Below are 72,089 nucleotides of genomic sequence, written 5' to 3' on the forward strand. Positions count from 1 at the left end.
AGGGTGAGAGGAAGGGTGAGGGAAAGAGGGTGATGGAAAGGGAGGGAGAGGGGGAGGGGAGAGGGAGAGGGAGAAGGGAGAGGAAGAAGAGAAGGAAGTGGACAGGAGAGGGGAAGGAGACGGTGAAGGTAGAGGGTCAGGGATAGAGGAATGGTGAAAGGGGAGCGAGAGAGGGAGAGGGTGAGTGGAAGGGGAAGCGAGAAGTAGAGGGGATTGGAGAGGGGAAAGGGAGATGGGAGATGGGATGGGCGAGGGGAAGGGAAAGGGAGAGGGGAAGGGAGAGGGGCAGGGTGAAGAGAGAAAGGGAGAGGGGAAGGGGATGGGAGAGGGGAAGGGAGAAGGTGAAGGGAAGGGAGAGGATGAGGGTGAAGGGAAAGGGGAGAGGTGGAGGGAGAGGGAGAGGTGGAGAGAGAGGGGAAAGGAAAGGAAAGGAAAGGAAAGAGGAGGGCAAGAGGGAGGGGGACGGAGGGAGAGGGGAAAGGGTTAGGGTGAGGGAAAGTGAGAGGGTGCGGGTAATGGTAAGGTGAGAGGGGAAATGGTTAGGGAAAGTGAGAGGGTGAGTGAAAGGTAGGGAGAGAGAGGGGAAGAGAGAGGGGAAGGGAGAGGGTAAGGGGAATGGGAGGGAGAGGCGAGGTGGGGAGGATCAGGTGGATGGAGAGGGGAAGGGAGAAGGGGAGGGAAGGGGAATGGGGGGATGGAGAGGGAAGGAGTGAGGTGAGGGAAAGAGAGGGTGAGGGAAAGGGAGTGGGAGGGAAGAGGGAGGGGAAGGTAGAGGAAGAGGGTGAGGGAACGGAAGGTAGAGGGGAAGAAGATGGTGACGGTAAGGGGAGAGGGGGAGACGAAAGGGAAAGGGAGAGGAGGGAGGGAAAGGAGAGAGGTTGAGGGAGTGGGGAAAGGGTGAGGTTGAGGGAGAGGGAAAGGGAGAGGGGAAGGGAGAGGGGAAGGAGAAGGAAGGGAGAGGGAGATGGATAGGGGAAGGGAATGGGGGGTGGATAGGAGAAAGGGTGAGGGTGAGGCAGTGATAGGGAGAGGGAAAGGGGAAGTGGAAGTGGAAGGGAGAGGAAGAGGGTGAGGGAGAGTGAGGGTGAGGGAGAGGGTGAGGTGAAAGGAGTGAGGAAGCGAGAGGAGAAGGGAGAGGAAGAAGGGAGAGGAAGAGGGGAAGGGAGAGGGGAAGGGTGAAGAGAGGGGAAGGGAGAGAAAAAGGGAGAGGGGATGGGAGAGATGGAAAGGAGAGGGGGAGAGGAAAGGAAAAGAAAATGGTGAGGGGAAGAGAGAGGGTGAGGGGAGGGATGAGAGTGAAGAGAGGGGAAAAGAAAAGGGGAAGGGAAGGAAGAGGGAAAAATAAAGGGCATGGGGAGAGTGAGAGGGGAGAGAGAGGGGAAGGGAGAGGGGAGACGGGAAGGGAGAGGGCGAGGGAGAAGGGAAGATAGTGAAGGAAAGGGAGAGGGTGAGGGAGAGGGTGGGGGAAGGTAGAGGGAGGGGGAGAAAGAGGGAAAGGGTGATGAAGCAGGGAAGGAAAGGGAGAAAGGAAGTGAGAGGGGAAGGCAGGGGGATGGGAGAAGGCTGAAGAGAGGGGAAGTGAGAGAGGAAGGGAGAGGGTGAGGGGAAGGGGAGAGGAGGAGAACGAGAAAGGGGAGGGGAAACAGAGAGGGGGAGGGAGAGCTGGAGTGAGATGGAAGGAGAGGGAAAGGTAGAGGGGAAAGACAGAGGGGGAAGGGGAAGGGGAAGGAAGAGGGGGTGGCAGAGGTGGAGAGGGAAAGGGAGATGGAGGGGGAGAGGGAAAGGGAGAGGGAAAGCCGAAGGGAGAGGGTGGGGTGAGGGAGACCGAGAGGGGAAGGGGAAAGGAAGGGAAAGGGGGAGGGAAGGGGAGAGGGGGAGGGATAGGGAGAGAATGAGGGGAAAGGGAGAGAGGGTGTGGGGGAAGTGTGAGGGTGAGGGGAAGGGGAAGATAGAGGGGAAGGGTGCGAGGGAGAGGGGAAGGGAGAGGAGAAGGGAGAGGGAAAGGGACAGGAAGGGGAAGGGTGATGAGAGGGGAAGGGAGAGGGGAAAGGGAGAGGGAAAGGGAAAGAAAAGGGGGAGGGAGAGGAGAAAGGAGAGGGGAAGGGAGAAAGGAAGGGAGAGGGGAAGGGAGGGGCAATAGGAGGAGGATGAAGAGAGGGAAGGTAAGAGAGAAAGGGAGAGGGTGAGGGCAAGGGGACGGGAGAGGTAGAGGGGATTGGAGAGGGGAAGGGAGATGGGAAGGGAGAGGGAGAGGGAGAGGGAAAGGGGAAAGGGAGAGGGGAGGGGAAAGGGAGAGGGGAGGGGGAAGGGAGAGGTGAGGGTAAACAGAGAGGGGGAGATGGGGAGCGAGAGGTAGAGTGAGAGGGAAGGGAGAGGGGAAAGGGGAGGGGAAGGAAGAGGGGGAGAGTGGGGGAGGTGGAGAGGGGAAGGGTGTGATAAAGCAAGAGGGAGAGGGGAATGGCGATGAGAGGGGAAGGGAGAGGGGCAGGGAGAGGGGAAAGGGTGGGGCAAATGGAAAAAATGTGTGAGGGTGAGGGGAAGGAAGAGGGGAATGGGAGAGGGGGAGAGGAGGAGGGGAAACAGAGAGTTGGAGGAAGATGGGGAGGGGGGAGGGAGCGGTGGAGTGAGATGGGAAGGAAGAGGGGAAGGGAGAGGGAAAGAGAAAAGCAAGAGGGAGAAGGGGAGGGGAAGGAAGAGTCAGAGGGGGTGGGAGAGGTGAAGAGGGGAAAGGGTGAGGGAAAGTGAGAGGTTGTGGGAAAGGAAGAGGGAGGGAGAGAAGGGAAGTGGAAGGGTGAGGGGAAGGGAGAGGAAGCAGGAGAGGGTGAAAGAGAGGGGAAGGGAGAGGTGAAGAGACGGAGGGGGTTGGAAGAGGAGAGGGTGAGGGAAAGGGAGAGAGTGAGGGTGAGGGGAAGGAAGAGGGTGAGGGTGAGGGAAGGGAGAGGGGGAGGGGAAAGAGAGAGGAGTGTGGGAGGAGGAGAGGGTGTGGGAAAGGGGAAGGAAGAGGGATTGGTTGAGGGGTAGGGGAAGGGATGGGGAGAGGGTGAGTGGGAAGGGAGATGGGAAAGGAGAGGGAAAATCAAAGGGAGAGGGAAAGGGAAATAGGAAGGTAGGAGGAGATGGAGAGGACGAGGGAGAGGGTGAGGAAAAAGGGAGAGAGTGAGGGGAAGGGAGAGGGTGAGGGGAAGTGGGTGGGTGAGGGTGAGGGGAAGGGTAAGGGAGAGCGGAAGGAACAAAGGAAAGAAGAGGGAAAGGGAGAAGGGAAGTGGAAGGGGAAAGAAGAGGGGGAGGGGTGGGGGAGGTGGAGAGGGGAAGGGTGTGGGAAAGTGAGAGGGAGAGGGGAAGGGAGAGGGGAAGAGTGATGAGAGGGGAAGGGTAAGGGACAGGGAGAGAGGAAAGAGGGGAAATGGAAAGAAATGTGTGAGGGGAGGGGGAGAGCGGGTGAGGGGAATGATGAGGGTGAAGAGGGGGGAATGGAGAGGGAAAGAGAAGGGAGAGGGAAAGGGAAATGGTGCAGGCAAGGCATGGGGGTGAGGGTAAAGGGAAGGGTGAGGGGAAAGGTGAGGGAATGTGGGTGAATGAAAGGGAGGGAGAGGGGAGGGGGAGAGGGAAAGGCGAAGGGAGAGGAAGAAGAGAAGGGAGTGGACGGGAGAGGGGAAGGAGACGGTAAAGGAAGAGGGTTAGGGATAGAGGAATGGTGAAGGGGAAGCGAGAGAGGAAGGGAGAGGGTGAGTGGAAGGGGAAGGGAGAAGTAGAGGGAATTGGAGAGGGGAAAGGGAGATGGGAGATGGGATGGGTGAGGGGAAGGGAATGGGAGAGGGAATGGGGAAAGGGAGAGGGGAACAGAGAGGGTGGGTGGCGTGAGAGGGTAATGGAGAGGGAAAAAGAGAGGAAGAGGGGAAGGGAGAGGGGCAGGGTGAAAAGAGAGGAAGGGAGAGGGGAAGGGGACGGGAGAGGGGAAGGGAGAGGGTGAAGGGAAGGGAGAGGGTGAGGGTGAAGGGAAAGGGGAGAGGTGGAGGGAGAGGGAGAGGTGGAGGGAGATGGGAAAGGAAAGGAAAGAGGAGGGCAGGGGGAGGGAGAGGGAGGGAGAGGGGAAAGGGTTAGGGTGAGGGAAAGTGAGAGGGTGAGGGGAAAGGTAAGGGTAAGGTGAGAGGTGGAGGGAGAGGGGAAAGGGTTAGTGAAAGTGAGAGGGTGAGTGAAAGGTAGGGAGAGAGAGGTGGAAGAGGAGGGGAAGGGAGAGGGTAAGGGGAATTGGAGGGAGAGGCAAAGTGGGGAGGAACAGGTGGATGGAGAGGGGCAGGGAGCGGGGGAGGGAAAGGGAATGGGGGATGGAGAGGGAAGGTGTGAGGTGAGGGAAAGAGAGGGTGAGGGAAAGGGAGTGGGAGGGGAGAGGGGAAGGGAGAGGAAGAGGGTGAGGGAGCGGAAGGTAGAGGGGAAGAAGATGGTGACCGTAAGGGGAGGGGGCAGAAGAAAGGGAAAGGGAGAGGAGGGGGTGAAAGGAGAGAGGTTGAAGGAGTGGGGAAAGGGTGAGGTTGAGGGAATGGGAAAGGGAAAGGGAAAGGGAAAGGGAAAGGGAGAGGGGAAGGGAGAGGGGAGAGGGGACGGGGAAGGGGATAGAAGGGAGAGGGAGATGGATAGGGGAAGGGAATGGGGGATGGATAGGAGAAAGGGTGAGGGTGAGGCAGTGAGAGGGTGAGGGTGAGGGAAAGGGAGAGGAAAAGGGGAAATGGACGTGGAAGGGAGAGGAAGAGGATCAGGGAGAGTGGAAGGGGAAGGGAGAGGGTGAGGGAAAGGGAGAGAGTGAGGGTGAGGGTGAGGGAGAGGGTGAGGGTAAGGTAAAGGGAGCGAGGAAGCAAGAGGGGAAAGGAGAGGAAGAGGGGAAGGGAGAGGGAGAGGGGAAGGGTGAATAGAGGGGAAGGGAGAGAGAAAGGGAGAGAGCACGGGAGAGGGGAAGGGAGAGACGGAAGGGAGAGGGGGAGAGAGGATAGGAAAAGAAAATGGTGAGGGGAAGAGAGAGGGTGAGGGGTCGGATGAGGATGAAGAGAGGGAAAGGGAGATGGGAAGGGAAGGGAGAGGGAGAGGGAAAAAGAAAGGGCATGGGAGGGGAGCGAGAGGGGAGAGAGAGGGGAAGGGAGAGGGGGGAGAGGGAAAGGGAGAGGGCGAGGGAGAGGGAAGATAGTGAGGGAAAGGGAGAGGGTCAGGGAGAGGGTGAGGGGGGAGGGGAGGGAGAGGTAGAGTGGGAGGGAAGGGAGAGGGGAAAGGGGTAGTGGAAAGGCAGAGGGGGAAGGGGGAGGGGGAAGGAAGAGGGGGACGGGGTGGGAGAGGTGGAGAGGTGGAGAGGGGAAAGGGTGCCGGTGAGGGAGAGGGAGTGGGTGAGGGAAAGGGAGGGGGAAAGAGAGGGGTAGAAGGGAAGTGGAAGGGAGAGTGTGGGTTGACGGAGAGGGGATGGGGAAAAGGAGAGGAAAGTAGGAGAGGGGGAGGGAGAGAGGAGGAGGGAGTGGGAGGGAAAGGGATAGGGTGAGGGAAAGGGACAGAGGGTGTGGGGAAGGGTGAGGGGAAGGGGAAGGTAAAGGGGAAGGGTGTGAGGGAGAGGGGAAGGGAGAGGAGAAGGGAGAGGGGATGGGACAGGGAGGGGAAGAGTGAAGAGAGGGGAAGGGAGAGAGGGAGAGGGGAAGGGAGAGGGGAAGGGAGAGGGGAGAGGGGAAGGGAGAGGGAAAGGGAAAGGGAAAGAAAAGGGTGTGGACGGGAGAGGGGAAGGAGACGGTAAAGGAAGAGGGTTAGGCATAGAGGAATGGTGAAGGGGAAGCGAGAGAGGAAGGGAGAGGGTGAGTGGCAGGGGAAGGGACAAGTAGAGGGAATTGGAGAGGGGAAAGGGAGATGGGAGATGGGATGGGTGAGGGGAAGGGAATGGGAGAGGGAATGGGGAGAAGTAGAGGGAATTGGAGAGGGGTAAGGGAGAAGGAGGGAGAGGAAGAGGGCAAGGATGAAGGAGCAGGGAAGGGAGAAAGGAAGGGAGAGGGGAAGGGATGGGCAATAGGAGAAGGGTGAAGAGAGGGGAAGCGAGAAAGGGAGAGGGTGAGGGGTAGGGAGAGGTAGAGGTAGAGGGGATTGGAGAGGGGAAGGGAGATGGGATGGGAGAGGGAAAGGGGAAAGGGAGAGGGTGAGGGAAAACAGAGAGGGGGAGATGGGGTGGGAAGGGAGAGGTGGAGTGAGAGGGAGGGAAGAGGGAAAAGTAGAGGGGGAAGGGGAAGGCAGAGGGGAAAGGGGGAGGGGAATGAAGAGGGAAAGGGGTGGAGGTGGGAAAGGTGGAGAGGGGAAAGGGTACGGGTGAGGGAAAGTGAGAGGGTGAGGGTGGGGTGGGGGAAAGGGAGGGGGAGAGGGGAAGGGAGAAGGGAAGTGGAAGGGGGAAGGTGGGTTGAGGGAGAGGGGATAGGGAAAGGGAGAGGGAAGTAGGAGAGGGAGAGGGTGAGGGAAAGGGAGAGAGTGTGGGTGAGTTGAAGGGAAAGGAGGAGGGAAAGGATGAGGGAGCGGGGAAGGGAGAAAGGAAGGGAGAGGGGAAGGGATGGGCAATAGGAGAAGGGTGAAGGGAGGGGAAGCAATAGAGAAAGGGAGAGGGTGAGGGGAAGGGAGAGGTAGAGGGGATTGGGGATTGGAGAGGGGAAGGGAGAGGGAAAGGGAAAGGGGAAAGGGGAAGGGGAAAGGGAGAGGGTGAGGGAAAACAGAGAGGGGGAAATGGGGAGGGATGGGAGAGGTGGAGTGAAGGGGAAGGAAGAAGGAAAAGTAGAGGGGGAAGGGGAAGGAGAAGGGGAAAGGCAGAGGGGAAAGGGGCAGGGGAATGAAGAGGGGAAGGGGGAGGGGGTGGGAAAGGTGGAGAGGGGAAAGGGTACAGGTGAGGGAAAGTGAGAGGGGGAGGGTGGGGTGGAGGAAAGAGAGGGGGAGAGGGAAGGGAGAAGGGAAGTGGAAGGGGGAAGGTGGGTTGAGGGAGAGGGAGAGGGGATAGGGAAAGGGAGAGGAAAGTAGGAGAGGGTGAGGGAGAGGGGAAGAGGGGGAGGGAAGAGAGTGAGGGAAAGGGAGAGGGAGAGGGTGAGGGAAAGGGAGAGAGTGTGGGTGAGGTGAAGGGAAAGGAAGAGGGAGAGGGTGAGGGGGAGTGGAAGGACAAGGTAGAGGAGAAGGGAGCGAGGGAGAGGGGAACAGAGAGGAGAAGGTAGAGGAGAAGGTAGAGGAAGAGGGGATGGGAGAGGAAGAGGGGATGGAGAAGAGCGGGGAAGGGAGAGAGGAAGGGAGAGAGAAAGGGAGAGGGAGGGAGGGAGAGGGCAAGAGAGAGGGGAAGGGAGAGAGAAAGGGAAACAAAAGGGTGAGGGGGAGGGGGAGGGTAAGAGGAGAGGGGAGTGGGGAGGGTGGGGTGGAGGAAAGGGGTGAGGGAAAGTGAGAGGGTGAGGGAAAGGGAGGGGTAAAGGGAGAGGAAGAGAAAGAGAGGGAGAGGTAAAGGCAGTGGGTGAGGGAGAGGAAAAGGGAGAGAGCAAGGTTGAGAGGAAGGAAAATGGAGAGAGGGAGGGAGAGGGTGAGGGTAAGGGGACAGGAGAGGTAGAGGGGAAGGGTGAGGGTGAGGAGAAGAGGAGAGGGGAAAGGGAGAGGGAAAGGGAAGGAAAAGGGTGAGGGGAGGGAGGGGAGTGAGTGAGGGGAAGGGTGAGGGTGTGGGTTAGGGGATGGGTGAGGGTGAGGGTGAAGAGAGGGGAAGGGGAAGGAACGGTAGAGGGAAAGAGGAAGGGAGAGAGTGAGGGAAGGGAGAATGGAGAGGTGGGAGTGGGGAACAGGGAGAGGGTGCGGGAAAGGGGAAGGGCAACGTAGAGGGGAAAGGAGCGAGGGAGAGAAGAAGGGGAGGATAAGGGAGAGGGAAAGGGGAAGGGTGAAGAGAGGCTAAGGGAGAGGGAAAGGGAGAGGAGAGGGGTATGGGGGAGGAAGAGGGGGTGGGAGGGGAGGGGAAGAGGGGATGGGCGAAGAGAGGGGAAGGGACAGAGGAAGGGAGAGGGAAAGGGCAAGGGAGAGGGGAAAGGGAGAGGGAAGGGAGGGAGAGGGTAAGAGGAGAAGGGAGTGGGGAGGGAGAGGTGGAGGTGGAGGAGAGGGGTGAGGGAAAGTGAGAGGGTGAGGGTGAGGGAATGGGAGGGGTAAAGGGAGAGGAAGAGGGGGAGAGGGGGAGGGAAAGGCAGAGGGTGAGGGAGAGGGAGAGGGAAAGGGAGAGAGCAAGGGTGAGAGGAAGGGAAAGGGAGAGAGGAAGGGAGAGGGTGAGGGGAAGGGGACAGGAGAGGTAGAGGGGAAGGGTGAGGAGAACAGGCGAGGGGAAAGGAAAAGGGAGAGGGTGAGGGGAGAGGGTGAGGGTGAGCGGAGGGAGGGGAGTGGGTGAGGGGAAGGGAGAGGTTAAGGGGAAGGGAGAGGGTGAGGGGTATGGAGGAGGGAAGGGAGAGGGAAAGGAAGAAGGGAAGGTAGAGGGAGAGGGGAAGATGGAGGGAGAAGGGAAGGTGGAGGGTGAGGGTGAGGGTGAGGGTAGAGAGTGAGGGTAGAGAGGTGTGGTAAATATTTAATTACCGGTACTATTTTTTATGCGGTAAAGTCTAGTAAGAATAACTCAGTAAAAATAAGAGGCAGAATCCGTGGTATTAGAGGTTCTGAAAGGCTTTATTCCTCTACAAAGGAATTACAGTTCGAACCATAGGCTTCAAATTCCATCACCACGAGGGTTCAGGAAGGGAAGGCAATACATTATTGACAAGTAAAGGTATTTATATGAAAAGCATTACATTAAGACAGATGTAGGAGGCGTAACAGCTGATAATACAGATAATACTACACATACGTAATGAAAATAGGCGTAAACATAGGCGTAACTAGAAACGTCATTAAACATGATGTCACAAGTGGGTGGATCCATAAGAGAATCCTGCAATGTCAGCAGAAATATTTGGCAGAGATGCGCGCGTAGCCGCATGACGTGTGATTGACGTGCAACTAGAGGGTGAAGGGGACTTGACATTTAGCTCTATATGTGGAGACAGAAGTTTGAGGGGTCATGTCAACCTAATCCCAAATCATATCTAATATCTTATGTTTAAAGAACTGTATTATCCAAAAGGAAAAGTCTCTCGGGCGGAATCTATTCTATACTGACTGTTAGTGCGTGTACAAGCGTCTAAGTGTCTACATGAGATGCGAGGGGGCAGGAATCTTCCATGGTAACAGGGGCTATGAATTACTTGCATCAGGACAGTGAGGCCTGGCCCTTTGCTCGGTAGCTGGAAGAATGTTTACCTAAACTACTAGACAGGAATGCATCGGATGAGGAGCGGAGCAGATAATCTTGAAGGTGAAATACAGTTTTTGGCAGGCAACGGGCTGGATCAGGCACCGTTAGCCGCGCAGGGAGTAGGACAAAGTTCATGGATACAGATGCGGGCTCGGACTGGAGCTTTCAGAGGCAGAAAGCAGGAAAAGGCTTGATGGCAGAATTCAGGGCCTACTCGCCTGAACTGTAAAACGTGGAAAGTGAACCACATAAAGTCGGTGGCCTTTCATACTTAGGAACGGAATATCCGACTCAGTCATGGCGGATCTGAAAGAGGACATGTTGACGGTGGACGCACATGTATTTGCGTCTGCATAACTGGAACTGGAGGGAACATACATGTACTTGTAGCATGTACATGGAGCCGTTGGGGTCTAAGATAGGGGACATAACTGATCATAAAATTCATATTTCCTCATTCCCTCCTTGTCCCCTACGGACCCTCAGGAGATATCGATCTTCATCAATCCATCGATCTGTTCATATAGCATCATTTGTTCTTCTTTCTTCTTCCGGGATCTTGAACGAAAACTTGGATGCGGGATACACGAAGTGGCACACAGACCACAAATCGCTGGCCCACATTGTAGACATAAGCAGCAACTGAATAGTATGAGAAAGCCAATACCTAGGAAGGATAGGATCCTCCATCCCCAGGCTGACAACACGCTCCAGAACCAACCGGACCAAGTCCAGGTGCCTGGACTCTGGTGTATCTGGCTTACAATCTTATGAAGGCGAGTTATGGCTTTATATACTGACGGCGAGTTTTCTGGTATGAAAACACAGCAACTTGATCCGATGACCCTACAAGCTCCGCCCCTATCGGCCAGAATGACGTCAAGGACAAGACGATTTTGAAGCACAACAATCCGCATCGCAGACTGCTCCTCTGTTAAATTGCCTAGGGCGGAAGTAGTCTCATTCACTACTGCTTCAAGGGTTCTAGTTAATCTACGTATCAGTTTACTATTAGTGACTGTACCTATATAGGGAAAGAAACCTTTATTGAAATCTGTGTATTGCTCCCATGCCGTTTCAGTGTAATCGACAATCGGGAGATCTCTCTGCTGTCTATTGTGTACTAAATGGGTATTTCTGTGATAGTCAGGAGGGGCTAGGAAAACAGGTGGCAGAAGGAATGCTATGTAACAGGTACCATCCCAATCTAGAGGTAAACGTATATATGCAGTCTGGCCACATATGAAGTAGGAATGACGAGATGCTCTGAATGTAGACTTGCCTTGATCACTGAATTTTATCACAGTGGTACATTTACTATGGCCCAGGTGTATGGAACCATTCTTTCTTACACATAATTCACCTTTAACTGGAAATACTGACATAGCAGGCAAGATTGGTGTAGCTTCGGATTCAACATTCAGAATCATGAGGTTAAGTGTAAAGTTACCTAATCCATATACTTCATTTTCTAGATCAGTTCCTGTTCTTTTGGGAAGTCCCTCCTTGTTAGGGTAGCAGACTTTAAGCAAAACTAGGTTCAGGTTTCCCCATACCCAGTTGTCTTGATAAACTACGGAATTTGAATCTAGGGAATTAATCAAACTAAACCATGCTCCACAGGAGCCATTGTGTGTGAACGGATACGGAAAGAGAGGCAAAACTCCCTTATAGTTCTGATAGGGAGGGAGTCGGCCACATATCCAACAATTGGTAGCATTGCTGGTCTGATGGGAATGATGTAACATACTAATAAAAGTGTTGTTGCGCAGAGCAAATCTATAAGACAACTCATGCGGAGGTAGTTCGCTAAAAGAATGTTCAGCAGTAACATTGTAAGCACGCTTAGAAATAGGGTAATACATATGTAGCAATACACTAGAAATGATGATCAGAAAACTTAGAAAAAACAAAATTAATAATGTCATTATGCAGTGACTATGAAGCGATTTACAGTACGCATGTTTTTTAAGCTGTATCTGTCTATTTCTCTCTCTATTTCGGTCTAGAGGATACATGTCAGAGACAAATTCAACCGATTCACCTTGGAGAGGACTTAAACAATCAAATTGTCTGACTTGCTAGACCTGAGTTTCAGTTTATAGAGTTCGTTCTCCGACCTTTCAACCAAGGGGAGCTTTGAGTCTGTCTGTGAGGGAATACAGGGCTGAGTGTTCACATCGGACGGTAGTCCATAAAATTTCTTGATATGGCTCGAGTGCAACCACCCTTTACGTCCCTCAATCTTCACGGCTGTCCTTGTAGTCAGCAGTACGAGTTTGGGCGACTTCCACCTGGGCTCCAGCTGGGTCTTCCGGTCAAAATTCCTCACAAGAACCAGGTCACCTGGAACCACGTCATGGGGCTTCACCTCAATGTTATCGGGGAAAGCTGCAGCTACCTGTGAACGACAAGATTGTAGTGCAGACATCAAGGAAGCCAGGTAATCTGTCAGCATATTACAGTCAACATCAGTGATTTTACGAGGTATAGGCGTCCCCCACATATTTGGTGGTCTACCGAAGATCACCTCATAAGGGGATAGCCCTGTTCGAGAATGTGCTACCATTCTCATGTAAAAGAGCGCAACTGGTAAGGCTACTATCCAATCGACACCTTTTTCTCTACATATTTTGGACAATCTAATTTTCAGAGTTTGATTATGACGTTCCACGAGACCTGCTGCCTCGGGATGTCGGACACAGTGGAATTTCCATTGGTAACCTAACAGAAGTGAAACGTGTTTCATTAGTTCGGATGAGAAAGGCTGGCCGTTATCTGAGTATACAACACGTGGCAAACCATACCGTGGGAAGAATTCTCGAACTAGCTGTTTGGCAGTAGTCGGGGCAGTGTAATCTGAAACCGGGTAGGCTTCTGTCCAACGGGAAAGAGCACAAACAACTACAAGAACATATTTGAATCCTCGACATCGTTCCATCTGGATATAATCCATCTGGAGGACTTCAAAAGCGTGATCGGGAGGTTGGAATCCACCCTGCTCTACGGGAATGCTTTTACCTGGATTAAACTCACAACATATCATACAGGTACGTACTTTCTGTTTGGCTGCTGCTCGCAAGTGTTTGTTGAACCAAATGTGTTGAATACTGTCTAGCATAGCTTTTTCTCCTAGGTGCGCTGGACTATGTATTGTGTTAATGATGACTTGAACCATGGAGTCGGGAAGAAACCATATAGATTTTTCCTTCGTCATCCATCCGTGATCCATTTGGATCCCTCCTAATTCAGTCCATTTCTTTATTTCTTCTGATGTAGCATGTGTCTGTATGTCAATTACATCAAGGGCGGGATCCTTAACTGTCATGCAATGTGTTGGTGTCGGAACTATTGTCTTTGTCGTGTCAGTTGTATGAGTCTGATTCTGAGCAGTCTGTTTAGCTGTTCTGTCAGCTAGGTCGTTACCCTGAGAAATGATGTCGGTAACCTTTGTATGAGCTTTGCATTTCATAATCGATATTGCAGTAGGTAGATGAATTGCGTCTAATAGAGCTTGAATGAGGGGTCCGTGTTGGATGTGGGCACCGTGAGAAGTTAAATAACCTCTCTCTCGCCATAGTACGCCGAAGTCATGGACGACTCCGAATGCATAACGTGAATCTGTGTATATGTTGACTTTCTTATTTTTTGCTTGAATACAGGCTTGTGTCAGAGCGATGAGCTCTGCTGCTTGAGCTGACAAAGTGTTAATACAATTCGTTTCAATGACTTCAGTGTCTGTTGTGACTGCGTAAGCGGCCACTAACTCTCCTGTACTTGTTCTCATACATGAACCATCTACATACAATGTTAGGTCCGGATCTGATAAGGGGATGTCTGTCAAGTCTTGTCTGGGTTTCGTCGTGATAGTAATGACTTCAATACAATCATGTGCTAATGGATCTTTTCCGTTTACTGGCAAAAGTGTGGCAGGATTTAATGTATTACAACGTCTGATTTCTATGTGTGGCTGAAACAATGTTAATTCATAACCGGTGAGTCTTGCTATAGTCAAGTGTTGTGTTTGTGTGCGGTTCAAGAGAACCTCTACTGCGTGTGGTACTTGTACTGTTAATTGATGTCCTAACACTATGGCATCGCTTTGTCTGATTGCTAAAGCTGTTGCTGCCACTGATTTCAGGCACGCAGGAAGAGCCTGAGCGACGGGATCCAATGTACTGGAAAAATAAGCACATGGTTTGTGTGATCCTGCTTGTTCCTGAGTGAGTACTGACAAGGCAGTACCTTCGCGTTCTGTAACAAAGAGTGTAAAAGGCTTACTGTAACATGGTGTTGCCAAAACAGGTGCTTGGCATAAAGTTTTCTTTAAGCTTTCAAAGGCATGTGTATGTTCTTGAGTCCAAGGGAGGACAGTCGATGTGGCTGCCTCCTGTGTTGTCAACTGAATGAGTGGTTTTGCTAGAAATGCATATTGAGGGATCCACTGCCTACAGTATGAAGTGAGGCCTATAAAAGCCCGCACCTCCTTTTGTGTTTTGGGTGGTGGCATGTTAGCAATTAACTGGATGCGATCGGGTGTAAGCTGTCTTCCCTCCTTGGACAGCAAGTGCCCAAGGTAAACAACTTGCTGGACACAGAATTGCAGCTTAGAAGGGGACACCTTGTGCCCCTTGTCAGCCAGAAATTGTAAAACCGTCAGTGACGCTTTTTCACATTCAGGTTCGCTTCGGGCGGTGATCAGCAGATCATCGACATATTGAAGCAAGGCAGTGTTAACTGGCATGTGGATACTGTCAAGTTCTCGTTTCAGTGCTTGGCTATAGATGCTGGGGCTTTCTGTGAATCCTTGAGGTGCGCGTGTGAATTTAAAACTTCGTCCATTTAAACTGAAACCGAACAAATATTGACTTTCCGGATCTATTGGGACGCTAAAGAAAGCATTCTTGAGATCAATTACAGTAAAGAACGTTGCTTCTGAATCAATAGCTGTTAATAATGAAGAGATATCTGGGACCACAGGGTATTGTGGTACAATACATTTATTTAATTCGCGCAGATCAATAACTAATCGATATACTGGTGGTGTTTTTGGATCCGTTCTTTTAAGAATCGGAATTATCGGGGAATTACATATATTGGAGTCGGTTTCCACAACCATTCCTTGTGCAATGAGCTCGTCAATGATTTGCAGTAAAGCCACAACAGCATCAGGTGGTAACTTGTATTGTCGCATTCGTGGTAATACCACTCCTGTTTTTAGTGTAACTCGATATGGTGTAATGTTCATGCAACCAACATCAGTGGGGCCTTGTGCCCATAAATGTGTAGGTAAATTCTGCAGCCGGTGATCCATGTCTCTGGACACGTAGTGACCTTTGAAGTCACGTAGAAATAATCGTACTCCTTCCGGAGAACAACATATTATAGCTCCTAGAGCTTTCAATGTTTTTATACCTAACAAGTTTTCTGGACATGATTTAGTAAGCAATAAATCTGTAGTTCGTGTCAATGGACCAACCGTAAGTGGTAGGGGTTGCGATACTTCATTAATGATAGGCTTTCCTGAGAATCCAAGGGAAATATTCTGTGAGCCTGAGAGGGGTGCCCCTGGAACTTCACTGCGTCGTATAGTTGTTCTGCTTGCCCCTGTATCAAGTAAAAACTTTCTGTCTTCCCCTAATAGTTCACTATGTACATAAGGTCCCTCTTGATCTACAGGAACCTCGATAAGGGGTAAGCCAACTTCCCTCTCTAGGCTATTTCATGTGTATCGCTGATAATCGGGATAATCAGTTTGTGCATACTGGTACATCTGCTGTGTCGTTGCTTGTGTTGCAGCAATAGGCTGCGCTTGTGGTGTTGCTACGGTCTGTTGCGGAGCTGGCCTAGATTGTGCATGCTGAGGGATTTGTTGTTGATTCTGATCCTGTCTAGGTGGACGTGGTCTTTCCTGGGTTCTACCCGTGGCGATATTATGTTTCAGAACTGGACAATCGTGTATATAATGACCTTGTTGTTTACAATAGTTGCATGTCCCTTTCGTCGGACCTGCGGAATCACCCTTTTTATGACCATCAGCTGGAACTGACTGAGCCACAAGCATTTTCATTTTCGTGTCTTTCATACGTCTTTGTTCATGTTCTTGTTCTTCTCTAATTCTATTGTGGTGATATTGTAACATCTGTAACATCTGTGACGGGGTGTTACCTTGCCAGGTACTCTCAAATTTCAATACTCTATTCTTAACTTGTGGTAGGGAATTTTCAACTAATTTTGTCACAAACAGATGTGGATATGACTCGCTACTTGCTTTTATGCCACTATTAATACCAAAACATTTTTCAAATCGGGAATAGAAATCACTAGTGTCTTCATCTTGCTTTTGCTTACAGGCTGAGATTGCACCCCAGTCCTCCTTTTTCGTAGTTAATAAACGTGGCAGTACCTGCACTAGTAATCCTGGTAGTGCTGTAGTCTTTTCCCCAAGCCCTGATCCTGCAGCTCGGGCCTTTTCTTCGTTTTCTAATGCTGTCCAATCTATCTTTTGGTCTCCCACCTCCCATTCCTTTTCTTTGAGTTTCTCGTAAACACCGGCAGGCATTAATACTTTCAATATTTTCATAATGTCGGGGTAGGTATACTCTCCCATGAGTAACATGTCTTTTATCTCACGGTGGAAACCTGCTGGATCCTTGTCATGGCTGGGTACTACTTTCTTCATTTCTAATAATTCAATTTTAGTTATAGGCGTGTACACAAACACGCGTGTAAAATTATTGTCTTCACCTCTTATTGGGTGTACTTCGCGTAAGGGATTCTGTCTATCTATATGATTCATCTTTCTTCCCATAGTGGGAACTGGAACATGTTCTGGGCATACGAAAACTATATACTGGTTTCGAAATTCTAGAATTTCTTTAATTAAATCAGTACCTGAACCTCTCCATTTATTCGTGAGTAATTCTGTCAATATGTCAGGTAGGGGTCCAGGATCGGAGTGTTGGCTTTTATATAATATAAGGAGGTGTTGAATCATGTATATACCAGCTAAACGTTGTTCGTCTGGGGCAAGGTTCAGAAACGTGTGTGCTAGTGCATCATCACTGTATTTGCCGGGACTGTCAGCCCATTGTACTGCTGACCTGGCTAATTCTTGTTCATCCATGGAATCGAGCATATGGTACCCCCTTCGGTCTCGGAGTAGTTTATCAGCAGCTTGGAATAGGTGTTCAGGAGATCTTGTATTTAACATAGGGGCTTGAAAATTTCTGTTACATTCTGGACGTATCGGATGTATCGGACCATTAAACCATCTGGTATTATTAAAAGATCTTCCTTTACCTACATAAGCCATTGTCTCTAAGTGTCCTGTGTGCATTTCTGATTCTTCGTCCTCCTCTCCCTCTGATTCATGTTGGTCTGTCTCTAATCTTTCTTTATGTATTCGTTCTACTTCTTTGCGGATCTTTCGGCACATAACTACTATACATGTCTGTTTATCGTGTTTCCCTTCTGATATATTCTGACCCCATTTGGTAAGTACTTGTATTTCCTTCTGCTCTACCTCAGGCCTGTCTTGGTTTCTGATCACACAGTTTATGAAGAAGCGTAACAGTTGTCTCTGTACATCCACTTTCTGGTATTCCATGGCTTCGTCAATACTCTCAGGGCCTCGCCCTGATTGGACAAAGTGGTATATATTATCTAAATGTGCCACCATTCCTGGTAGCGTCGCTAAATACCTTGAAGCTCGTCGTATACGTAGTGATGACAGCAGCATACCGTCCCGTCTACCGGGCACAGGATCATATCTACAATCCACTAGATGCTCTTTAAACATGTCGGAAGTTGCTAGTTGGGGTGTACGTTCGTATGCTAAATCTCTAAGGGATAATTTATTTCCTCGGGGTGGCGTGGCAAAAATTTCTGTCGTACCTCCTGTCGCACCGTCTGAGGTGCTAGGCACGAAAGGATTTGTTGGATGTAAGATAGGAACTGTAGATGTAGGAAAAGCGGTAGAAACAGATGGACCTGTGGGAATGTGCATAGGAGTTTGTTGTTGCGGGGATACAGACGGATGATCTTGGCGTTGAGCACCATCGGTGGGCGGTGTGTGTGGCGGAGCATTAGCATATTCAGGAGCTACATCGTCTAAATAGGAAGAGAGGAAAACGTCTTTTGCTGTTTTGGGATGTGCTTTTATCGGGAGTAATGGAGGTGTCAAGCCTTTTGGTATTTCCGGGGTGGCCTGAGGTAACCCTTCGGCCAGAAGAGGATACATACCATTCATAAGAGTGTTTCGTTGTCTATCTACTTGTTCTGTTTTTACTCGGGTACCTTCCTCAATTAATATATTTTCTCGGGCTTTATTTGAATTCTCCCTACTTTTCTCTTCCTGTCTGAGCGCTTTTTCTGTACGTCTATATGATTCTTTACGCCATAATTCAATGGCATCTTTCTGTGACTGTCTGGTTTTCTTTTTCCATAATACTTCTTCTACTCTCATGATGCAATCTGCATCCCAGGTCCCAGCTGCGGGCCATCTCTGACTTTCTAGTAAATCTTTGGTGTAGTCCACCCATAAATCAAGAAATAATACGGCATCTAGGCCATGTTTATGATACATAAAGTACCCTGGAGTGTCCCTAGGTGGAATGGGAACAGCTTCTTCGAGTACCCCTTTTCTGGTTTTGATCTGTCTTAATTTTGAAAAGAGCGGCATTTTTAGACCTTATTACTTAATCTTGAACACACTTAATACAATAAACACAATAATGAACAATCATTCACACCACAATATGTAGAACGTATTAAACAATTTAACATTTAACAGTTTAACGAACGATGATAACTAATAGGAAACTAGTTACTGACATAATACTAACACTAAATAATACTGAATTATATGCAAGACATACTAGATATATTGCTAAACAGTACAGATACACTGCTGAAACAGTGCAGACCGGATTTGTGTACCCAAACCCGTCTTGACCGGCACAACCTATGTGCACGTCTGAATGCCTCCCCGGCAACGGTACTCACCGGGTAGCACGGAACGGAAGGCCTCTGAACTGAACTGAACTGGACCGGACTGGACTCGACTCGGCTGGACTCGGAACTTCAGAACCTGGTGGGCCTCTGTATACCTCGGATCTTGCTCTCTCAGCTAGGCTCTGGTCGGGATACTTCGCACTTCTCACCGCCTCGTCTGGGTGTTGATCGCAGCCTCAGTCGCCCCCGCTTGGCCGGAGGGAGATACAGGAAATCCTGCAGGTACGCGTTTTTGTCTGTTCAGCTGTGGCAGGAGACCGGGCCTGCAACGCACCTCCGGCGCGTGAGATGAGAAAGTGTCCCTGTTCGGGCGCCAATTTCTGTGGTAAATATTTAATTACCGGTACTATTTTTTATGCGGTAAAGTCTAGTAAGAATAACTCAGTAAAAATAAGAGGCAGAATCCGTGGTATTAGAGGTTCTGAAAGGCTTTATTCCTCTACAAAGGAATTACAGTTCGAACCATAGGCTTCAAATTCCATCACCACGAGGGTTCAGGAAGGGAAGGCAATACATTATTGACAAGTAAAGGTATTTATATGAAAAGCATTACATTAAGACAGATGCAAGAGGCGTAACAGCTGATAATACAGATAATACTACACATACGTAATGAAAATAGGCGTAAACATAGGCGTAACTAGAAACGTCATTAAACATGATGTCACAAGTGGGTGGATCCATAAGAGAATCCTGCAATGTCAGCAGAAATATTTGGCAGAGATGCGCGCGTAGCCGCATGACGTGTGATTGACGTGCAACTAGAGGGTGAAGGGGACTTGACATTTAGCTCTATATGTGGAGACAGAAGTCTGAGGGGTCATGTCAACCTAATCCCAAATCATATCTAATATCTTATGTTTAAAGAACTGTATTATCCAAAAGGAAAAGTCTCTCGGGCGGAATCTATTCTATACTGACTGTTAGTGCGTGTACAAGCGTCTAAGTGTCTACATGAGATGCGAGGGGGCAGGAATCTTCCATGGTAACAGGGGCTATGAATTACTTGCATCAGGACAGTGAGGCCTGGCCCTTTGCTCGGTAGCTGGAAGAATGTTTACCTAAACTACTAGACAGGAATGCATCGGATGAGGAGCGGAGCAGATAATCTTGAAGGTGAAATACAGTTTTTGGCAGGCAACGGGCTGGATCAGGCACCGTTAGCCGCGCAGGGAGTAGGACAAAGTTCATGGATACAGATGCGGGCTCGGACTGGAGCTTTCAGAGGCAGAAAGCAGGAAAAGGCTTGATGGCAGAATTCAGGGCCTACTCGCCTGAACTGTAAAACGTGGAAAGTGAACCACATAAAGTCGGTGGCCTTTCATACTTAGGAACGGAATATCCGACTCAGTCATGGCGGATCTGAAAGAGGACATGTTGACGGTGGACGCACATGTATTTGCGTCTTCATAACTGGAACTGGAGGGAACATACATGTACTTGTAGCATGTACATGGAGCCGTTGGGGTCTAAGATAGGGGACATAACTGATCATAAAATTCATATTTCCTCAGAGGCAAGGGGAAGAGAGGGAAGATTGAGGGGAAGGTTGATGGAGAGGGGAGGGGAAGGGAGAGGGTGAGGGGAAGGGGAAAGGGAGGGTGAGGGAAAGGGGAAGGGAGAGGGTGAGGGAATGGGAGGGTGAGGGAGAGGCAGAGGGGAAGGGAGGGGGAATTGGGAGGTGAAGGGAAGAGATAGGGAGAGGGGAAGGGAAATGGAAAGGTTGAGGGTGAAGGGAAGGGAGAGTAAGAGGAGAAGGGTGAGAAGGGTGAGAAGGGGAAGGGAAGGGAGAAGGTGGAGGGTTGAGGGAGAGGGGAACGAGGAGGGTGAGGGTGCATGGTCGGGGTAGAGAGGGAAGAGAGGAAAGGGGAAGTGTGAGGGTAAGGGAAGGGTGAGGGGAAGAAGGGAGAGGAGAAGAGAAGTGAGTAAAGGGTGAGGTGAAGAAGGGAGAGGGAAGAGAATGGGAGGGTAGGGAGAGCAGGGAAGGGAGTAGGGGTGGAAGATGAGGAGGAGGGAGAGGTGAGAAGGGAAGGGTAGGTGAGAAGATGGGGAGGGAAGAGAAGAGATGGAAGCGAAGGGAACGAAACGGAAGTTGATCGGAAGAGAGGGGAAATGGAGTTTCAAGCCAGTTTCAAGTCCGTTTCAAGTCAGTTTCAAGTTTGGTTTCAGTTTGGTTTCAAGTTTGGTTTCAGTTTGGTTTCAAGTTTGGTTTCAGTTTGGTTTCAAGTTCGGTTTTCAGTTCAGTTTTCGTTTGGTTTATAAGACTCACCTTGTCCCTTTAGACCCATCCCCACCCACTTCTTTTTTGGAGCCTGATAGGCCCCTGCTGCTTCCGCCTCTTGCGGGCCTCAGCTCCAGCTGCCAGCAGTGGTCCTCCCTGTCCGGTGCTCATGAGTGCAATGCTGCGGCTGCCTGGTTACCAGCATTTTATACCAAGGACACGTCACAATAGAGACTTTTCAACGTGTCATCATACATCACTGGTTTATGGGCGATTGTGTCTTTCAGTGTAAGGGGGAGGGAGCAGGCGAGACACGGTTTTAAATACATTTCCTGAAAAAAAGCAAAAACCTATTCAGTCACAAAAATAATCCTGCGATGAACCTCAAGATCTCATCCTACGCGACATTCTTCCCCATCAGTGGCCTCTGCTTGTCTCTGCTGCAGCGGCGGCCTTCCCTCTGCACTTAGCTCCGACCAAGTGACATCACATTGGAGGGCCCGGCCTGTCATAGGTGTTTCATTCACAGGATTCTGCTGCTGGTGCTAGCGCGGACCTCTTGACATCACAATGGAGGGCCTGGCCTGTCAGAGGTGTTCCATTCACAGGATTCTGCTGCAGGTGCTAGTGCGGAACTCGTGACATCACATTGGAGGGCCTTGCACATCACAGGGGTTCCATTCACAGGATTCTGCTGCTGGTGCCAGCGCTTACCTCGTGACATCACAATGGAGGGCCAGTCACAGGTGTTCCATTCACAGGATTCTGCTGCTGGTGCTGCTGGGAAGGCGGCGACCTAAGGCTGATTGTCACAACTTGCTTGCACGCACACATCCATCCTAACACGTGCGCAGACACTTACACAGGGGTGTCACTCCGGAGTATACGAATACTCATTTTGGCATATCACCCCCCCCCCCCCCATGAGCTGCGAGGGCTTACATCGTCTTTAGAGAGGGCAGGAGAGGAGGAGGGGGAGTAGCCATAAGCCTAAAGGACTGCTTTGACTTCGTTATTATGCATCTAGATAACTTTGAGGGAGTTCAGATCCTAGGTTTCTCCTTGAGGGAGCGGAAGGGCAGCTCTCTTTCTGGAATACTGTGCTCCTGTCCTCCAGGCTATGCCATTTTTTTGTGCAATTCTCCTCTGTTTATGACTCAAATTTGGGCCTCTCACACTCCCAACTTTTTTATTCTTTTGATTTTAATATTTGGGCGGATGAGACAGTGCAATACTCGAAGGACCGACAGGGTTCCTGTGAAGTGCTGGAGTACAGCAACTTGTGCCTGGGCCCACCCATCAGGAAAGGCATACACTGGACCTTAGTTTTGCATAGGGAGATCTTATCTCCGTGGGGGGGGGTTACTCCTCTGAGTTAGTCAGACCAGAAGGGTGGCCTTCTATATCAAGTGTCCAAAGTATTTAACTCCAGGCTGGGGGTCTACAAAGCCAGTTCCTCGTAGAGCATGGGCCAAACTGGCCCACATAGTGGAAACGAATACCTTTAATCTGGGAGCAGGCTTTGGTAGTATAGTGTGAGGTCGAAGACAACTACAATGCTTTACAATGGAGGATTACAGAGGCTCTAGATAAAGCAACATCTCTTAAAGGGGTCAAAGCCTGCTTAAGACCTTCTGCGCCTTGGCATACCTAGACTTTAAAACAGGCTAAATTGGCTTGTAAAAAGCGTAAGAGAAAATGGCACATGTCTTATTTAGTTGAGTATAAACAACAATTAAAGTCTGCCTTAAACAGCTATGAAAATATGTGTGCAAAGCTTAAGAGGAATACCATGCCCAAGCCATTCTAGGAGCTTCAAATAGCACGAAAAAGATATTTGATATTGCTAGTGAGTTATCTGACCCAGAGTGCACTAAGCAGGCCATTAGGCCTTCTCAGACTTTATGTGACACTTTATCGATTTTTCTTGACAATAAGCTCCAGAACATTATTTTCCATATAAATCTTCCCAGATCCCCTTTGTTCTTTTCACAGGCGGGGGATGCCACTTTGGACAAAATTATTGCAACCTGTACTAATAAACTTGAATCCTTCGAAATGTTGACCGAGGAAGTTTAGGGCAGCAGCGATGTCCATCTCTTCGGGCTCTTTACTAGACCCATTACCTCCAAAAGCCTGGAAACTGTTAGCAGATTGTGTGTTTCCATCACTCGTAAACATTTGAAATCACCTTTGGAAATGAGCCAAGTTACAAGTGCCTTGAAAAGAGCACTAATAACTCCTATTAAAAAAAACCTCAGTGGACCTGTCTGACCTTAGCAACTACAGGCCTATATCTCAGCTGCCTTTCCCAGTTAAAATTCTTGAACGATATGTCAGCAAGAACTTATCGGCATATCTGGACGTCCTCGCCCTCTTAGAGGAAGTACAATCTGCCTTCAGGCCACTCATGGCACCAAATCCGCATTAGTTCTGGCTTTGGATGAGTCGTGGATCAGGGTCAAATGGCAGCATTGGTGCTACTTGATCTCTCAGCCACCTTTGACACAGTTAACCACAAGATACTCATTTCCGGATCATGGGAGATCGGGTAGGTGGGCGAGTGCTTGACTGGATCCAAACTTATCTAACAGATAGAATGTAAGCTACATCGCTCACCCCTTTTCGCTCCATGTTTAAATCAGTAGAGCATGAAGTGCCCCGGGTCTCAGCACTAAGATCAGTTCCTTTCAATATATATCTGCGCCCGCTTGCAGCTCCTATTAGATCTTAGTGTATCAACTTTGTCAACTCCGCAGATTACAAACAGCTGATCCTCTCTTTGGATAACTCTCAGTCAGAGCTACTGGACTTGTTTCACAACTGCCTAAGAGATTTTGGGAATCGGCTGAGCAGCAACTCCTTAAAGTTTAATGTAGACAAAACATGAGATTCTTTGCTGCTCGACTGATAAGCCAGACGTCTTTCTAATTTCCATCCTTGGTCGAACAGTGTCAGCCTGGCAGTGTCATCCACGGTCCATAATTTAGGGTTCTACTCTGACAACAATTTATCCTTGGAGCCCCATGTTAACAAGGCTGATGTGACCTTTTTTGCCCTGCTCCGCACTCTTAGTAAAAGCTTACCTATTTTACCACCATCTGCAAGGGTATTTGTAGAACCGTGTATGATCCTGAGCTGACTTGACTATTGTAATACTTTTTTGTTAGGCGCCCCAGAATTCCTAGTCAAAAGACTCTATCGAGTATAAGCGAAGGCCACTAATCCTTTTTAATAGGAGTCATTAGTGCTCTTTTCAAGGCGCTTGTAACTTGGCTCATTTCCAAAGGTGATTTCAAATGTTTACGAGTGATGGAAACACACAATCTGCTAACAGTTTCCAGGCTTTTGGAGGTAATGGGTCTAGTAAAGAGCCCGAAGAGATGGACATCGCTGCTGCCCTAAACTTCCACGGTCAACATTTCGAAGGATTCAAGTTTATTAGTACAGGTTGCAATAATTTTGTCCAAAGTGGCATCCCCCGCCTGTCTGAATGTACCTGGGCACTGTTCGTCTTCTCGAACTCTGGCAGAGCTCCATTGGCTTCCAGTGAAAGACAAGAATGCGCTCAAATCATCATGTATTGTTTTCAGAGCAATTCACTAAATTGCCCTGTTTTTCTGCAAAGGAAATGTAAAAGTTATATACCTCCGATAGATCTTCGCTCCTCTACCTCAAACCTTCTATGCATTCCTAAATTTCAGAAGGGTAGACAGGGTGGCCAAGAGTTCTCAGTCAGGGCCACACAACTCTGCAATAATCTTCCTTCTTCTCCAAGAGCTTGCCAAAACCTGCTTCAGTTTAGGAAAGCACTTCAAACTTGTTTTTTCCTTGTATAAATACTCAGAATGTCCTTCAGGTTTCTCCCGTTCTTGGAGGCTAGCGCCAGGATATCTTTGAGGTCGCAGTTGCACTTTATAAATCCTACAACATCAGTGTCTTATCATTTAAGGAATCAGGCTTTTCGGGGGCATGGACACGTCAGTGACCAAGATGGCCTCACGGCGCTGGAGCTCTGCCAGACAGGGCTCCAATCCTGTGTCGGATGGGACCGTTGTGCACCTGAAACTAGCCCTGAGGCATTGGGGCTTGTCCTGTACTGCTTGGTGGAGGCTGTGACTGTACCCAGCTACTCCCTGTGGCCGCAGTGCTTTGATGGAGGAATCCGCCCTCAGCAACCGCTGCGCGCCTCGGAGGCCATGTGGTGATAGGGTTCATGGGTGAGCCTGAGGCATGGGGCAGCCAGTGCCTTGAGCGCGATCCAGACTATCCCTGCTGCATCAAAGGCAGCAGGATGCCATCGTAATCCCACCCTGACTCGCCTGCATCGCAACTGTGGCCTTGACTACTGGGACTGGTGCATGAGGCCGCAACGTGCTGAGCACTGTACCGCCCAGGATCCGCGATCCCGACAGCACTGAAGCCGCGGTAGACCACTGGGGGGAAAATCTTGTGGGACTACGCTACCGAGGCAGAGGGTCACATTCTGGCCCCTACTGACTGCAACATACACCTGATAGGATTGTGCCCCTGAAAATGGCTGCCTCGTTGACTGAACCACCCTGAAAAGCCCCTCTGGCACCTCCCAACAGCATGCACCCTGCTCCGTCATACGCCCTCAGGAAGACACAATGATTGCTGTGCCATTCCCTTGCTGCCTGTGCTGTATTTGCAATGGTACATTCCATACTTTGCCGCTTCTTACTCTCCTGGCATGGGGACTCAGGGACCTGAGCACCGACTGCTATCTGTGCACATGCTTCCCACTTGGTCATATTCTGAGGTCCCACCCATAAACATCGGCCCAAGACCCTACCAGCGGCTACCACCGTCAGTGGGGTGGACTGCGACTTGACAGCGCCCACTAATGCAATGATACCGGGCGACCCAAAACAACGTAAGCTGCATTTTGAGAAATTAAAAACTACTGGCAGAGCAGAGAAGGCATCAGGCATGAAGAGTGGCGCGACGGGCAGCCCTACGGTTGAAAAACCAACTGAATTAGGTACCATCATGAAAAACTCAAGACAGGTTTTCGAGCCAAAGATGCATGCTTTGATACTATCTGCAGCTGCCTAGACCACATGGGCGAACGCCTGGACAGACAAGATATGTGAATTGTGGGGGCAGAGGAACAGATATTCGGACTAGAGGACACCTCCACTGCAGTTGTGAAAAGACTGGAAAAGCTGGAGGCATGCCTGACAGCAATGGCCATTAAAATGAAGACCTGGAGGCCAGGGGGCACCAAAATAACATCTGCAATTTGGGAGTCGCAGAAACATTGAACACAGGGCGATTGGACCTATTGGTTGAGCGACAACTCTCTCGCCTACTGGGGAGGCAGAACTTTACACCTACAGTTGTTGTGGAATGTGTGCACAAGTCTCTGGGTCCCCATCTGGTGGCGAGTGCCCCCCCCACAACTAATAGTTGCCCGACTCCACAATTACAGAGACTGCAATGTCACGCTTCGAAGGGTGAAATCCCTGGGCCCACTCCAGTACCAGGGAGACACTATTTCGCTTTTTACGGACTTCATTGTGGTGGTCCAGGAGGCCCACCGCAGATTCAGCGAAGCCAAAGCTGTGGTGCGCAAACTGGGACTCAGATACCGAATGCTATACCCTGCCCGACTTCAGGTTGATGTCAATGGAAAAACCTGTTACTTTGACGCCCCAGCAGACGTGATGGCATTCTACAAACACCGAACCAGCGACCGCGGGTCCCCGAGGCGCTCAATCCCCGAACACACTGCACCTGACTCACAGATCCCTGCCAGCATGGAACTCTTCCCTCCCGGTTGAGAATCTCCATCGAGCTGCTTTCTGGCTGCATGATATGCGGTCTACTGGCACTGCCCTGGCCCTTTATTATTGCTCCTAGTGTGGGGCACACCGCTGATACTTCAACTCATCTGACTGCTTAGACCCATCCATGACCTCAATATTGTGCTGAACCTTTCCACACATTGAGCCGCCCATCAAGATGTTACTACTCCCCAATGGTTTTATACTACAACATAATTGGGGGGAAATGTTTTGCAATTCTTTGGCATTAATGGGATTCACTTGGCAATTATTTACCAGGCGTGGGAGGGGGAAGGAAGGTTGCTGTTATTGGGATGTTTAGGTTCGTTTGAATGTATTAGTTTGTTACCGTACCTATGTACCATACCAGATACACCACTGTTTTTTTTGTTTCTGATAGATGTCTTTACATGCTAACATCTGTTCATTTACGGACCCCGCCTTTATGTCTTGGAACATTTGTGGTCTCAATAACCCATGTAAGGGCAAGCAAGGGCTGCAACATCTGCAGCAGCACATCGTGGATATTTCCTTTTTTACTGGAGACTGACTTATCGCCCAGTCACCCACCCACCTATGCATCCTTATGGGGTCACATGTTTTTTTTTCCAGCAACAGTTCCCATTCCATAAGGAGCCTCCACATTGATTCATAAGCGACTAACTTTTCACCCCTACGCTATCCATTCAGACAAAGGTAGCAGATATATCTTAGTGGCAAGTCAGTCAGTCAGTCAGAAAGCTTTATTTCGGCTATCAGCCCTAAAAGTTCATTAAAACACAAAATATATAATACATAGATCTAGGTATAAAATAGAAACACATAATCATAAAAGAAAAAGCAGTTATTACAAAAAATGGCACAGAAATTGCCTTAGTGAGATAGTAATCGTCTTCTGGTTAGCCACATTGAGAATAGATATTTGGCTATGACTGTAGCGTATAAAGGGGAACAGTCATACTTCAACAACCTGAACAGATCTCTATAGTTCCTAGCCCCTATGTTTTTTGCAAGTTGGATTATCCATTTTCGACGAGAAATTTTATAGGCTGGACAGAAGAGTATAGCATGGACCTCAGTTTCTTCGGAGGCACCACACCCGGGGCAAAGTTGCCAAACTGAACCAACCCACTTATTCGTTCTCGAAAAAAACGGGAGCGAACCATGCCTAAATTGTAGATATAGTTTTTTGGCAAGTACCGGGTGGATCAAATCTAACACAGGCTCAAAGCTATAGCTAATTTTTACCTCAAGAAATGCCGAGGTAAGATTAGCGGTATTAGCAGATTGGAAGATTTGGGTCAAATTTCGTTCCTCCAAAATTTTTGTCAATAGTCTTTTTGGAAGAAAGTAGCATGAGTCCACGGGTGTGAGCCAGAGGTCTTCTCTCCCTATCTCCTTCAGCGATTTCTTAACATATACTAACCAAGGAATGGTACCTGCCTTAGGAATCGACAAGATAGACTTCAGTTCCTCCTGAAAGTTTACCAATTCAGGGGTACTCCATAGTCGACGCCAATACATTATTGGTCTGGAAGCTACCAAGTCCGTGATGGATTGAATACCTAGGTCCATCCTAAGCGGCTGCATAGGAGTGCTCATTGGAAGTGCAAATAATTGTCTAAGAAAGTGGTTTTCTGACTTGGATAAAATCTGGGATGGCGTATGACCCCATAATTCAGCGCCATAGACTACCACCGCCCTAGCCTGGGTTTTATAAATCTCCACCAAAGGACTGATTAACTTTAGTGGGCTGTTTTTAAACATCTTAGTAATACCCCCTGTTATCTGAGTATATTTCAAGTTTATTTGTGAGATCTGGGGGCCCCAGGTCATTTTATTGTTTAAGGTCAAGCCCAGGTAATCAAATGTATTGACCCATTCCAGGGGCAAACCATCAAGCTTCGGAATAGGGCGGTTAGTGGTATCTGCATGGAGGACCATATATTTGGTCTTACTCACGTTAATAACTAAATTCCTTTTCCTGCAGAAAGCCGCAAAACCGTCCAGGACTCTTTCCATCCCCATCGGGGTCCTGGACAAAAGCAGAGTATCGTCTGCGAACATTAGTGCAGGAATTGTCCTACCTGCCAGCTTCGGAGCATCTATATCTCTTAGGGCTAGAATATCCTCTACCAGTCCATTTAAAAAAGAGCAAAAAGGGTTGGGGCTAGGACACACCCCTGTCTAACACCCTTTTCTACTCGAAATGGGTGGGTGAGTTCTCCATTAAGTCCAAACCTGACTCTAGCGAAGGTGTGTTGATGGAGTCGCTCTAGTAGATCACAAAGGTAGAGAGGTACTCCCATCCCCCTCAACAGTTCCCAAAGCTGGCTACGATCCACCATATCGAAGGCAGACTTTAGGTCAACAAACGTGAGATAAAGACTGCCCCCTTCTAAAATAGTGGTTTTCCAGTGGATCATTTGCAGCCTGAACAGTTGGTCCACAGTTGACATTTTGGCTCTAAAGCCCACCTGCAGAGGGGTCAGCATGTTATGATCCTCCATCCAGGTTTGGAGTCTCCCAAGAAGAGTATGCGCAAATATCTTCTGGGCGACATCGATTAAGCTAATAGGCCTATAATTGGCCGGATCAAGGGGAGAACCCTTTTTATGAATTGGAATGATCTCAGCACCAACCCATGTAGGTGGTAGTGGCATTCCAGCTAGTATTGCATTAAAAAGGCCATAAAGATAGGGAACCCAGATATCAGGCTCGCTTTTAAAGAGATCACCTGGGATCCTATCCAGGCCTGGAGCTTTGTTGGGTAGAACTTTACTTAAGGCCACTCTAACCTCACTAAGTGTGCACCTCTGGGGCGATCCCTGGGAAACGGGTAGAAAAACATTGGGATAAGGAGAATTATTCCCTACTGATAGCTTAGAGGCGTAGAGATCTTCAAAGTAACTACGCCATATTTCTTCTCCGACATTGGGTTGGAGAGCTGAGTTGGGACGTATCGATCCAGTTTTAACTAAGCTCCAGAACGATCTTAAGTCCCTATTTTTAAGTGCAGCGGAAATCTCCTCCCATCTGCTCTCTTCCCATTCTTTTTTTGCCTCATTTGTGATTTTCTTAAAAAAGGCCCTTGCTTCCTTAATTGATGACTTGTTACCATTTTTAAGGGTTATGAGAAGCAGTGTCTTTGCTTCTCTACAACTTTTGTTAAACCAGGTAATCTTCCCCCTCGTGGGAGCCGAATTTCTCCTGATTGCCCGCCTAAAATGGGTCTCAAGGGTGCTGCAAAGTTCTATGTGGGTGGTTCCGATCAGCTCGAGGTCCAAATGGGGCTCTAATATAGTAGCATCTCCCATTGTTTTCTCCAAGAGAGGGTAGATCTCAGAGTACATTGCACTAAGGTCCCTTTGCGATTGAACAATCTTCTCCCATCTGACTCTTCGATCAGCACAGGTTGTAATCAAGGGTGCAGGCGTAGGTGGGTCATTAACGGGGGTGGGGTAGTTGGTAAAACCCTCCATGGAAACAGCAATGGGGTTGTGATCACTTTTGCAGCGTTTGTTCACTTGAAAGTCCAGGATCCTTGACCAAAGTCCCGTACTGAGCATGATATAATCAATAATGGAGTTTTGGCCATATCTTTCAAAAGTTGGATTACCTGGGTTATCTGCAGGGAACCTACCATTGCATGCCCTTAGGGAGAAAGTAAGTGTTATTTGGGTGAGTTGTAGGACCAGTGGTGTCCATGCCTTCGTGGGATAGGTGTTAGTGGATGGTATGTCCCACACTTGATCTTCTTCCTGAGATACAGGGGAGATCAACCCATTGAGGGGTTCATAATGGCAATTAAAATCACCACCAATTATAAGATGGTCAGTGTTAGTAATTGAGGTCAAGAAGGCCTCTAGGGCAGTCAGGGTGGGGGACACTTGGCCATGGTTGACTGGGCGGGAATAAATGTTTATCAGGCTCAGATCTTGGTATTCCCGGAAGGACAATGCCAAGCACATAATATCCGGAGAATCGGTACTGATTTCCCTGATTGCACATCCAAGGTGGGTTCGTACCCAAATGGTTAACCCTCCCGACGGCCTACCCCCTTTTGGTCTTACTGCGGTTTCCCAGAAGGTGGCATTCCCTAGTCGATGGTAAGGCTTCAGTGCCCAAGTCTCTTGGAATAGACAGATGTCATATTCGTCTATAAATTCCCCTCAGTCGGTGAGTTCTAACAAACGTGAGAGACCCGCCACATTCCAGGATAGGATTTTTAATCCCGTGGCCCGGTTGATAGAATGGCTACCCGAATGTGACCTAAGGCGGATGGGTTTAATTCCTAAGGGAAAAGCTGGTTTATCCCTAGTGATGACCAAAGATCCCGATTCTATGGGAGTATCGGAAAGCAACATGTTGGTGTTGGGAATAGCAGAGCAGGGCAGTGCTAACTGAGACAAGGATGTGGCCATAGACTTCCACTCGGTCTGGTGAATTGTCCCTTTTATGGGACCTCCACCCAGATGCGAGATAGGAGTCGGAATCAAGGCAGAGGAGTTCTCAGGGCCAGCATCTACTCTCGGAATGTTCCCTTCTTTCTGTAGTTTACGACATTCATAAGTCGTTGCAAAAGGTCTTGCTAGTATCCCCCCTAATCTCAGGGCGTCCCCGGCGTCCCGGGCTTTCCAATTATCATAACCCAGAGGTGCCTGGTGGTGTGGAGATGCGACCCAACCCACCATATCCTCTATCTGCAAAGAGGCAGTATGCCCAGAATCAGAGTCGGGCTTCAGTCAGTCTATACGATCCAAGGGGCTGAACCTGTTGTGACAGGGTATATTAAAACGTGAAGGGTATGTATCAGACTCTTGGATTCCACTAGGGCCAAGGGGCGTCCCCGCTCTGCCCCATTGCGTATTAACTATATCCCTCCCGTAATTTGATGTTCCTAGCGGATAAAAATAAGAGAGGAAGGGGGTATGGATTCCATCAGCCATATTGGCCCGCCCCCCCTCCTCCACATATTTTACCACGCTAGGGTCTCTAAAACTGACAACAATACAATCTCCCCTTATGTTCTTTACGCCCTGGCCAACCCAATCTACTCTTCGTACCATCAAAATGTCCCCGGTCAAATTGGATGGCAGAGGTCTATTTACATTCAACCAATGAATTACCTTGTTCTTTAAGGACAGGTAAGATTCAACTCGTTCTTGGGGGAGTTCAGGTACACCAGTGAGGACCACAACATAAGGGCTACAATCTGGTGGGAGATCGAGTCTTGGGGCGTTCTTGGTGTTGGAGGGGATGTTAGGTCTGGGGTTAGTCAAGGGAAGGAAAAAGGGTTGGGGTTGGGATAAAGGTGATGGAACTACTAAGCTACCGGTTTCACAAGTTGCATTAGCCGGTTGTAGGGAGGCAGAGGGAGCAGGCCCGCCATCCTTGTCAGAGACTAGTTCCCTTCTAATTTGAACTAGATCGTGAGGGGAGGCGTGATCGATTGCCTGTCTGCTAGGCCTGTTAGAGGATGATATAAGTGATTGATGACAAGATGTTTTCGGGACTGGGTGTACTAAAGCCACTGCGTTGGACTGGATGGAATCAATTATCAGTGCTATTTTATTTTCCAATACAGATAAACGCTTGGCTAAGGGAGACAGACTTCCATCAATTACCGCAGCCATTCTATCCCAGAAGGCGCTGGGAGTCAGACCTCCCAGGGCTTTCTCAGGTGAGGCTGTACGGTTAGGGGAAGCTACAGAGTCCCGGAGCAGAATAATGTGTTGGTCATCTTCTGTCATGGGTGAATTCTGATCTCGAGTGGGGACTGGAATTTTTTTTTGTTTTTTCTTGGAGGGACATCTTATTGGGACCCCTTCGCGTTTCTTTCCTTTGGTAGCTGGTGGGTTCATCACTGAACATTTACTTCTAGCAGACTGGTCCGTCATTGACCTTGTTTTGGCACAATTAAAGATAGTAGCTGGAAAAGAGTGATCGACCTCAGTTGGCCTTGAGACAGAGGAATTAGTCGATATGAGTCCGACAGGGGAAGGGGGCTCACTTATCAAGACCTCTTCTAAAGGACGATCTTGGGGCAGGTGCGCCAATTTAGCAGGAGAAGGAGCAGATATAATAGCTCCCAGCGAGGAACGTTTCTCTAATAATGGTTCCACGGATAATCTACGTTCTGTGGCGGCGATCTCATAAGCCAGAACGTTACTTGCCCTAGTTATAAAATTGTCCAGAGTCCCCATAACATTACTCCCCTTAGGTGCCAACCTCAGAAGTCCAGTAGCCATTATTTGTTTACCTTTCAAAACGTGCCTGCCAGGAGGACGACCCAACCCAATCACGAACAGTCTCGAACGGCCTCAAACGGCCCGCTCTTAGCCCGGTCTTCGCCCCGAGCTTCGTCCCGCACGCGTCCCGCTGGCGCGGAAGATGAGATGAGTACTAAAGTAGGTAGAGAAGAGGGGGGCGGGAAGAGTACCCAGCTGCGCCGTGAGTGGTTGTGCGCAGGGAAAGCTAGTCCTCGCAGTCCCGCAGTCGCAGATCCAGGGATGAAGGAAGTCGCACCCAGCAGCAATTAGGCAGGAGTCAGGTGAGGCACCACAGTTTCAAAGGCAGAGAACGCTATTTATGCGGCGAGCGGCTCCCGCGAAGCAGGGGCCGCGAGTCGTTGCCTTGATGATGGTGAGAGAGGGCGGGAAGAGTACCCAGCTGCGCCGTGAGTGGTTGTGCGCAGGGAAAGCTGGTCCTCGCAGTCCCGCAGTCGCAGATCCAGGGATGAAGGAAGTCGCACCCAGCAGCAATAAGGCAGGAGTCAGGTGAGGCACCACAGTTTCAAAGGCAGAGAACGCTATTTATGCGGCGAGCGGCTCCCGCGAAGCGGGGGCCGCGAGTCGTTGCCTTGATGATGGTGAGAGAGGGCGGGAAGAGTACCCAGCTGCGCCGTGAGTGGTTGTGCGCAGGGAAAGCTGGTCCTCGCAGTCCCGCAGTCGCAGATCCAGGGATGAAGGAAGTCGCACCCAGCAGCAATTAGGCAGGAGTCAGGTGAGGCACCACAGTTTCAAAGGCAGAGAACGCTATTTATGCGGCGAGCGGCTCCCGCGAAGCGTGGGCCGCGAGTCGTTGCCTTGATGATGGTGAGAGAGGGCGGGAAGAGTACCCAGCTGCGCCGTGAGTGGTTGTGCGCAGGGAAAGCTGGTCCTCGCAGTCCCGCAGTCGCAGATCCAGGGATGAAGGAAGTCGCACCCAGCAGCAATTAGGCAGGAGTCAGGTGAGGCACCACAGTTTCAAAGGCAGAGAACGCTATTTATGCGGCGAGCGGCTCCCGCGAAGCGGGGGCCGCGAGTCGTTGCCTTGATGATGGTGAGAGAGGGCGGGAAGAGTACCCAGCTGCGCCGTGAGTGGTTGTGCGCAGGGAAAGCTGGTATTCGCAGTCCCGCAGTCGCAGATCCAGGGATGAAGGAAGTCGCACCCAGCAGCAATTAGGCAGGAGTCAGGTGAGGCACCACCTTTGCTTCTGGGCTCAGGGAGCGAAGGCTTCCACCCCAGGGGTCCAGAAACATGTCTCGTTGTGGCAGGCTGGTGTGTAACAGTCAGGGAACCCACCAGAGGCTGGTCGTTTTTCAGGGGGCATCTCTAAGATGCCCACTGAGTGCATTTTTCATTAAATCCCACACTGGCATCAGTGTGGGTTTAACGTGCTGAGAAGTTTGATACCAAACTTTGTAGTTTTCAGTATGGTCATTATGGTGCTGTGGAGTTCGTAATGACAAACTCCCAGCACCATATATTCTTATTGGCATTTTCTGCACTTACAATGTATAAGAATTGGATTAGACACTGTAGGGGTACAGGGCTCATGCACCTGTATCCTCAGCACTGGTATAGTGCACCCAGCTAGAGGGGTGACCCACCTATGCCAGGGCGGTGGGTTGTAGGCATGGCACACAGGGATGTGTGCCATATCGACTCTTCACTTTGTTCTGCACCAAAACACGCAGCCTGCAATGGCAGTGTGTGTGTGTAAAGCTACAGGGCCTCTAAGGGTGGCACAATAAGTGCTGCAGCCCTTAGAGGCCTTCCCTGGCCACAGTGCCCTTGGTACCTATGTTACCTTTTACAAGGGACTGACATGTGCCCAGAGAGGTGCCAATTGGGGTACAAGGTACAGTTTTGGGGAAAGAACACAGGCCCTGGGAAACTGATTGGCAGCGACCCAGGGCACATCAAGTCAAAGTGCATCAGTAGTCTGGTAAAAAGTGTGGGGGGAAGGATACTGCAACAGAAACCCAGCTTCATACACTTAGTCATATCTAAAAGTATTTCCGTATGTTCCCATAAACGTGCTGATCTGGTGCTCAGTATGCGTTTCAATGCAATAGTCCCTATTTCATGCTTTATGCTGGTATATAAAGCTATAATGTCCAGTGTTACCAATGTCATATTTGGTTCTCATGTGATGTCAGTTAATAAACTCAAAATATGTTTTGTGTCCTTTATATAGGATGGACGGTTGACATAAAAGGTTGCAGAAAAATGTCCACATATTCCCGGAGTTTTTTAGTCAGGCCACCTATACTTGAGACTTTGGGTCTTCCCGGTGGTAACGGGAGATCCTTGTGTATCTTAGTAAGGGTGTAAAGGCATGGATATCTTGGGCGGTCCACCTTCTAGTGCACGGGTACTCATAGTACGGCCCGCGGGCCGCCAGCGGCCCGGCAAGCCTTGCTTGGCGGCCCGCAGACCTTGCAGACATCGTACCTGTGCTTTTAAAATTTTTTTAAAGTGTCAGCAAACACCGCCGGTTGCAGCAGGGCAGAGCTATGGGGGCCGAGCGATTCTTTTAAAGACCATTCACTTGTTAATGAGGCTTTGTTGTATTTCACCTCTTTTTAGCTAAGAAGAGGTGAAACAACAAAGCCTCATTAACAAGTGAATGGTCTTTTAAAGACCTGTGAAGTACTCGGTTGCAGGCTGTGTGTGTGCCCGGGAAGCAGCCTCAGCCCAGGGTGAGGTGACAGAGGGTGAGGAGGACAGCAGGGTGTGAGAGCAGCGGGTGAGGTGACAGAGGGTGAGGAGGACAGCAGGGTGTGAGAGCAGCGGGTGAGGTGACGGAGGGCAGCAGGGAGTGAGAGCAGCGGGTGAGGTGACAGAGGGGGACAGACAGAAGGAGACAGATGGGGACAGAGGGAGGGGGACAGACAGAGGGAGACAGATGGGGACAGAGGGAGGGGGACAGACAGAGGGAGACAGATGGGGACAGAGGGAGACAGATGGGGACAGTGGGGGTACAGGGGGGGGACGGAGGGGGAGACGGAGGGGGAGGCGAAGGGGGGAGACGGAGGGGGGAGACGGAGGGGGGAGACGGGAGAGGGAGACAGGAAAGGGAGACAGGAGACGGGAGAGGGAGACCGGAGACGGGAGAGGGAGATGGGAGACGGGAGACGAGAGAGGGGGACGGGGAGAGGGAGACGGACGGGGAGAGGGAGACGGATGGGGAGAGGGGGACGGGAGAGGGGAGAGGAAGACGGAAGAGGGGAGATGGGAGAGGGGAGACGGGAGACGGGAGAGGGGAGAGGGAGACGGGAGATGGAGACGGGAAAGGGAGACGGGAGAGGGAGGGAGACAGAGGGAGACAGACAGAGGGAGACAGGGAGACAGAGAAAGGGAGTGGGAGGGAGAGGGTGCGAGACAGACAGAGGGAGACAGGGAGTGGGAGGGAGAGGGTGCGAGACAGACAGAGGGAGACAGGGAGACAGAGGGAGAGACTCAGGGAGAGACAGAGGGAGAGGGAGGGAAAGGGAGAGGGAGGGAGAGGGAGGGAGGGAGAGACAGAGGGAGGGAGGGAGAGACAGAGGGAGGGAGGGAGGGAGAGACAGAGGGAGGGAGACAGAGGGAGAGACAGAGAGAGAGGGAGGGAGACAGAGGGAGAGACAGAGGGAGAGGGAGACAGAGGGAGAGACAGAGGAAGAGAGAGGGGGAGACAGAGGGGAGGGAGACAGAGGGGGAGACAGAGGGAGAGAGAGGGGGAGACAGAGGGAGGGGGAGACAGAGGAGGGAGAGGGAGGGGGAGACAGAGGGGGAGGGAGACAGAGGGAGGGAGGGGGAGACAGAGGCGGAGGGAGACAGAGGGAGGGAGAGGGAGGGGGTGACAGAGGCGGAGGGAGACAGAGTGGGAGACAGAGGGAGAGACATAGGGAGAGACAGAGGGAGAGAGACGGAGGGGGAGACAGAGACAGACAGAGGGAGGGAGACAGAGGGAGAGGGAGGGAGACAGAGGGAGAGACAGAGGGTGAGACAGAGGGAGGGAGGGGGAGACAGAGACAGACAGAGGGAGACAGACAGAGGAGACAGACAGAGGGAGGGATACAGAGGGAGGGAGACAGAGGGAGTGAGACAGAGGGAGAGGGAGGGAGAGACAGAGGGCGAGGGAGGGAGAGACAGAGGGAGACAGAAGGATAGAGAGGGAGAGAGAGGGAGAGAGAGAGGGAGGGAGACAGAGACAGACAGTGGGAGGGAGACAGAGACAGACAGAGGGAGACAGAGGGAGGGAGACAGAGGGAGGGAGACAGAGAGAGGGGGGAGAGGGAGACAGAGGGAGACAGAGGGAGAGACAGAGGGAGAGACAGGGAGACAGAGGGAGACAGAGGGAGAGGGAGAGACAGAGACAGACGGGGAGGGAGAGGGGGAGCGAGAGGGGGAGGGAGAAAGAGGGAGACTGAGGGGGAGACAGAGGGAGAGACAGAGGGAGAGACAGAGGGAGACAGAGGGAGAGACAGAGGGAGAGGGGGAGGGAGAGGGGGAAGGAGAGGGGAGGGAGAGAGAGGGGGAGACAGGGGGAGGGAGAGAGGGAGACAGAGGGAGGGAGACAGAGGGAGAGATAGATAAATAGAGAGAGAGATGTGTGTATGCCGGGTCTGGTGGCTCAGTGGAAGAAGGCGTCCGCTGCAGGGGCCTGTGTTCAACCACATGGGCATAGTTTTTTTTTTGCTCTAGCCCCGCCCCCTCACCCTACTGCCCCCGCCCCCACCGGTGCAGCCCTTGGCCATAAACCACACTGTAAATGCCCCCGAGAGAAAGTTTGTGAGTACCCATGCTCTAGTGCGTGTATTCATCGTCATCTAATAGACACCTGTCATGCCACTGTGTCAGTGATCTAATGATCTTAGTTGTCATGTCCCAGATTGGATTACCAGTCACGTTTCCATAGCACAGAGGGTCATTCAATTGAGTGTTTTGGAGAATGAGTTCATTTTGCTGTTTCACTAGTTCAGTTTGCACATATCAGAAGACCTGAGATATTTCCGGTGACAGTTTCTGCACAATTTGTGTGCGTCTTTCAGATCTCTCTGACTTTGGTTACCAATGAGCTCCGATAAGGCCTGTAAAGTAGGATCATCGATTCTTGCCCCGGTTACTTACTGATAATCTTCATTACTCTGAGTCCCAGTCTTCCTCGCCAGAGTAAACACACATGAGCTTTAGGCTCCCACAGAAACTCCAATAAAAAAGTCAGCCTACTAGTCTCCTATCCTTCCAACATGGCCCCACCTCTATCCACCAATTGGATAAAAGGAGGCACCATTCATCACCAAGAACTGCAACCAAAGTCACAGAAACATGAAGCCCTCAAACAAGGGCCGGGAGGGATGAGAAACTATACTGTGGCGAGGAAGACTAGGACTCGGAGTAATGAAGATTACCGGTAAGTACCCGGGGAATTACCTCCTCATCCATCTTCCTCGCCACAGTAATTCACACATGAGCAGATACCAAAGCTGAATTAGCTTCATGGAGAACAGAAGACAGCAAATGCATAAAAAGTCAGCAACATCAGGTTTAATAACACACAACATGGAACCTCGAGAACGAACGGAACCCAGAACGAAAGAGGCCAAAGCAACTGAAGCACCACCACCAACCACAAGTCGGTAATGCTCATAAAGGAATGAGGAGAAGACCAGGTGGCTGTCTTGCAAATATCCTTCATTGACACCCCCTTGAATGGGGCCCAAGAAACCGCCACAGAACAAGTAGACCACCCCAGAACAGGAAGCTTGAGAACACCGTCCTGGGCATCACAAGCCATCAGAATAGCTTTCTTAAGCCAATGACTAAGGGTAGAAAGGGAAGGCTACAAGCCCTGCCTAGCCAAACCGAAAGTGACAAACAGACTGTCAACCTTACAGACAGGAGCAGCCCGTGACAAGTATATCAACAAAGCACGCTTCACATCCAAAAGATGTAACAGAGACTCCTCAGACTGGAGATTGAGAAAGAAAACAGGAAGGACCACCTCCGCAGACCTATGAAAAAGAAACCACCTTAGGCACAAAAGTAGGGTGAGATTCAACACCACCCTATCCTCCAACAACCGCAAAAAAGGGGGCAGACCTCAAGAAAGACTCCAATTTCAGGCCTGGCAAAAACAACGTTCATGGTCAAAAATGTTAAGTCCACAGACTCCAGAGGCTCAAAGGGAACTCCCTGCAAGGCCCTCAACACCAACGGAAGATCCCACGGAGGGGATGACAACATCAGTTTAGGGCACTGAAAAGCCAGAGACCTCAACAAGCGAGCCACCAAAGGTTCAATGCCAACAACAAAGAGGACCTGGGAATGCACGTATTGCAGCCCATTGTGCCTGGAGAATACAATGGGCCAACCACAGATCAAAATCCTCCTTTAAAAATCAAGCCGGATCCACCTCTTCAACAGAAAACCCCTGGCCCAGACACCAACCAGAAAAATTGTCCCAAAGCATAGTATAAGCCTTCAAGGTAAAAGGACGCCTGGACTGTTGAATGAGGTCAGTCACCACCTGGGAACAACCCCTCTGCATCAGAAATTGCCATTCAAGAGCCAAGCCTGAAGACTCATTGATTGGAGCACTGGGACGGGTAACTGGAGGCCCAACATGGGATACGGATGAAACGGAAGCGCCTAGCCTGGAGGCACTGCCAACTCCGACAATAGGCAGACCAAGGGCGGCACTGCCAACCTGTAACCACAAGAAGCAGCAAAGCCCCGTCCCTCCTGATTTTCTTTAAAACAGCTGGAATCAGGGGAACCGGGGGAAACGCATATAACAGACCCTGAGGCCTTGGGTAGGACATCACATCCACCTTCCAAGCCCCCAAGCAAGGCATAATTGTGCAGAAACAATGGGTTTTGGCATTGTCCAGGGAGGCAAACAAGTCCACCGTCAGAGACCCAAACCTCACCTGCAACATCAAGAAGGCTTAGGGGGTCAGAGACGGTGAACCCATGGAGTGAAACACCCTGCTGAGACAGTCTGCCCCCACATTCTCCCTGCCCGGTAGGTAAATGGCAGACAGGGAGCCTAAGAGCAAATGACCCGGCTGAGACAACTGAGGGATTGCACCCTGCAACCACCCTGATGATTCAAGTAAGACATGACAATCTGGTTGTCCATCCAGACCTTCACATGGTGACCCACCAGAAGAGCTGCAAAGGCCAAGAGACCGAAGTGAACTGCCTTCAGTTCCCTGTAATTCGAAGAACAGGACATCAGGGTCCTGGACCATTTGCCATGGACGGAAGAGTCCCCCAGAGGAGCATTCCAGCCCAACACAGTGGCATCGGTTGTCACCACTCGAGAAGGAACAAGCACAAACTGACGACCCCGGGAGAGATTCACTTTGTCCAACCACCACCCCAGATCCACCCTGACCTGGGCAGTCACCGGCAGCCCTGACTGAAATCCTGACCACACAGGAGCCAGCGGGAAAAAATATTGTTCACCACAGGGTAAATATGCAAGCGGGCCCAAAGAACCACCATCAAGGAAGCACACATCAGCTTACCCTCAACCAATGGCTCACAGGAGGACAGTCCATGGACAACAAGGCACGAATCTCTGACATCAGCGTCAATTTGCGAGCCTGGGGCACGAAAACCTTCCCCAACAGAGTCATGAAGTGAGCCCCAATGTAAGTGAGATCCTGAGTTGGCATGAGGCATGATTTTTTCAGATTCATCAGAAAGCCACGGGCCCCCAGCCCTTGGCAAACCCTCTGGACAGTATACTGTCTGTCATGGGCCATATAGTTCAACTCAAAATGGTGATCCCACCTCGGCTACTCTATGTTTAACTAACCTGCCCCTGTATATCACCCCTCCCTTCTTCTGCTCATTTGAGGGAATCATGAGACAGTTTATTTGCAACAAGTATCGCTGTAGGGTGGCATTCTCTATATCGTACTTACCTGCAGATCAAGGCAGGCTTCCTGTACCAAATATGGAACAGTACTACCTTGCCTCTCAGCTCCAATGGGTGGCTAGGTGGATGGTGGGGTCACAGCTCACAGACACGATGTCGCTGGCCTGGACCCTTTCGGCGATACTTTGACTTCTTCAACCCTGCACTCACGAAAGACCACTGGAGTCACTGCTACTAGAGGTTGCAAATAGGTGCTATTGTCATAGCCTATACATTACACATTCTACTATCGCATATGCACTAGCACTACCCCTGTTAGGCACACCTAGGGGTGGTAACACAACCTTGCCTACTGAGCCCTCAGCATAGCTGGAGCCTGGCATGCACACCCTAGGGGACTTCTATGAAGGTGGAGCACTGGCACCTTATGACACATTAGTGGAGGAGGAGGGACTACCTACCACCAGGCCAATTCTTTTAACACACTTTATTTTCTGCCCTGGGTAACAAATCGGAAGACATGTTGAGGGAACCTCCAACACACATTACTGTCCAATATCTGCACGTTATAGGGGCAGGTAGGCACCCCACACAATGGTTTGCAGCTTCCCTGTTCCAGCACACAGCAGCAGCACTCATATCTCTGAAGTGACATTGGGAAGACGATTTTGCCTATCCGTGTACGGATACAGAGTGGGCTGCCATATTAGAGAGCCCAGTCCGTGTTCCCTGGAATGCTCGCTTCCGCCTCATCCAATACTACATCATCCAAACAGCTTACCTCACCCCTGCCATGATAAACGGATACTTTCATTGTGCTGATACACATTGTCCCAGATGTCACCTCCTGGATTCTGACCTCCTTCACATATTATGGGCCTGTCCACTTCTTACAACTTACTGGCGGATCGTAATGACCCAATTGACCACCTGCATGGGACGCACAGTACCACACAGGTGAGAGACATGCATGTTGGGTCTGGTTCGCAAGAGTAAGAGGCAAATGGTCACTTCCCGCTTTCTTGATTTGGGAATATTGGTGGCTAAACATTTAATCACCAGTTGCTGAAAGTCCCCGGAGCCTCCTCCTCTGGTAGCCTGGAGACAATCGCTTCTGGTGTGGGCCCAGGCTTGGAGTAATGCGTTACATAAAGAAGACACCTTAGGATTACGCAAGATACCTATAGCTGCTAACTGGGACACTTTACTACATGACTTTTAAAGCGAGCAGCACCCAGACTCTGAACAGTCAGACGCTATAGCGAGAGTAGGAGAAGCAGATGTCGCGTCCTAACCTAACTCACGCAAACGCAAAGTGAGGCGATAACACCATGTTCACCCCTTGCACAGTCCAGGATTTGCTGGGCTCACCGATGGGAAGTGTGTACACTGTTGCTTCATTTGGGGGATTGGGTAGGATGGGGAGGGCTGAGGAGACTTAAGTTGGGCAGAGTTGTTCCTTTGTTTTTTGTATACCCCCCCACTTCTTTCTTCTCCCTGTAGTCTCCTTCTGTTAATGATTTTGTTACGGATTTACACCTATGCCAACGCAATATGTTGTTGGCCCTGTAGCGGGAACTTCGTGAGTGCTCAGTAGCGACTCCCCTACATTGAGAAGTCCATGTCTACATCCTTTCAAAGTGCCTCTACGTATGCTCAGTGCTGCATGTGACACTTCTATGTATAATGTACTCTGTGCGAATATGCTGCCTCAATATGTTTTCCATGTAAAGTTGATGTCTATTTGGCACTGTATCTGGTCCTGGAATGTTAACCCCTGGTCATGCTTATGCTCTTTTGAAAAAATATAAAACAGATTCAAACAAAAAATATGTTGGTTATAATATTATTTATTTATTAACTTTTTGGGAGTCGCGGACCCGTTGGGCACTTGACCCCATTGAAGGCCAGGCCCCGTGGTCAAATTCTGCAGCTGAAAGAAGCGGTACAGTAGCTTATATGGGAAAGAGATTTTGATACAGGGCTGGATTTCAGGAATTGCACCTAGAACCTGCTTGCAAGACCTGGCTTTGCTCTACCAGATCATGCCTTCAACCACTGCTAGTGCCCAAGAAGCTGCTGTGCACAGCTACCTTAAGACTTTTCGCACAGAACCATCCCCTCTGCCCTTGTCTAAGGTATGAGGAAGCAGAGGTACAATTGTCTTATTCATTAATACGTAACCTAACATAACTTACCTTCTACCTGAGTGGCCCCAGATTCCTGTATAAAGACCCCACTCGCCAACTGCAAAAAAATGCATGCATATGTTATTGTTTATGTACATGACATTCAAGGTTAATGCAGTGACGTGCTTTTTTTCTTGGGACACAAGTGCTTACTGGTGTGATGGAAGAGGAAGTAAGATGCACAAAATATGATGGTAGTTAGTTGGCAGTCATGCTTTTACTCTGCAGGCCCTGTGTTAGTGTTATCCTTATACTTTTCAATCCACTTCCAGCATTGGCTACAGCAATTAATAAGACAATTGTCCTGTGGGACTCATTTAATAGTAGGAACCCCGTATGTATCTTAGAGAGATCCCAGAGCTATTTAAATGTATTTTCTAACCCGAGGGGTGACTACAAAAACAAAGCACAGGACACATTTAGTTTCCATCTGAAATGCATTGACTCCAGTCATGTGTAACAAGCAATGACGTAAGTGATCATAGTGCAGACGACACAGTGCTCTACTAGTGATTATATTTACAACATACATAAGCAAAGACACTATACAATTCCCAATGGTTGTCAACATTAATCTAACAAAAGAAAAAGGGGGCGACTGGGAGCCGAAAAAACATCCAGTGCCCGCGCTCCCACGTAAAGTATGAACCAAAACAAGGGGTCACTGTTCCTGAGAGAAACAAGTTAGTCTAGGGGTTAGGGAGAAGAGTCAGTGTGACTCTCACTTGTTGCCCTCACACATCCCAAAGGATGTCATGCTTCACCATAGGGCGGTTGCTCCTCGTCGGGCCGGCGCTTCAACGCCCTACAGGTCCACCGAAGGGTCGCTTGTGCAGTGACCTCCTGAATTCTCGCCATTTGATGCATGTGAGGTAGGGCTCACAGAGTGGTGAGTGAGAATAAAAATGAATAGAGCATATCAATGCTGTGTCAATTTAATGGGTGGATTTCTCTGTCAAAAGTAAAAAAACAGAAGGTTAAGGCTACTAAAGGGTTACAATGGCCCTAAGTAGCTAGTTGTAGATATGTGTGGTGATAGTTTTATATTTATTGGGTCGACATTTTTCGTGCCCCCAGTGGTCTCAGGAGGAGTTCCTTGGTGCTTCTTCAGGACCAGGAAAAGAAAGTAGGAGTGTATATAGGAGTAGTGGCACCTGTTAGATCCCATTCTTGTGATCCAATCTAGAACGACAAAAATAGAACAGCAAAGGTGGAGACGGAGAGAAAGAACATATAAAAAACAATGTTATCATGTATCTGGCGTAGAGTCTCCTATACAACCGGAAGGTCCCACACCTGTGGACCGCCTTTATGTTTCCTTTGCCAGCTAGGTTACCAGACATAGTCATGGAACATGTGGCGAAAAATACATCGCTGTTACTTAGAATCAGTTAAAACCATTAGTAAGTTAGTAGCAGTTAGCCATAAGTGTCTCACCACCACAGAATGATATTGATTAGATCAAGAAGTAAAGATGTCATCATGATTAGTATTATTATTATTAGCTCAACGCGAGAAAACAATTAGCATAGTAATGCAATTGTTCAGTAATCTCAACAACAAATATGTTGCAGGTTTATTTGTGTGCACAATCTGCGGTTGACATGGCTTCATGCAAGAGTGAAAACATGAAAACATGAAGAAGAATAAAAAATTAGCTCGCATTCGCACCAAGAATTTTCTATTCTATTAAGGACATGGAGGCGAAGATTATGCTTCTCTTTCATTTTATTGCCACTCACAGCAGCCAATGAAAAAACGTTTATCACACAAATAAACTACATTTCCCATGATGCTTGAATGACATCACTTCCTGAATGACCCTATAAGAGCCACCATAACTGAAAGCTGAGCCTCTTTCTTTGCTCGAACTCTAGTCCAATAAGATTCACAAAGTCCAAACTATCATCCTCCTACATGGAAGAACCAAACCAACTGGAACATGTACATCTTCTTAACCAGAAAAACTTCTAGTCCATCTTCCTTTTGGAACCTGAAAAGAATTAAACATAGAAACACGTAATTTCTGCAATAACAGAATATAAAATATACGGGCGGGCAAACATTACAAACATTGTAATATAACCGGGTGGGATAATCCTCGCCTCCGTGTCATTAATAGATGTGAAAATTCTTGGTACGAATGCTAGCTAATTTTTTATTGATTACAGGACCAGAGGCTTCTGATTATGCTAGTTTAACGCTTATCAAACACAACTGAAGCTATATCACCCACCGGTTTATAATAAAATTGTTTAAATGTAGACTCAGAAGACCAGTCAGCAGATCGCATAATATCTTGAATGGTAGAACCCAACATGAACATTCTAGATGCCATGGCACCACGGACAGAATGTGCCCCAAATATCTGGGTATCAATACCAGCTTCCTGCATGATTGATTTTAACCATCTGGTTATGGTAACTGCAGACATGGGTTTCTAAGGTTTTTGTCATGCAATCAACAATTGAGCTGAACCATTAGGTCGTATAGACCTAGTACAATCTTCATAGGCCTTAAGGCATTGAACCACACATAACTTTGCATTAGTGGGAAAAGCATGATAATCAACACTTCTTGAGAATGTTTTAGTTCTGAAAGTAATGTTGAAGGAAACTCCTTCTGGAGTAAATACTCTACCTGTAAAATCCAGAGCTTTTACGTTGGATGAACTTCGGCAGGCAGATAGGCATAGCAACATAGCGAGCTTGGACGATAGTTGTTTCCTAGTTAACAAATTATTATCTGGCCATCTGTCAAATAAGGAAAGAACTAAGGAAACATCCCACAAAGAAGAATACTTTGGTTTGGAAGGATTCGCAACGCGATACCTTTTAATAGTTTACAAATGACTGAATGCATGCCCACAGGTTTGCCATCTACTTGGGAATGACCAGTGGAAATGGCGTACCTAAAATTGTTAACGGAACGGTACGCCAAACCATCGGATGCTTTCTCCGATAAGAAGTTCACAACATGGGATAACTCTGCCCCCATTGGATCCACATGTTGTTCCACGCCCCAACGAACCCAGCCCTTCCAGGCTGAAGAATATCGTTTCCTGGTGGAAGGAGCCCAGGCTTAGTTAATGAAGGCCGCAGCCTTATCCGAAAATCCCGGCATTTCCCACTGTTGCCTGAAAGCCTCAAGGCTATCAGGGACAACTGCCCCGACAATACCATCGGATGCACCTCTCGATGAGGGCCCTGGAGCATCGTCGACGACCACGCAATCATCCTGGGGAAGTCGTAGCTCATCTCCAATAGTATTGGGAACCAGGGATGCGACTTCCACAGTGGGGTTATTAGAATTATCTCTGCACGTTGACGGGTTACGTGTGTAGTCACCCTGGGAATCAGGATAAAGGGGGGAAGGCGTAATTCAGACCTATGGACCAATCCTGAAAAAACGCATCCATCGCTTTTGCTAATGGAAACGTCTGCAGTTGACTATTCAGTCTGTACGCAAAGAGGTCTATCTCACATGTGCCCCACACAGCTTACAACCAACTGAATATCTGGGGCTGGAGTTGCCAGTCACTGTAATCTTTGAGGTACTGTGAGTTCCAATCCTCTACTATGTTGGATTATCCCGGAAGGTATTCTGCCACGACCGAAATCTGATGACTAAGGCAGTAGTGCCAGAAGTCCTTTGTTATCTCTGCTAGTAATGACAACCTCATGCCTCCCAACTTGTTGATATACCTCACTGCTGAAATATTGTCCATCTGCAGAAGGATGCAACAGGAGACCTTTTTGGGAGAGAGTGTCTGGATCGCGAACGACCCTGCTAACAGTTCTAGGCAGTTGATATGCAGCTCGAGCTCGCGCAGGTACCACCGACCTCCGGTGGAGATATCTCCGCAGCACGTCCATCAGCCCCACCGGCTGGCGCCTGACTCTATGACAACATCTGGTTGAGCCGAAGATGGCTCTGCCGTTCCACGCATCCACATGGCCCAGCCACCACTGTATCTCCTCTTGCACTTCGGTGGGAAGTGGAACCCGGTCCGTGTAGGACAGACCCTTCTGAAGGTATTGAATCTTCAATCTCTGAAGGGCCCGGTAGTGAAGGGGGCTCGGAAATATCGCTTGTATCGAGGATGCCAGAAGACCTACGATTCTGGCAATCACCCGCAATGAGACCGTCTGTTTGTACAACAGTGTGGAAAGCTCCTTCTTGATATCTTTCAATTTGGAGCGGGGAAGGCTCAACTGGATCGTCTGCGAATTTATGATGAACCCCAGAAAGTCCACAGTCTGAGAAGGACATAGAGCCAATTTGGGTTCCTTGATCACAAAACCCAAGTTTTGAGGAATAGACATGGTCATGCGCAAATGCTGAGCAGCTAAAGTCGGAGTTTGTGCCATGATGAGTATATCATCCAGATGTTATGTTATGTTTTGGGTTTTTATAACGCGCGCAGCTACTCCTAGGAGTGTCCCGGCGCGAGCCTACGAAGTACCGAATAAGAAAAGAATTAGAACAGAAAGGTTTTAAGCTGTTTCTTGAATTGCCCCAGTTCTTGGATGCAGCGCAAAGAAAAAGGCAAAGAATTCCAAGCCGTGGCTGCCCTAACGGCCAGAGATCTGCCCCCCATTCTTTGGAGGCGCACACGAGGAATTTGCGCAAGCAGCTGAGATGACGATCTCAAGTGCCTAGTAGGCATGTAGAAAGCAAAACGCTTTCTAAGGTATATAGGTCCTCCATCATACAAAGCACGATGCGCTATAACCAGGGCCTTAAACTCAACACGTTTCCTAACCGGAAGCCAATGCAGCATACGCAGATGATGCTTGATACTCTTTCTAGTAGGAATGTTGAGCACCAGCCTGGCCGCTGCATTCTGGACTACCTGCAATTTTTTAAGAATATAGTCAGGGAGACCCTGATACAGCCCATTGGCATAGTCTACCCGAGACAGGATCAGTGCACGGGCCACTGTTTCCTTCGCTGTCCTAGGTAGTAATGGAAGGAATTTCTTGAGAGACTTTAATATCCCAAAGCAACTCCCCGACAATTTTTTAATCTGAGTCGAGAAGGACAACTGTTCATCGAACCAGACACCCAGATTTTTGACTGGCAGACCCGAAGAAGATGGCATGGGATAGTCGGATGGCCAGAGAGATTCCGTGAAACGAGGGGGAAATCTACCATAAAGAAGGATTTCGGTCTTTTCCTCGTTACATTTAAGTTGGGCGGCAGAGAGCCACTGGAAAACAGCTGTCAAACACTCCTTCACCCTCGCAGTAGAAAATTCCGATTTACCCCAGGTAAACAGAAGTTGGGTGTCATCGGCATAAGCAACGATCTTGGCACCCTGCTCTTCTGCTAATTGGACCAGAGGAGTAACATATATGTTAAAGAGCAGGGGGCTCAAAGAAGACCCCTGCGGAACTCCAGTGGTCACAAATTTGGGAGGAAACGAAAAAGGCGGGAGCCAGACCTGTTGCGAACGCCCCGCAAGAAAGGATTCCAGCCACTTCCAGGCTTGTCCAGAGATGCCTATGTCCGCCAGCCGAGCCAAAAGCAGTGCATGGGGAACAGTGTCGAACGCCGCCGACAAATCCAGCATTATGAGAGCTGCCCTTCCGCCCGAGTCCAGACAGTCTCGAATAGCTTCAGAGACCTCGACCAAGGTGGACTCAGTACTGTAGGCGGCTCTAAAACCAGCTTGTGCTGGATGAAGTAAATTGGACCCCTCAACAAAATCCATAAGTTGTTTGTTGACAGCCTTCTCACAAATTTTCGCCACACAGGGGAGCAGAGAAATAGGGCGATAATTCCCTGGGTCCCGAGGATCAAGCGATGTTTTTTTTAGAAGCGGGAGGATCTTCGCTTGTTTCCACTCCAACGTGACAACTGCCTCTTTGAGGGAGAGATTGACCTCAAAATTGACCGATTCGGCAATGGAGGCCAGAAGCCTAGCCGCACACGGGTCCGATGGTGACCCAGATTTCATAGATTTCAATATTTTAAGAGACTCTGACAAGTCAACAAAGGAAAATGCTGTCAGCGTAAAGGCGGGAGCTGGTGCCGCAGCCAAAGGAAAGCTCTGGCTGACGAACGTTGCCTGGATAGCCCGAATCTTATCCATGAAAAAATTAGACAGCTTTTCACACCAGGCAACTGAAACAGGGAGTTTAGTAGTCATAGCCTTAGGGGCCATGAAACTCTGAACAATAGAAAATATTTCCCTAGAATTGTTGCTGGCGGACTCAATCCGTTCAGCATAGTAAAAGCCTTTGGCCTTTCTAATGGCCATGTAATACACTTTCTGGTTTTCTCTGAGTGTCTTCTTTGCCCCTGGACAATAGTCCATACGCCAGCCTCGTTCCAGCTTTTTGCAATGTTGTTTTAGTGTTTTCAAATCAGCTGAGAACCAGATACACTATCATGCGGACACCCTGTTCTCGTAAGTGCGCTATCACCGGTTTCATCACCTTGGTGAAACACCACGGCACTGAGGAAAGTCTGAAAGGAAGAACCAAATATTCGAACCACCGGTTCCGCCACTGAAACTGCAGAAAATGGCAGTGAGGAGGAAATATAGGAATCGACAGGCAGGCGTCTTTCAGATCCAACCGGACCATCCAGTCCCCTTCCTCTCAAATCTGCCAAGAGATGGATGCCCTCCATCTTGAAATGTTTGTAGGTCATGAAATGGTTGAACTCCTTTAGATTCAGTATTAACCTGTGACTTCTGCCTTTCTTCTGAACCAAGAAGATATTGCTGCAAAAACCGCGAGGACCATCGTTGCAATATGCAATCGCGTGTTTCTGCAGCAATGCGTCGAGTTCTGCATCTATAAAATCGCACTCTAGTTGGGAAAAAGAGAGTTGCCGGGGGGGAATGTCCTGAAAAGGAGTCTGATAAAAAATCTAGGTGAAACCCCTGAATTGTCTGTAGAACCCACGCATCTTGTGATATCGGAGCCCAATTGTGATAGAAAAACTGGTACTACCCCCCAAGGGTAACAGAAAGCTGTCGGAAGCTCTTACCTGCAGACTCTGGAGCTTGGAAGCCAGCTCGATATCCACCTCTGTTGAAACGCCTTCTTTTGAAGCGCTGATTGGTGGGGTAGACTGTTCACCCATGAGTGAAATTCCACTCGCCTCGTCCACAGCCGTAGTCTCCTCCCTGAGGACCTTGATGGTACTGGCGGCCTGGCGAGCGTCCTCTGCCTCGTCTGGCCCAGTTAAAAAGGCCAGCCTGGAAATCCCGCTTTATGCCCGATTGGGCTTGTCAAGGGACGTGAATGTACCTACATACTTGGAAACGTCCTGCACGAAGCGTTCACCGAAGAGATTACCCTCTGCCAGAGGACCTGGTTCTACCACTGCCAGCTCCGTCAAGTTAGAGTCCATCCTCATGAGGAGCGATTTACGGTCTCAGTGGAAATAGCACAGTTGGCGTTCCCCAACAAGCAGATCGCCCTTTGGGTTCACCCAGCCAAGACGTCAGGATCTACGGGAGCACCAGACTCCTTCGCCTCCATGGCCATTTCTAATATTTTGGCTATTGGCCCGCCACATCCAGGCGCTTGTCCTGCAGCCTCGCCAGCCACGATCAATTCCCTTCTTCGGGTCTTTAGGGAATTTCTTTAGAAAGGTAAGAAGGCTGACGTATATGTCTGACGTGTCCGCCACCTTATCCAGGATATCGGGCCTAGGGCACTCGGAACGCAACCTGTTACGCACGTCTTTATCGAAGCTTTTGCGCAGGTTGTCGTGGAGATATGCTGCCACTTCTGGGATCGGTGCCCAATTCAACGACCTAGGGTGTACAATGTCGGCCGGATTATAAGCAAAGGGGGACGCACAGAAGGCGGAGTGGGCATGCCAGACGTCGGTCTCTATCACAAAGCGGCCCAGCTACGAGTAATGACGGAATGGTCCAAACGAGAGTCTGAGAAACACTGGCTCAACATGGACCACTCCATAGCGGGCAGAACCATATCGGACCTTATATGGCGCCCCAAGAAGGAGAGACCCCAGAATGCCTACATCAGCACTCCTACCCGCACCACCTTGAAAGTATGGGACTCCATATCTGGAAATGAGCAATGGACCTCATTCCCCTCACCGTACACTCCCCTCCACTTTGACCCGGCTTTTCCCCCAGCGCTACACGAAGGCCCCTTTGCTGCGTGGGGAGAGGGGGTGGTGTCTAGCACTGACGCATCTTTTCCACAACACAGAACCCCTCACCTTTGACAACTGCAGACAAGACTATGGGTTAGAGAACACTGAACACTTCCATTATATCCAACTGATACATTGGGCCCTTACCCCCCATATACGGGAGGCTGCCACACGTCCTCTCATGAAATTTGAGAGCTTTGTCTTAAATGCGGAATGCATGAAAGGGGTGATATCATTCCTATACAATTATCTGCTTAACACCGCACACTCCCCCGTCCACGATATATGAACATGTGGGAAGACATACTTCAACGAGACGTTACGGACAGGGAATGGTCTAGGTTGTGGTCTGATATCATGACATTTAATCACTCCATAGAGCTACGCGAAGCCCATCTCAAAACTATGATGGACTGGTACCTATACCCTGCTAAACTTAAGAAGATCTTTCCAAACACTTCTGATAGATGCTGGAGGATGCTGGAGGGGCTGTGGTCTTCTATGTGACTTCAGACACATATGGTGGGACTGTCCTACTATACGCCCCTTCTGGGAAGACATTTTAGCACACAATAAAGACATGTTAGGCTATCCCATCCCGACCACTTTAGCGGAGTGCCTTCTGGGTCTTCGAGATCCAGCACTTGAACACCAAACTAAAGCTGATAAAGCCATCATGTGGATGTGTATAGGAGCAGCCAAAGTGGCCAAAGCAGCTGCTTGGAAGAGGAGAGAGGCCCCGGCGGTCTCCCTCTGGCATTCCCAACTCTGGAAACTAATCAGCCTCGAAAGAATGTCTGACATTTTCAGGGACGACTATAAAAACTTTGAGTACAAATGGGGACCGCTGGTTACATTTCTCTCACGAGGGCTAGCCGTGGCTGTCTGTCCTCCCACGTTTAGAGCCATGCACCTCTTTCAATTTTAATATACCCATGACTGATCCATTAGAAGCACAATAGGTAACCCAAGCCGCCACCATCGATTCGTGGGTGGGGGAGGGGGGGACATTTTTTTTTTCTTTTTTACTTTAGGGGGTTTTTGATTGGGAAGTTTGTGTTACTTGAAATTCTTCCTTCCTGTTGGAAGGGAATTGCTACACACCGTCGCAAAAGAAAGACGGGCCGTCCTAATAGTTCCTCTAGCTCATAAACGGTGAGACCTGGTCCGAGCCTCTCCACTGTTAGAAGCTGTACCTCCCTTTTTGAGATCCCTTATGAGAAGAGGCTGGGACATGTGCCTGTGTTATATAACAGCTCAGACCCTTCACTAATGCCTTACAGTAGCAGCTCACTGCGTTGAGCGGTGTGTAGTGATACATTGTGAGTTCATGCAAAATATCAATAAAAAGAAGTTTGACAAAAAAGTAAAGGGGGTATTTAAAGTCTGGGATGGATCTTGCTCCACATTATTTGTCTTCCGTGACCGTTTCTTGGGAGGTGCCTCCTCCTCAGGGGTGTCTGTCCCCGTAGTGTCCGTATCAGTGTCCCTACGTTCCTGGTGCTTAGCCTTGTCTCCCATGCTGGGTGGGGTAGAAGATTTAGGTAGTGTTGCTAGTGCACCAGAATGGGGCCATGACTTTGCTTTAGGCTCTCCTGGTGCCTCGTCCTTCTGAGGGTCGGCAGTAAAACCATGTCGCTTAGCCAACTTCTCTAACTGCTTAGTAATGAGTTTCAACGCAGCGGCCAGTGCCTGCGGCACAGTAACAGGGACTGCCTTTTCTATGGCCCAGTTGACAGACTCTTGAACAGAGGCGTCCAGAGCTTCAATAATATTGTCCTCCAGAGAAGTTGCTTGCACTTCCTCTTGATATAAACCATCCTCCTCATATCTGACCCAGTCATCCATGATGTATTGTTGTTATATATAAATAGTGAGGACCACAACAGAGAAATACAAACATTGGCATAGCCAATAGGTCTCGCCTTTGGGACCTTATAAGTGTTTAGCCATGCAACACTTGATGTTGTTACACCAAGGATATTTTGCTGGATAACTAAACACTTATAAGGTCCCAAAGGCGAGACCTATTGGCTATGCCAATGCTTGTTAATGTTGTTTTGCAGGCAGACTGCAGCTCAGAAACTGCTGCAACTTAGAATCCTAGCTGGCCCTGGACTGCAGTGGGTGAAAAGGATCTGGCAGTGAGCTTATGACAGTGGAACACAGGTTTCTCCTTCAAATCGCCACAGATTTGATTGTAATGAATACTTTTGGTGAGGATAGAACAACTTTCCAGTAATGTGTCTTAACAAATCACCCTGGTATGTGGTGTACTCCTAGGATCGAAACTGGGCTCTATTTCATGTCATCTTTATTAAGAACTGCTGATTGATATGTTAGGATAGCAAGTTGTTTCCTGCCACCAATACCCTGATCCTGTAAAACTTTATTTGCAATTCTGTACTTGCAAGGATGACATGTCATCAAAGCAACTTTGGGTGGCAAAGTAGCTATGGCGCCAAATTACAACAAACAGCCTCAAAATGACGAGGTTGATAACGTAACGCCTACCTGTAATAAATTCCATTTGCGTGGTGCTAAAAAAAAGCTGCAAACTGGGCTGCTAGGATATTTTTGTAGTGAACATGTGTTTAGCTGTGACAGAGAAAAAGGAGGCCTACTGAGGACTATTTCTTCACCTTGATGAACGTGAGACCTGTGAGGGAATTTGGAGATTGCTACAGCTGCACATCAAAAACAAGTCTATCCCTCTGAATTTGCGAGCAGGAAAGTGGTTTCTCCAAACTTGCCAGGCTACTGAGTTTGTGCTAGTAAGCAGAGAATAAGGTGAGATGGGCAACAATAAATGAAATTAAATCCACATTTGTAAAGCGCAAACAATCACTCGTAAGGGTCTCTAGGCGCTGGGAAGATTAAGCAAGCTATTGCCCAGAGTCACATGGTGCAGGGCTAACCTGCTGCCAGCGATCGAACCGTGATCCCCAGATTCCAGAGTCAGTCGCCCTGGCCGCGGCGCCACACCTCTTCCCCACAATCTAAGTTATTATATTTGCCTCAGCACCTTCCTCCTTTTATTTTAAGTCTTCACATGACATCAGAAAGCAGCCACAACAGCTTGGTCACTTTTATTTCGAAGGTTTGCACTCCTCTAGCGTGCACTTGGTCTAGGTTTAGCTCCCAGAGTCTATGGTACCTCACTTGCCTACTGCCAAGTACAACCATCTCAGGGTTTCGTAGGAAGGAGAACTTCCATGTGTCCCATGTTCCTATGGCAGGCCAAGACTTCTATTGCAAGCTTAATTACCTTGTCAGGGGTATGAAGCGCCGTAGAACTTCTGCAACTCAATAAAGTACTACACTCTCTGTCTCAAGGTCCCAAAACATTGGTTCAACTTCACATGGAGCAGCTTGTGCTGGTAAACTGTAATTTACCATAGAAATTAGATTCTGTCTTGAATTAGGACAACTATGTCTCCGGGTGTCTAAGATAGTTCATTACATTATAGATGGAATCTCACATCCTAGTAGTTCTGGATACTGAGTTCTAAAAATAAATTCTGCTTTTGTTCCTGATCACATTTAGAGAGCTCTTCTATCAACACGCCATCGTTCATGGAAAAATGGTCATCCACCATACATTTATCTAATACCCTTTCAATTTTCAGTTATATTACCAACATTTGTATACAGCACGTCTGCTTTATGTACAACCTCGTAACAGCTCAGCTTTGCCACTTGTCCTAACCTAGATTTTTCTTTGCTTAGGACAAATGACTGGCACAGAATCTGGGGGCTACCCAGCTCAGTGGTCCCATTTTAGCCACAAAGCCCACCTTCAATCTTCCCTAATATCTCCCTGTAAACAAGGATGCATATGAAGTTCATATGCCCATAGGTTCTCATTTCTTTTGGCAGCACAAGAAGACAGCAGTGTATGCGCATTAAGATTTTCACAAAAGTAAGGGATAATAACGGACCAACACACACTCAACTCCATTGCCCTTTGAACACATCCCCATCTCTTTTCAAAATGGCCTCTAAGACCATGTACAGCTGTGTAAGAGATCAGCTGTCAAACAGTTCCAAACTACTGCCATAATAAGGGAAGGGGTGTGGCGCCGCGGCCAGGGCGACTGACTCCAGAATCTGGGGATCACGGTTCAATCCCCAGCACCGGTGGCAGATTAGCCCAGCACCATGTGACTCTGGGCAATAGCCTGCTTAATCTTCCCGACAGTGTCTAGAGACCCTTACGGGTGATTGTTCACGCTTTACAAATGTGGATTATTATTATTATAATTAAATGAACTCACATGCAATTTAAAGGATTCTTTTTTAATAAAACAGGGTGTTCACTTGAAAGAATTATTTCTTCAGACACATAGCACTTTTCACTACCAACATGCCTTTGCTGATGTACGAGAAGACCAAGACCACTAAATTCCCCACATACTACCTTCTTACACTCTAGACACACAGATAACCCAATGCACCGTTGTTAGTAACCAGCAGAAGCCATTTTATCTCAAGATGCAAACAGGAGATCTTCGCGTCCAAGATACCACTCCCAACTTACCTTTTGACTAGACCAGCTACAAACCAAAAAAAAAGGCTGCACCCAAAAAGGCTGCGCTCATCCCAATCCAATCCCATTTGCTCATCGGAACAAAGTACTAGTTTACTTTTGAAATTCTGGTGGGGGAGGGGCAGAAAGCTATAAAATAATTTCAAAACATCTCAACACATAAAGCCTTACTATGGATTAGGAATAGTGTAAGGCAGTATCAGATACCACACTTTTTTAGAAATGTATTTTAGAAAAAATTCAAATGAAATGAGTTTTTGAACCAATATTTGACATACAAACTGGTTCAATTGAATAGTTAGTTACCTTCTCAAAGGTAACCAGTAGGCCCATGGTACAGTGGTATCAAGCTAGCAAAATGAAATGCAACTGTCAGGAAAAATTTACATGTAAAATTAACACTTTAAAAATCTCTGCCGCCTGCAAGAGGTTTTTTTTTTTGTACAAAAATCTTCACTCAGATGGAGTGCAGATAAAATATATTTTAGGTCTTCAGTGGCACAAAACACAGCATTCTGGAAAATGTATCAGTAAATGGCTTAAATGAGCTCAAATAAAGGTATACAAAGTAGAAAAACATACATATATATGCGGTATATTTAACAACGTCAAGTAAATGAACCAAAGTAGCTATTTTATCATGGCACTCCTTTAAGCAAGCTCTGACTAAAAGAACCAATAAATGTTAGATACAAATAGAGATTCACATATCATTATTATAGGCTGAGATCTTAGAGCAGCTTTAGTGCCTGTGGTGTCCTGCAGGGCAAGTCAGGTGACTCTGCCGATAAAGGGGATAGAGCGCCGGTGTCATGGGCCAGTATCCTACCTATAACAGTAGTGTCCCTCCCTGTTGCCCGCGGATACACCATGCGGGCATCGGGACCATATCAGTGCAGTGCCAAGTTACACTGAATCACTGTTATAAAAAACCAAATAAGTAACTTTGGGAACAGTCACAGTGGCCAATTCAGGAACGAAAAGCCAATATACCGCAAATAGCAGCTGATAATTTCCATCAAACACAGCTTCAAATGATCATGAATTTCTTGCATGACAAAAAAATGATTGTTTTACTTATGTATGGCATACGTGCCAAATTCACTTCTTGGGCAGTACAAAAATAGAGCAAAAACTCTCTCACCTCAATATTTTTGTTTGCGTGTGTTACTGTTCATAATGACGGTCATCGATAACCAAAACCTGGAGATATGTTGTATATATAATTCAGAAATTGTGGCTGAAATACGGACGTGCGGGTACTATACACACAGCCTTAATTTTAATGCAAGTTAAAATGTTAGGTACGTACCAAGTGGAGCTAAAGCTCAAAACAAAATAAGGCCGTGCGTACGTGGGTATATTTTTCGAAAACGCCCCGCCGAGAGAAAAAAACAAGCATTGGCCGCGCGGCCATGAAAGTGACACGACCGCGCAGCCCACGAAAGTGAAAGTGATCGCGATCAAAGACAGATGGCGGCTGCGCGCAGGCACGCTCGTGTGAACACAAGCGCTAGGCCACCAAAAGCCTGTGGCAGCACTTTGAAAAACCCACACACTAAATTTCTCGCAGGGCAGCGCATGCGCTGGCTCAGTGAGACCTAAAAAAGGGTGAGCCAACCCAATGCACACAAACAGAAATAAGGTACCTAGCTCCTCAGCAATGCTGTATAACAATTATTGCATCCCACGGGGCGTAGAGAGAGCAAATCCAGTGATTTATGGAGTGTGTGCTCACTCCAAGACTAGAAAAACTCTTGCAGTCAAATCAGGCGTCTGTTCGAAAGAAGTTTCTCGAGGCTAACAAGCCTCGGAGTGATCGGGGCGAGCGTGACGTGCATAGCCCAAACCTACTAAAAAGTAGTCCAATTAAGCTACGCATGTCGGAGCGAGTCAAGCTCTCAACAAACCCCACCCGGCAAATTAGGGAAGCCACCTGCGGTCCGTGCGAGGAGCGCGCATGCAATGAAGCCCAAAACGCTATCAAGAGCAGCGCGGTACCCTTTGCTCCCAGCGGGAGCCTGAAATCAATTGAGCCCAAGTGGGCGGAACAACAAAGCACGCAAGGCTCCCAGCGGGAGTTTCAAAATTACAGTGCCTGTTCGGACTGCCAGATACACATAGCACGCAACGCGCGATCAATCAATTATGCCTAACACATCAACATTCTGCGCGGAAACAATCGCAGTTAAGGCTATTTGGAATAATCATGCAATCGACTTAACTCCTGCGTGAGCAGCAAATAAAGAGGCTCAGCTTTCAGTTATGGTGGCTCTTATAGGGTCATACAGGAAGTGATGTCGTTCAAGCATCATCGGAAATGTAGTCTATTTGTGTGATAAATGTTTTTTCATTGGCTGCTGTGAGTGGCAATAAAATGAAAGAGAAGCATAATCAAATTCATCCGGTCCTGTAATACAATGGAAACCGCGGGAATCACTGTTTTTACGTATCTCATGAAGAGCAAACCATGGTGTGTGATGTTTGATTAACAAGAGGTAAGGCGGAGGTATTTGGTGTTGGTAAGTTGGAGGCAATCCCCCGGGTCAAAACAAGAGGGTGCTTTATCGTCAACCACTGTGACAGGAAACAAAGAATGGGGTCAAAATATGAATTAATTGTCTTAGCATACAGCTGTATTCTGTATTCGATGGTGGGAAATACTCACAGTTCTGGCGAAAACTAAGAGGAATGGCACCTACCTGTCCTCTCGTATGCCCGTATGTGTTAAGGCTCGAGATGTTTTCGGTATATATTATACTTTGCAGCTTGACAGTATCTCTTCTGAGTTCCTGCCGGAAGTGTATTAACACCGTGCTTGTGATTGGAATCATGGATGTGCCAATGGCTGCCATCTTAGAAGGGTAAGAATGCCGTGTAGAAGGCATCTATCATAGAAGGATTGTTGAGCGATCTCACAGAGAGAAGAAGAAAATGTGTATAATGGGTGGTATCCCTCTATAAGTAATCTCTCTAATAAATAGTAAAGAGTAAAGTACCTATCAATGGTAGGGTGTCATGGTAATGGTTCTCCAAAGGACGGTGTAGGTAAATGGAATCTTGCCACTGCTTTGAAAACATTAGTCAGCAGGGGTGTCCAAAGGTTGGGATTGCTTTTAAACAGGTCTAGTGGACCCCATCAGGGCCTGGGGCTTTCAAACAGATTTCCTTTGCTAAAGCCTCCTCAACCTTGACCACTGTGAGGGAAGCGCTTAATTGGGAGGCCAAGGTTAAATATAGTGGCACATCTCCGCTTTTCTCCTCTAGTGGGACACAATTTGGGTTAAATATGGCCGAGAAATGGGATTCCAAAGCTTCCCCCAGAATCAGTAAATCCACGCACCTAACCTCATCCGAAAATAGGAGGCGATTAAAGACGTCCCAGAAACTTTTAGTGTCTTTGAGCACGCTGGCTCTCTCCAGAGCTTCGCAGGCTATCTCCTCAGTTCTTCGTTCCTTTGATTGATAGTGCTTTTGTAAGCCTGTCTTGCGCTTTTAATTTGGATTCTGTCACAGGGGTTTACATGTAGAGCAATTTTAAGGTTCTTTTGAGCTCTAGAACAATCGGTGTTAAACCACCGTATCTTCTGGGGTTCCCTTCTCTGAACTGATCTGGTTAGACTTTTAGCTACATCTACACAGATCCATTCAAAATCCTGAACAACCTCATCAGGGGGAGAGTCATGTTGGAGGCATCTCAAAATAGGGTCTAAATTTGCCTTGATGGTTTTCTCCTCAAACTGAGTAGGGTTTATTTTGCCCCATTTTAATCTTACCCCTTTATTGCGATTATAGTGAAAAGGGCGACTATCACCTTTCCCTTCCTGGGCTATTATACTGAAGGAAACAGTGAGGGGATTATGGTCACTGGCATTGTCTGGTTCCGACTCAAAGTTGCCAACAAGCGGCAAAAACTTTCTCGAGATGAACATAAAATCAATAAAACTTTCCCTGCCTCCTCCAATATAAGTAGGGCACTGTGGTAAGGAGGTACTGACCAAATTATTAATAAGGCCCATGTCATTTTCAATAATAATGGAGTTTAGAGCCTCGCCCTGTGGTGTGTGGATAAAATGCATCTGGGGTTGACCCTCTATGTCCAGCAGCCCACAGACTCGTTTTGTGTTATATGAACAGGTGGCACAGTTGAAATCCCCCACCCAGATGATTAATAAGGGCTGTCACTTTCCTGCAATATTACTGATCTCCGCGTGTAGGGCTTCAATAACATAGACAACTATTTTGGTCGAAGATGTTGTAGTACCAATTAACCAGTAGTAACTTAACTCAAATGATGTTGGAAATCAGGATTAGTTGGTACCAGGGTGAGGCGTTTACAACAAGGGCTTGAATGGACCCATACTTAACTGAAATTAGTGTCACAAGCCCTCCTTTTGCCCTCCCTGCCAGTGATGGTGTTGCATGGACGGTGAAGGAACGGTAACCATCCAACACAATGTCAACCGTATGCCATGTTTTTTGGAGATAGATGATATCAAAGCCCCTAATATACTCTAACCATACCTCATTAGACAGTTTCGGATGTTTACCTGCGTTGATCCAGGAAATAATTCTAAATGGAAGAGTGGAGTGTCCCTGGTTCGCCGAATCCACCTGCGTACAGTTAGTGGCAGGCATGGTGAAAGGGGTTACTAGGCCAAACTCCTACCCTCCATGATTGCGATTGAGGATTAAAATAGGAGGCTGAGAAAGGGTTTCAAATGTATCTGTATTGTTACTATTACTGTTGGTGTTTTCCAAGATTGGACCCGGTGAATTTGCAAGCTGCCTGCTACCAATGTCAACTGCATATGAGTCTCTCCCTAGGTTGACACGTTGTAGACTTGTTCTTTTCAATTCCGCTGGGCTACCAGATCGCACAGGTAGTCAGTCGTTTTCTGTCAAGCCAGAGAGAGCATCAAAGCCGTTAGGGTGAATAAATGGAGAGGACTGGGGGGATGGTATCTATTCGGACCTAAAATCACACACAAGATAATGGACGGAATGTTGCACATTGGCAAAACATGACGTGGCTGACACTCAATTCTGAGGCCGATATTGTACGTGCTCTCCCCCAAGGATTCCTAATTCACTTTCAGAATAGACCCGTTGGTAGAGGAGGCGGTCTGGCCATATTATATAGGGATAAATTTGTATGTAGGGCAAAAGATAGCGGCATCGCAGACTGTGAGAGCTGTTATTTCACTTTACAAATATCACCTACAGTCTCCCTCTCTGGCCTACTTGTATACCGTCCACCGGGCTGCCCTAACCATTTTGTTAGTGCCCTGATGGAAACTATCACTGTACTGGCATCCTCTACTCCTAATTTCATGATTTTGGGAGATCTTAATCTCCATTTTAATGACCCTCTGGACTTGGTGGCGACTGACCTCCACCTCGACCTTACATCCTATGAGTTGGGACTGGTCAATACAGGGGCGACACATAACAAAGGACATTTGCTCGACCCGATTTTCACCAACGCTCACGCATTGAAAGCTAGACCACCCTATCCTCTTCCGTGGACAGACCACTTCCTGATCCCTTTTTTCTGGCAAGTCGTGGCCGTCCCACTACAACCCCCCAATACGCGTGTCATGGATAGGGTCTGGTCCAAAATCTCTGTTGAGAATTGGAACTCCAATCTAGAACATTCCCACCCCCCTCCAGTTCGTGACCCTGTGGCTGCAGATACGAACTTTGAAAACTGGCTTACCAACTCACTTGACTCTATTCTCCCCAAGAAAATTATTCAGAAAAAGGAGAAGAGAGCTGACTCTGCCCCCTGGTACACGCCCGAGCTGAAACTCCTAAGAAAAGGATGTAAGAAGCTGGAGCGTTCCTGGAGGAAAGACTGGGCGGGATCCAGCAAAGATGAGTATTGCACCGCCATGAGAGCATATAAGGCTGACCTGCGCAGCACCAAGAGACAATTCTTAGACGAAAGAATTAAAAATTATTCTAATTCCTTTAGAGGAACTTTCCTAATCATCAAGGAACTGCTCACGGTGCCTGAACCCCCTCTGGCTCAAGACATCTCAGGGGCCAAATGCAACAAATTGGCGAACTACTTTGACGCCAAAATTCATAACCACCCTGCCCCGAGTCGATCATGGAATAGATATAAGCAGTCGGCTAGCAACACCCGACATTCAGCTCGATGCCTTTGGTCCAGTGTCAGTGGACGAGGTACTCAAAACTCTAGCCGACATCAAAAGCGGTTCTCCTAGCGATCCGGTACCCATGCGGATCCTGAAGCAGATTGCAACCACCATTTCTATACCTGTTACTGACCTCATTAATGCCTCGCTTTCGAAGGGAGTGGTTCCACCTGGCTGGAAGAGAGCTATTGTGAAAGCTCTTCTTAAAAAGCCTCTCCTAGACCCGGCAGAATTGGCCAATTATAGGCCAATTTCACTACTCCCTGGACTTAGCAAGGTCACAGAAAGACTAGTTAATCAAAAACTCTCCCATTTCCTAGAGTCCAATGGCCTTCTTCGGAACTCACAACCTGGCTTTCGCCCTGGACAGGGTACGGACACCGCCCTTCTGGCAGTCGTTGAGGAGGCCAGATGCATTTTGGACTCAGGAGGATCAGTGGCAGTGATCCTCCTGGACCTAAGTGCAGCTTTCGACACTGTTAATCATCAGGTCCTAATTCATCGACTGACAGACATAGGTGTGGCAGGGACAGCCTTGTCCTGGCTTACTTCATTCCTTAGCAACCGCACCTTCCAGGTCTGGGAGAGTAACTCACGGTCAGTGGCAATTCCCCTCCAGTGTGGGGTACCACAAGGCTCATCCTTAAGCCCCACATTATTTAATGTGTATATGGCCCCACTGGAGGAGGTGGTTGCCCCGTTCGGAATCAAAATCGTGAGCTACGCTGACGACACCCAACTGGTCGTCTCCTTATCCCAACTTGCCCAGTGCCCGGACACCCTCCACTCTTGCCTATCAAAAATGTATACCTGGATGTGTGAATCCTCTCTAAAACTAAATGGGTCTAAGACCGAAATTATGCTATTAGGGCATAAAGGGTCCACACTGCCTCCGAACATCTGGCCCACCTGTCTGGGGGAGCCCCCCTCCCCAAAAAATGAGATCAAAAGCCTGGGGGTCTGGATGGAACAGGATCTTTCATTCAAGACCCAAGCAAAAAAAATGGCAGGAGCCTGTTTTGGCCTCCTCCGATCGGCTCGGAAAGTTCTGCCACTTCTTCCGCAGCCCTCTAGGAAGCTGCTGATTCAAGGACTGATCCTGTCCAGATTGGACTATAGTAACGCTATCTTCCTGGGTGCACCGGAAACCACATTTAACAAACTCCAACAGATCCAGAATGCTGCAGCACGGCTTCTCACAGGCACCTCAGTCAGAATGTCAGCTAAACCAGCACTTAAACTGCTGCACTGGCTTCCGATACGCGAAAGGGTAAAATTCAAATCCTTATGTATTGCACACAAACTGTTGCAGGGTAAGAGGCCCCCCATTCTGAAGAACTTAATCGTACCCTACAAAGCCAACAGACCACTCCGTTCAGATCATGAACGCCTGGTCACTATGCCCAGAGTAAAAAAGGTACGCACAGGAGGACGGCGATTCTCGGTAAATACAGCTAAACTGTGGAATTCCCTCCCCTTGAAACTACGGGCTGAATCCTGCCATCTGCGGTTTCGGAAACTCTTGAAAACCCACCTCTTTCCTTAATCATTACCAACTATTTCTCTGGTACCCGCACTAGTCGCTCTGTTCTGGTTTAGCGCTGGGATGCTTCCGGGTAACTACGCGCTCTATAAATCCCCCCATCATCATCATCATCATTTCAGTCATAACTGTGTGGGAATCCCCAGTGGTGGGGTAGATGGATCAGGAAGTTGGGCTAGTGAAAGTCTTCGCTCAGCCAGTTCTATTTCCTTATTAATTGCCCCTACCGCCTTTTGAAGGAAGCCATCCAAGGTAGCGTCAGTGGTTTTAAGAGCAGGCATGGCTTTCCGTTTCCCCATAGTGAATTGTGCCTTACATGTACACAGCTAGACAAAATTAAAGCAATTACCTTCACACAGCACTTCCGGACTGGAACTTGACGCCTCTATTCCGATGTGGAGGCGAGAGAAACCAAGAGGGTAGGCCCAGCCCAGCCTCCTCTGGGCTCCGATGGGTGTGAACTGGCCCGCCCCAAGCAGTTCTTAATCGCCTCTATGGATCACGGCTGTTGGCAGCTCCTGCCACACTGCAGGGGGGGAATGGAGTCTCCAACAAGATTTTCCGCTGCATGTGCTTGTGATGACTGGCTCCCGCGCTGCAGGAGCCCCGAGCAGTTCATAAGCGCTTCCTGGGGTCAGGGGTCACGGCTGTTGGCGGCTCCTGCCGCAATGCAGGGTGTAAAATGGAGGAGACTGGAGCCGGTTATTGGCCTGGGAGGAGGCGGGAGTTGTGACATTGGGAGACTTATATGAGGATGGTAATCTGCTCCCCTTTGACGACTTTAGAGAGCGGCATGATCTCCCGCGGGGCGACTTCCTATTACATGCAGCCTTGACTGCGGCCGTCCGGAGGCACTGGCGTAAGGGGATGGTAGAGCCAGACACCTCTCTTGCCTGTCAGTATGTAGTGATGGCGGCGGGTAACTTTAAGGCGGTGACTTGTCTCTACAGGCGGATTACTGGGGATATGTGGCAACCCCTGGCTGCCCTGCGCGTCAAGTGGGAAGCGGACCTGGGAGCGCCTATTGCAGACAAAAACTGGGAGGAAATCATGGAGCGCCCTTGGAAGTGTACACGAAATGCACGCTTCCAGCTCATACAGTTTTATGTTTTTCATAGGGCATACCTTACCCCTAGCAAAATAGCTGAGTACTTTGGGGGGCCGGATGCTTGCCCCCGATGTGGTCATGGTGGGGCGACTTTTCTTCACATGCTCTGGGACTGTCCACAGGTGACAGGATTTTGGGAGGAAGTGGTGACGTTACTCCTGACGGTGACAGAGAGGGACTTGGAGGTAGGCCCGGGGGTCTGTTTGCTACATGGGTTTCCGCATACTGCAAAGACTAAGGTCACCAGTAGGTTTATTGACTTGGGGCTGGTCCTGGCCAAGCGGGAGATTACTTCCCATTGGAAGGCGCGGCAGGGACCTAATTTTTTACGGTGGGCTAGGGAAATGGAGAAATGGGCGGGAAGTGAGGGGACTTATAGATTGTGTCTGGCTCGACGTAGTGAAAATGAAAGATCGCACGAATGGGCCCGGGCATGGTTGGCACTCCTGGACTTGTTCAAACGCTCGGTTGTGGGAGTTGGGGGAGATCCGGTGGGGGATGATGGGACCCTGGTTCCTTGAGCGCCCTGTGACAGGCTTCCCCCTATGCTCCTGAGGCACTCTCTGTTGGGATAGCTGGGAGGCGGATCCGACGAGTGGTGGGTGAGGCATTGATGTACATGTAATTCTGATGGATACTGGCGACATGCTTGGGTGGGTGGGTAGGGTGGGGGGGTTCGTTGGGGGGTTGCTGGGGGATGGGGCGGGGGGTATATTGGTTTTATCGCACACCCACTGTGGATTACTCTTGTGGATGAACTACCTCGTAGCACAGATACTGTTGGGGTGACTGTTGTACAGTTGTGATCAGTTTGGTGGGGTGATCACTGCACTACGTCCTGATTTGGCTGGAGGGCGGAGTACTGGGGAAGGGGATTGACTGCATTTTGTTCTGTGCCCTGATAAAGTCTGTTTAAAAAAAAAAAATGCAGGGTGAAAAATGGAGTCCCCCAACAAGATTTCCTGGTGCCTGGTGCTGCTTGCTGTGCAGTTTCTCTGTGATGTTCCCTATGTATGTATAATTTGGAGCCCGGTCTAGCTCAGCTGATTTAAATGTCCCCAAAGTCTATCACAGGGAAAAATACTCTATGGCCACGAGTGATTATGCAGGAGTTGCAGTACTCTGTGCTTGTTTGGAGTTTTCCTTTTTGCCTTATGGCTTGTCTGAAACGTGAGATGCTGTCACTGTGAAGTTTCTCATTGTGGGAGTATATCCCTTCAGCCTACGCTGTCCCTCAGCAGCTTGAGGCTCTGCCTTCAGGTCCGCGTGCAAGAGATATAGTTCCTGCCGTCGCGCCGCATTTATTTATTATTGCTCCCCTTTCGGGAGTTCCACTCCTATGGGGGGATTGGGTGCCACAAGGCGATCACACCACTTACCGCCACACCCGTGAGACCTCAGTCTCGCTCGTCACCGCCACCAAACACAGTGCTGCAGTCACTCTCTGCACGGTCTTCGGTGCTTTGTGTAGTCCCGGTGGTGCGGTTCAGTTATGTGCCCCAGGTCCAATGTCGTCTTCAATGACCCGCCAAAGCCTGGAGCCACTGCAGCATTCCTTGGCTGTTGGCACCTCGGGCCGAGTTCCTCCGGGGTAGAGTCACTGCACATTACCTGGATACTCCAGACACTCAAGGTCAGTCTGTCGAGCTCTGGTGTCCACGCTGATTTCTTCAACGTTTCTGACTAAGTCCCACCGGCTATGAGCTCCAAGCTCACACTCAAACCTCACCGCTGGGCAGTCCTTCTTGGGCCCTCTTCTGTCCTCTTCAAGTCTGGCCTGAGCATCAGGTAGGAATTAAAGTCACAATTAATATGATACCTTATTTACTTTGTTAGGTGGTCCCATTCAGAAGTTAGCTGGACTGGGGTGCCAGCTGTTAACCCTGTGGTAGCCAATGGGGCTCCTAACTTTTCCACAGTAAAACAACAATTTGGAAGTGTTGCTGCTAAGAGTGTATTGAAAATCATATGTCTTACTTAGTAATATACAGCTCCCTGCCATAGGTCTTCCTTAGAGGAGAGATATATATAACTAAATGGAAGTGGTGGCTTTGTCATTAGGTGTAATGGCAAAGTCGTACTGGTAGTGTCATCATCATCATCAAATATCTTTATTTCGGTCGTTGAGACCATAAAAGAGTGCGTCATAATACAATAAAGACATTACAGTATAAAAACATTGCGCAATTGTGATAAAAGTATTAACTCAATACAACATCATTACTTGAAATGGTTTTAAGAAGACGTAGACGTGTAAACCACATAGACGTTAAAAATTTGGCAACCGCAAAAGCAATTGGGGGCGAGATGTCAGACTTGAGTATTCTAAAAGCGGGGGAGTATTGTTTAAAGCCCATGTTTCTGAGTAGTGGACAGAGCCAGTACTTCCTTGCTCTGCTGTACACCGGACAAAAGAATAAAACATGCAAGTCTGTCTCTTGTGTCTGCTTGCAAAAGGGGCATAGAGCCGTTTGTGCTGAGTGTGACCAAAGTGCAGTATATGCCCTCAGCGGGAGAGTATTATAGCGCCATTGCATATAAAGCTTTCTTGTGAGTGTGGGACCCATATCATTGTAAGTTGACTCTAGGTGGTAGAAGTCTTTAAGAGCCAGGAAGTGGGCAGTGTGGGAGCCCTCCCTCGCATTCCTTATAGCATCTTGTAAGTGATGCTCACGAAAAGCCTTCGTGATAAGTTTGCGTGAATCCCTGGAACATGCAACCTCAGGATCATGCCACAAGTCAAGTCTACCCAGTGTCTCACAAGTATGCTTTATGTAACTTAGCCATGGTATTTGTATGTTGTTACGAAGGCGCAAAATCTCTCGCAGCTCTGCTCTGTATTTAGAAAGTTCTGGAGAAGACCATATTTTACACCATAGGGTTAGGGGTTTTAAGCCCAACTCCTCTGAAAGCGGTCTTAAGCCCAGATCTAATCTAAGTGGCAAAAGAGGTGTACTGGCAGGTAACACTGTCAGCTGCCTGAGAAAAGTGTTCTCCGTTACCTGGAGCTTCTGTGCAGACGTGTGTCCCCAGATTTCTGCACCATAGATAATGGCCCCCCGGGCCTGGACCTTATATATTTGTATGCGTGGGCCTAGGGGCCTGTATGTGAGGCCTTTAGTCATCCTGGCAATGCCTCCCACCAACTGGGTCAATTTCATATTTGCCCTTAGTTTGTGTGACTCCCAGGTCATGCGCTCGTTAATAACTATACCCAGATATTCAAAGGTAAAGACCCTCTCCAACCTGGAGGACCCTATACTGGGCGACGCTCGTGTGGTCGGGGGGGGTTGAAGATCATAAATTTGGTTTTAGCGGCATTGATCTCCAACCCACGTTCCTCACAGAATCCTACAAAGCCATCCAAAACGCGTTGGAGTCCCATAGGGGATTTGGAAAGCAGCAGGGTATCATCCGCAAACATAATTGCAGGAACCCTGCTGCTGTCCAACTTGGGGGCGTCTATATCATTCAGGGTGCAAAGATGATCTACGACCCCGTTGACGAAAAGACAAAAAAGAGTCGGGGCGAGGACACATCCCTGCCTGACCCCCCTATCGACAGGGAAAGCATCGGACAGTGTACATCCCTTCCACATCTTACTTTGGCATAATTCCCCTGGTGCAACCTTCTCAGAATTGAGAGAATATCCACGGGGACCCCCATCTTTGTTAGCACCGACCATAACTTATCTCTGGGTACCAGATCGAAGGCGGCACGGAGGTCCACAAAGACTGTATAAAGACTGCCGCCCTCAATCAGCACCGTCTTCCAGTATAAAAGGTTTAAGCGGAAGATTTGGTCGGTGGTAGAGATACCTCGTTGGAATCCCGCTTGGTAGGGACTCATAATCGCCATTTCTTCGATCCAATCCTGGAGGCGATTTAAAATGAGCCTGCCAAAAATCTTCTGCGGTACATCTATTAGGCTAATGGGTCTATAATTGGCTGGGAGCAGAGGCAAACCCTTTTTAAAAATTGGGACAATCTCCGCCCCCAGCCAAGTACCCGGAATAGCCATGCCCGCTAAGATGGCATTATAGAGGGTCGCGAGGTAGGGGGTCCAGACGTCTGGCTCCTGCTTAAACAAGTCGCCCGGAAGACCATCTAAGCCAGGTGCCTTTCCTGTGGCAAGACCGGTCAGAGCGACTCGTACCTCCTTAAAAGTGAATGGTTCACCAGTCTCAAGGGGGCAGTGGGGATAGTTAGAATTTTCCCCAACATCCTCAGGTAGTTTATAAAGAGACTGGAAATGGTCCTGCCATACCTTGGCTGAAATATTAGGTTCTGAGGCAGGTGTCAATTCCTCGGAACCCGTGTTGACACAGCGCCAAAATTTGCGCGAGTCTGCACGGGCCAGGAAATTAGTGAGTTTAATCCATTTGTCATGTTCCCATTCACTTTTGGCATTTGAGGTCATGGACTTGTAAACACTTCGTCTAGCCCTGATGTCCACGGCACACCTACCTTCCTTTATTGCACCCAGAAGGTCGGCTTTCGCCTTACGGCAAGCGCCGTTATACCAGGATGGACCAGAAGTTTTTCTATTGGTCCTGGTTATTGGTTTCGTTAAACATTCAGAAACTATTTTAAGGAGGTCGGCATGTAGCTGTCCCAAATCGGAATGAATAGCCTCGCTAGTATCTTTCTCTGCTAGCACCTGAAGTTTCTCGAATAGAGGCAGTGCTTGAGCGTATAAATTATGTATCTTATCCGGATGGGAAGATATGTGCTCCCACTTTATTCTGCGTCTATTAGTCTCAAGTACCCGGCATTCCTCAGTTTCACCCCTTTGAATTCCCCTGGCTGGGGAGCCGGGGTGACTATAATTTAGTTCGAGGGCGTTATGATCGCTATCATTCCTGATTGTGACCCAAAAGTCTATGACAAGGGGCCAAGAAAACACAGGAACCAAGACATAGTCCAGTCTGGACTCGCTGCCCGTTCTATTAAAAGTACATCTTGCCATAATATCAGACTTGGACCTGCCATTACAGGCACGAAGGCCGTATTTCAGCAAAAGGGAATTAATTTGCAGAACCAGAGGGGACCATGTCTTTGGAGCCGGAGCCTGAGTGGGAGGTATATGCCAAAGGAGATCCTCCTCCGTGGCCAGACCTTCCATAAAGCCAGGGAGGGGCTCGTAGTGGCAGTTGAGATCCCCTCCTATGAGATAGGCGGTACCCTCTGGTATGTCATTTAAAACCAGAGCGAGCTCCGTTATAGTAGATGACTCCTGGGTGATATTAGTAGGCCGTGAGTAGATGTTGATCAGCAACAGGCTAGCGGCATTTGACCACTCCAACAGCACAGCAAGAATATCTGCTGAATTGGTGGGTAATATATCCGCCCTGCAACCTAAGTCAGTGGCCACCCATATTGTGAGGCCGCCTGAAGGGCGCCCTCTACCCCCCCATGTTGCGTGCTTGGAAAAGGTTGCAAAGCCCTTGTAAGCGATGTTTTCTCTAGCCCATGTCTCTTGTAAGAGACAAATGTCTTTCTGCTCAATAAAAGAACACCAAGACGGGTTATTAAGTTTATTAGAAAGGCCCGCAATATTCCAAGATAGAATTTTAAGGGGGGAGGAAGTTGGTGCCGTAGAGGGTATACTTGGAGATAAAACCACTTCCGACTCCGACCTCCGGGGGGAGGTTGAGCCGTAGTCAATTTCCTGAGTAGCCCTCAGAGATGGGGTACTCCAAGGTGGAAGGGCCACCTCTGTACTACCCTCTTCAGTAACTTTAGTGTGGGGAGGATGTTCCTTCTCCTTGGGAGGTACTGGTTGTCTATTCTTGATTATATTCAAAGCGCCACCGCCCATAGACATAAACGGTCAATCCACCATATCTAAAATAGAGAAACGATTGTGGGTGGGGACTTGGTCGTGTCTAGGGCACCCTGTCAACCAACGTTCCCTATCCGCCAATGGAGCCCTTGTCCTATTTCTCCTAGGTACTAGGTCCCATCCATCCTCAACTTGTGCAGTTATTGTGGGAGGATAGAAGAAGGAGAGTGGAAGCGATTGGATAAGAGATCCCGAAGTTGGATATGGCCAGCTACATATGTGAGAAACTGTTCGGGGATCCCTAAAATTAATCAATACGCAGTCTCCCGTAATAGTTTTTTTGGTGTTACCCAGCCACGGGAGTCTCCTAACCATGAGAACCTCGCTGTTGGTACCCTCGGGTAAAGGCCTGTTTTTGGAGAGCCAGTGGATGACTTTATTTTTCAAGGCCACCACTGGTTCGCTGATAGATGGTTTTAATTCCGGGATACCCGTTAGGATAACTGTGTATGGGGCTGACTCAGGCGGTAAATTAACTAGTCTATGTCTGCTATCATGTTCCTGCACCCGTGATGGAGAAGGAAGTGGAGTGTCGCGGAGGCTGGGAATAATTTTCCGTGGAGGGATCATAGGCCCAGGTTTTGGAGAAGGAATCAGTCTGGGCAAATGTGAATGGGGGAGCTGTTGTGGACCGGGACTATCCCTAGATAGTGGTATGTCTATGGTCTTTGTGGATGTTTTGGTTGATTTGAATATGTCCCCTAACTGAGCCATTCCATGATGAAGATTTTTTATAGATGATTCCAATTTTGCAAGGCGATCTATTAGGGGGGTGAGCAATTCGCTCATGAGAGATTTTATATCAGCAAATGAGGAGCCCTCCTCCCGTATAGCAATTTTTGGACTCACAGGTCTATTAGTCTGAGTTAGGGGTGCAGCCACTCCCCTTCGTCCCACTGTCGGAGAGTTTGTTTTTCCCCTAGGAGCATGCTTCAGATTCTTCGGCCTGCGCCCTCCTACAGTTTGAGCCCTTCCCTTCCTCTTGGGTATTGCTCCCTCACAGTTCCCCTGGGTGGAATCTAAAATAGGGATAGTACTAGTGTTCGTAGGTGTCTCAGGGGCTATGTCTGGTTTGTGTGTAGTGAGGGCAGTGGAAAGCCTTGGGGGCGGGAGGGATAGTGTGATGAAATCAATTGGGGTGGAAATATCACAGTCTGTGATAGATGAAATTGTATGGCTTGGGTTCAGTGATGTCGAGGACCCAAGCAGTCCATGCGGTCCCCCCGTAGCATGGTCAAGATGTTCTGTCAATTGTGGCGGGGAGGTAGTGTCACATACTGCTCTGTCAGTCTGCAGTGGCAAGCTGGGGTCCATTTTGTCTCTGTCACATGCAGGGTGGCACAAACAGTGCTGCAGCCCTGGGTGAACACACTGTCTTACATGCCCTAGGTATCTTGAGTACCATATACTAGGGACTTATAAGTATGCCAGTACTTGCCAATTGGGTGTATCCAACTCAACATAACTTGGTATAGGGTTAGAACACTGGCACTGAGGTCTGGTTAGCAGGCCTCAGTGCTCTCTCAGAGTCGAACAGCCAGCAGCATCAGTCCATAAATGTGGGGGTGAACAAGCAAAAAGAGGCGTTTCCCTACAGTTAGGTGTGGAACGCTCACCAAGCCTTGAATTGTTTTGACCTCCTTGGTGGGTAGTTGTAGGTCAAGGACTTCCCATTTCCTCCTTATGACCATGGCAAAGAAGACAGTCTCTTCTGTGGCTGAGCCAGGAGTGGGAAAGTGAAGGCCAATCTCTGAAAAGGTCTCAGATCAAAGGAGTAGGCATCGGCCCCGGCATCATGGCTAACCACTGGAAGGGTTGAGGGGAGCAGTCAGCATCGGGGACTAGAATGCCAGCGGCAGTCCAACTGAAGACTCTCTCGGATCTTTAGGACTCGAAGGCGTACCAGATGAATCTGGGATGTTACCGAAGATCCGCAGCTTGGCCTCCTTGAAACCTTGGACCTGCTGCAGCTTCACTGATGGACCCGGAACTCGTGTTGGATCGACACTAAAGCTGGGATTGGATCTGAAGTTGGAGACCAAGACCACGACTGAGAAGTATTC

At 48.8% G+C, this 72,089-nt stretch overlaps 1 pseudogene; it reads left to right on the forward strand.

Annotated features, from left to right (window-relative positions):
- The first annotated feature begins 3,884 nt into the window (after positions 1-3,884).
- On the forward strand, positions 3,885-23,421 carry LOC146768978 (uncharacterized; annotated as a pseudogene).
- Positions 23,422-72,089: the final 48,668 nt, after the last annotated feature.

The sequence above is a fragment of the Triturus cristatus genome, unplaced genomic scaffold (assembly GCF_964204655.1).
Source record: "Triturus cristatus unplaced genomic scaffold, aTriCri1.1 SCAFFOLD_542, whole genome shotgun sequence".
Classification (NCBI taxonomy): Eukaryota; Metazoa; Chordata; class Amphibia; order Caudata; family Salamandridae; genus Triturus; species Triturus cristatus.